Here is a 72,089-nt window from a genome sequence, read left to right as displayed (position 1 = left end):
CAGTGAGTGAGCCTCGGGCAAGCCTCACGCCTTGCCTAGAGAAAAAAGGTGATACCTCAGTTTGGCGCTCCTTTTTCACACACTGTTCCTCTGTTGGCAAATTGTTAACACGCAAACCCAAAGGGAAAGGCTCTAGGCAAATGATTTTCCCATTGTTGGGGTTGGGGGGGGGGGGGGAGATATCTTTTTAAAGGGTGAGATCTTTGTTCCTTTTGTAAGGAAGGTATGCCGCATTTTCCTCCCTACTCTACTCGTTATACTCTCTTCCTAATCCATTCTCCCCTTTCCACTTCTGTTATTCTTTTTCTCCATAGCTTTTCTTGCAAGGAACCAGACAATAGAAAACTATTTTATAATTATGTTTTCCCTTTAAATTTGCTCTCCCTAGAAAATTGTTTTCCATAAAAAATGTATTCTATGAAACCAAACGGAGTCTAAATCTCACATTTCATGTCACTGAAGGAAAATTTCACGTTTAGTGTCCTCATATTATGCACTTGCATGCTGCTTTTGTTTTGTGTTCTGTAAAATTACTTGTGCGTACTGCTGTAAGAGAAAGAAAGATATGCAGGGCCTTTGGATGCTTCATCATGAATATAACACATTCATGTTTCTTTCTAATTCTAATATGACTTTATTTAATATTCAGTTTGTAAGGATGTGTATTTATAGAATTTGATAAATCTTTGTACCAGTTCGTGAACCTAGTTGTGGACTTATGGTTGCATTTTCCTTTTTGCAGGTCAGTAGCCCCAGAAATGTCAACGAGACCCTTAAATCCAACCTGCCTTGATGATGTAGCAGTCTCAGTGCAACCAAGTCCCGTGAGAAACGTCACAGCTCCTCCAGGGAAAATGGTTCTAGTTCCATCAGGAAGAGACGTTGCAACTGTGACAGAGAGAAGTTTTGCATCATGTGAGGCTGATGAACATGACAAGGGTATCTCTAGTCTTACTCAGGAATGGGAGCAGCTAATTGTTGGTGGTATTCCTAGCATGGACTCGGAGCCTAATTTGAAGAAGGCAAGAATATCTCCTCCCCCAGCAAGTCATAGACCACTGGACACAAGGACTTCAACTATATTAGAGAGGCTGGGTAATCCTAAACAGATAAAGGCCAAGGCTAATACACATAAGATACTCAGCGGATTGGCGTCAACTGGAAATGAAACAATAGAGAACCATCTTATTATAGACATTGATGCCACAGATCGAGGTTTGACTGCCCCAAACAACCTGATGAAGCCCACTTTTCAAAGACTGAAAAGGAAACTAAGGTGAGAGTAACCCTAATTTGGTGGAATACTGCCGCAGGATAAACTATGCATTATATGATTTCTTGTCTGTTGTACGTATGGTACTTACCTTTATTCATTAAGAGCTGAATATGAAACATAATCATTATGTATCAAACATAAAATAGTTTTCATACAATTCGCAAGCCATATACACTACTCTGTAATATCTATTGTCTAAATGTCTAGACACCTGCTTAACAAAAACTAACGAAAACTACAGAAGGCAAGCGCCAAGCGGTAACCAGTGAAATGTCTCTAGTCGAACCGAATTACAGATCGTCCTCCAGCAACGCAAGCAACAAGTGTATCTACTTGTACAACCGTGAACTGGGACCAAGTTGCATCATCAATTATCATCGTTTAGTTTGTCTTTAATTTAACAAGACAACTTTATTATAAATAACAAAAACATGAACATACGGATGGACAATCTACAACAGCCATTTAATATACCTCTAGGTGTCTAGGACCTGAGAACTCTCATACTCTGTTTTCGTAGTCGCTCTTTGAAATACTTCCATCCATAATCTAGATCCCAAAATAGATCGGTCTTCTTATTCACAAAGTCTCATGTATCAATAGGGGGTTCGTTTTGTTATGTTATTATCTTAAAATTAACCTCCCGGCCGCAATGAATTTTTCAGAACTCAATCCAGTCAGGTTGTTGGTATCCACATTTGTTTTAGTTGTGGTTCGTAGGTATCTCCAACAACCATGTTGGGAATCCCAAAAGGCTTCAATCCTCTCGTTAACCAAACCAACAATATTTCTCTCCCTAACAGCAACGTAAGAAAACAGATCAGTTCTACGCAGAGTAGTGCGAACCAAAACGGCATTAACGACATACCCATGTGCATTGGATTCAAGAAAAAGGTTCTTCAACACAATCAAGTTCGGGTTCTTCTGTTAATATTAGTCTAGAAAAATCTAGAAATATATGATTTGTGTATTATCTAGAACAAATTGGTAGCAAAAAAATCTACATAGATGACAGGAGTAGAAGTTTCTAGAGATTTAACTCCTATAAATACCTCTTGTATGCAATGAGAGGAGTAGAAGGATCTAGAGATGTAACTCCTATAAATAACTCTTGTATGCATTGCAATTAAGTTTGCATTATTATTATTATGATTTCATGTTTGTTGTACGTATGGTACTTACCTTTATTCATTAAGAGCCCAATATCACACAGAAAATAGTTTTCATGCAATTCGCAAGCCCTATGCACCACTGACTACTCGTAATATGTGTTGTTTACAGTTCTACACACCTACTTAGAAAACAAACAAAAACTACAGAACGCGATCAGTAACCAGTGACTCCAGCAACGCAATCTACAATAGTACTCGAGACCTGACAAACTCGACAAACTCGAAGATTTTGAATCCTCCCAGTGGCCCAATATTGTGATTGGCATGTGATATAATCACTGTATAAGCTACTTTGAGTTGAGCCAGGTTGCGGAATGCCGGCCATCCCGTAGTTAAGAACATAGAATGGTTATCATTCTCAGTTTTTGTTGTAGTTTGAAATACTGCCGCATTTTGTAAGGAAGATATCTTTTTAAAGGGTGAGATCTTTGTTCCTTTTGTAAGGAAGGTATGCCGCATTTTCCTCCCTACTCTACTCGTTATACTCTCTTCCTAATCCATTCTCCCCTTTCCACTTCTGTTATTCTTTTTCTCCATAGCTTTTCTTGCAAGGAACCAGACAATAGAAAACTATTTTATAATTATGTTTTCCCTTTAAATTTGCTCTCCCTAGAAAATTGTTTTCCATAAAAAATGTATTCTATGAAACCAAACGGAGTCTAAATCTCACATTTCATGTCACTGAAGGAAAATTTCACGTTTAGTGTCCTCATATTATGCACTTGCATGCTGCTTTTGTTTTGTGTTCTGTAAAATTACTTGTGCGTACTGCTGTAAGAGAAAGAAAGATATGCAGGGCCTTTGGATGCTTCATCATGAATATAACACATTCATGTTTCTTTCTAATTCTAATATGACTTTATTTAATATTCAGTTTGTAAGGATGTGTATTTATAGAATTTGATAAATCTTTGTACCAGTTCGTGAACCTAGTTGTGGACTTATGGTTGCATTTTCCTTTTTGCAGGTCAGTAGCCCCAGAAATGTCAACGAGACCCTTAAATCCAACCTGCCTTGATGATGTAGCAGTCTCAGTGCAACCAAGTCCCGTGAGAAACGTCACAGCTCCTCCAGGGAAAATGGTTCTAGTTCCATCAGGAAGAGACGTTGCAACTGTGACAGAGAGAAGTTTTGCATCATGTGAGGCTGATGAACATGACAAGGGTATCTCTAGTCTTACTCAGGAATGGGAGCAGCTAATTGTTGGTGGTATTCCTAGCATGGACTCGGAGCCTAATTTGAAGAAGGCAAGAATATCTCCTCCCCCAGCAAGTCATAGACCACTGGACACAAGGACTTCAACTATATTAGAGAGGCTGGGTAATCCTAAACAGATAAAGGCCAAGGCTAATACACATAAGATACTCAGCGGATTGGCGTCAACTGGAAATGAAACAATAGAGAACCATCTTATTATAGACATTGATGCCACAGATCGAGGTTTGACTGCCCCAAACAACCTGATGAAGCCCACTTTTCAAAGACTGAAAAGGAAACTAAGGTGAGAGTAACCCTAATTTGGTGGAATACTGCCGCAGGATAAACTATGCATTATATGATTTCTTGTCTGTTGTACGTATGGTACTTACCTTTATTCATTAAGAGCTGAATATGAAACATAATCATTATGTATCAAACATAAAATAGTTTTCATACAATTCGCAAGCCATATACACTACTCTGTAATATCTATTGTCTAAATGTCTAGACACCTGCTTAACAAAAACTAACGAAAACTACAGAAGGCAAGCGCCAAGCGGTAACCAGTGAAATGTCTCTAGTCGAACCGAATTACAGATCGTCCTCCAGCAACGCAAGCAACAAGTGTATCTACTTGTACAACCGTGAACTGGGACCAAGTTGCATCATCAATTATCATCGTTTAGTTTGTCTTTAATTTAACAAGACAACTTTATTATAAATAACAAAAACATGAACATACGGATGGACAATCTACAACAGCTATTTAATATACCTCTAGGTGTCTAGGACCTGAGAACTCTCATACTCTGTTTTCGTAGTCGCTCTTTGAAATACTTCCATCCATAATCTAGATCCCAAAATAGATCGGTCTTCTTATTCACAAAGTCTCATGTATCAATAGGGGGTTCGTTTTGTTATGTTATTATCTTAAAATTAACCTCCCGGGCGCAATGAATTTTTCAGAACTCAATCCAGTCAGGTTGTTGGTATCCACATTTGTTTTAGTTGTGGTTCGTAGGTATCTCCAACAACCATGTTGGGAATCCCAAAAGGCTTCAATCCTCTCGTTAACCAAACCAACAATATTTCTCTCCCTAACAGCAACGTAAGAAAACAGATCAGTTCTACGCAGAGTAGTGCGAACCAAAACGGCATTAACGACATACCCATGTGCATTGGATTCAAGAAAAAGGTTCTTCAACACAATCAAGTTCGGGTTCTTCTGTTAATATTAGTCTAGAAAAATCTAGAAATATATGATTTGTGTATTATCTAGAACAAATTGGTAGCAAAAAAATCTACATAGATGACAGGAGTAGAAGTTTCTAGAGATTTAACTCCTATAAATACCTCTTGTATGCAATGAGAGGAGTAGAAGGATCTAGAGATGTAACTCCTATAAATAACTCTTGTATGCATTGCAATTAAGTTTGCATTATTATTATTATGATTTCATGTTTGTTGTACGTATGGTACTTACCTTTATTCATTAAGAGCCCAATATCACACAGAAAATAGTTTTCATGCAATTCGCAAGCCCTATGCACCACTGACTACTCGTAATATGTGTTGTTTACAGTTCTACACACCTACTTAGAAAACAAACAAAAACTACAGAACGCGATCAGTAACCAGTGACTCCAGCAACGCAATCTACAATAGTACTCGAGACCTGACAAACTCGACAAACTCGAAGATTTTGAATCCTCCCAGTGGCCCAATATTGTGATTGGCATGTGATATAATCACTGTATAAGCTACTTTGAGTTGAGCCAGGTTGCGGAATGCCGGCCATCCCGTAGTTAAGAACATAGAATGGTTATCATTCTCAGTTTTTGTTGTAGTTTGAAAGTATTTCCATTTGTATACAGGATTCCAGAAGGCCATAGTCGTTTTGTTAATGAAGTCCCTTATATTTCCTCTACGCAAAGCGAGGTAGGATGACATGTCACTGGCGCGTAAAGTGACTCGAACAACTTCTTCTATAACACCGTATGCGTTTGGGTCGAATTCCTCAAACGGCACTACAACAGGCACACCATTAGCATGGGGTTGCGGCACATTTTAGTAGGTTAATACTTTGAAGCCTCCCGGAGGCCCATCGGGGTGAACTGCCTGCGAAATAGTGATTGTACTGCCAATTTTAACTGAGCGCTCCTTCGGAATTCGGTCCAACCAGAAGTGAGGTACATATTGCTATCCACATTGGCTTTTGTTGTAGTTCGGAGGTATGTCCAGCCACTCTTTTGTGGAACCCAGAAAGCATTTATCCTATTATTGACAAAACCAGTTATATTTCTATCCTTAAGAGCACAGTAAGAGAACATATCGTTTGCACGCAGAGTAGTTCGAACCAGCATTGCATTAACGAAATACCCATCTGCCTGGAATTCAAGAAAGGGTTCAAGTTGGGGTTCTTGTTCAATCGACGGAGCAGTGTATAGTTTCAATTCCAAATCACCAAGTTGTCCATTGAATTCAAGAAGTTTCTGAACCAGATGGGGTTCCTCTAATTCAACTCTAGTTCAACAGCGGGAACATGGTGTTCCAGATTAACTAGCTGTGTAGAACTTCCTCTGACGCATTAACGAAATACTTGTCGGCAGGTTGGGGTTCTTGTTCAATCGCTGGAGCAGTGTATAGTTTCAATTCCAAATCACCAAGTTGTCCGTTGAATTCAAGAAGTTCCTCTGGTTCAACAACGGGAATATGGTGTTCCTCTGACTCTTCGGCCGCTAAATTCAAGTCGGGAAGCGGATTGGCCATTTATGGCGGTGTTCTTGAGGGGAATATAATTTAATATTGCTATCATTTTTATCATCCGTTATTTAAGACTATTATTTACCGTATTATTATTACTATTATTATTATTATGATTGTTTTATTATTATTATTATTATTATTTTTGTTGTAGACTTGATCAAGATGAGCCCGGCCCGTCGTCCCGGCCAGGCCCGCCCGAAATTTTTGCGGGTTTGGGCAGAATTTTCCGGCCCGTTTTTCGGGCCCGGCCCGAAAATTTTATTTTTTTGGGCTGGTTTGGGAAACACAAAAATACACTTTTTAGTTATAAATTTGACCCGGCCCGAAAAGCCCGGTATTTTAGGCCCGAAAATAGCGGGTTGGGGCACAAAATTTTGGCCCGAATCTTGGCCCGGCCCGACATAGCGGGCTGATTTTTTTGCCCAAGCCCGGCCCGACCCTCCGTTTGATCAGGTCTATTTTGTTGTTGTAGTTGTTTATTACACCATTAAGATATAGCCAATAAGATGTGGAATGAGCTGGAATGGTTTACTGTATAAATTAATTGTCTTCTATTACATCATCTTGTTTTTCTAATCATCTTATTTCATTATTTTACTAACTCATTTTCTTTCAATTCAACTTCATCGTCATCTTCATGTTATGTCCAGTCGAATAGAACCTCAATTGTGTGCTTCTATAGAATTTCGAACTTTATACATGCCATCTTTCCGATCTCCAATAAGCATTGGCCGATCTTCTCTTTCTTGTCATTTGCATGATGTTGTACCACTGGTAATCCAAGCGTGTGCATTCATATAAAATTACATATGAAATGTGAAAATGCAAATAGTTATTGACTTTATATACACTCGTGTGACTTTGGTCATATTATAGAACGTACCTTTTCTTTAACTCCTCAAACATCATTTCAACATTAATTCTCAATGATGAATGTCGATAATTAAAATGGTTTGAAATTCCTCTATGGTGCATTCATATATCCCGATAAATGATATTTCGTATATAAATCATTAATAACTACTACGTATTTGATGACAGATATCTGGTCATATATTGTTTTCTGAATCTACACTTAATATTTTTAATATTTGTTTTAAGCTACCTTAATTAGTTTTCATATTTTCTAGTATTGTAACACTATTTCTAATAATATTATAGTTATTATTGTTGTTATTATTATTTATAATTATTATGATTTATTGTATTTCAGTTAAGTGTAATTAATTTAAGTTCGGTCCATTTCGTTGCTCAGTAAGGACGTAAGGTACTATGGTCGCCGTTACGGGAGGAAGTATTTTTGGATATCTGATATGTGCTTGCAAATGCATATCATAGAAAAAGACAAAAGTAAGAAAAGGAGAAAAAAGAAATTAAATGGTACTTTTTAAAACAAAAATGGTACTTTTTTTTTGTCAGAATGGTACTTTTTTTTAACATGAACTAGCTTTGGAGCTCGTGTGTTGAAGTTGTGAAATACTTCGTATAACAAACAACATGAAAAAATTGAAAAAAAAAAATCCATGGATGAAAGAAGGAGGTGACACGTGTCATCTAACAAAAAAATCCATGGATGAAAGAAGGAGGTGACACGTGTCATCTAATCATGTATGGTTATCTTTTTTAAATAACAAAAAAAAAATCATGGATGAAAGAAGGAGGTGACACGTGTCATCTAATCATGTATGGTTATCCTTTTTAAATACTGTGTATAGATGGAGGAAGTATTTTTGGATATCTGATATGTGCTTGCAAATGCATATCATAGCAAAAGACAAAAGTAAGAAAAAGACAAAAAAGAAATTGAATGGTACTTTTTTTGTCAGAATGGTACTTTTTTTTTTTTTAACATGAACTAGCTTTGGAGCCCGTTCAAATAACAGACAATAATACAGTGTTTGTTAAACCGTTTCTTAAAGTGTTAATTTTATTGAGGGATTGTGATTGTAGTCAGAGTATATGATTTATATAAGCAGTCGGTCTTGCGCGCAACAGGTGTACGTTAATATTATCTTACACCAATATTTCACACGTGCGAAACTTCTTAATCTTTCACGCAATGGTTACAGACTTACGGGAAATCAAGCTCCGCTCTCTCCTCTCATCAGTCATCACCAGATCATCCCCAACTCCAATCAAGCTTTTATAGAAAATGGCGGCGATTTAATCTCACACCTCCTCTTCACTCTACTTCGACTCTCTCTCCTCTAGAACTTCCTCTCTCTCCGGGAACTCTCTTAGCCATCACAACCTCTGTTTCTCTGCCAATTTCACCTTGTCTTCTCCGATTAGTCGCCGCAGAAATCTCTTGCCATACCTCTTCTCTGGCTCCATCTCCTGCATCTGTTAATTCTTCAGGTCATTGTCATTCACAATTTCTTATTGGTTGGAAATGCAATTGAAAGTCTAATTTTTGCGTTCAAATTTTACTGGGTTGATTCTCAGTTTATTTTTGGCTAGTTTTATGCAATTCAATTTTTCGTACTCGCTTTTTGTTATTATTATTGAAGATTTTATAATAAACAATATGATTTTTTCTGGGTTGTATCGAAAGGGTTGATTTCTAGGTTAAATTGCTAAAATTCCATTAAAAAGTGAGAAATAGGAGGTTGGTTTTGTTAGGTGGGATTATAAATGCTGATTGATATTGCTAAACTGCATTATGGATTTTGGAAAGTAGTTGTGAGTGAATAAGAGCAAAAAGATGCACTTGTATGGGAATCAAAAGTGTGGTGAACAGAAAGAACATGAAAGGTGTGGGATTGTTGAGGAAGTCGGAATTTAGAGGTGACTTTTTAGGTTTAATCGGTGCTGGATGCTATAAGAACTACAAACAGTTTCTCACATATATGAACCTTGATTTATTTTTGGCTAGAATGAAGTTGGATCACCAGCTTCTTGTGTATATGGAGTCAAAGGTTAGTAATACGTTTCTCTGAACTTATGTTGACAATTTTTGTTAGTCTGTGGTGTGTGGATATTAAAATCAATGTATTTCGATATATAATTTCTTAAAGTTACCCTTTTAGTAGCTTAAGTTAGCGTTTTAATGCTTTCAGTAACCCTTTTTACTGATATTTAGGGAGGTATTGGAGTGGCTCTTTTTTCATATGGTTATTTGAATTTGAGCAGATTGTCATCAGTTATGAGCAGATAGTATCACTGATGTTAATTTCTTTTTTAACAAATATGTAGATGTAAGGGAAGAAGTTCTACATGTTTATTTGCTCTATTTGTCAGATATCATATGTTGTTTTTGGTCATATATTAGTGTGATTATGCCTGGCGGGATCAGTTCTGGTAGCTCAATGATATATGGCTTGGGCAGTCATTGAGCTAGAAACTGGAAAGAGAAGATAGATGTAGATGCAATGTTCGACTAGTTTTAACCGGTTAGAGGTAACGTTGTGTTTACATTTTGATCTATGTAGAGCTTGTTGGGTAGGATAAATCTGAAATTTGGAGGAATGTAGAATCTGGGTATCAAATAACAATATATGTTGTTGGACTTTTTAGGTATATTATGCGGGAAAAAATTAGTTTGTTGTGAGGAAGTTGGCAAATATAAGTTTGAAAAAAGGGCAAGTGTGAAGAACATTGTCTGTCAAAGAAGAACTTGAAATGGCCAACAACTCTGTGCTTGAAATCTTGGATGTCCAATCATCCCAGTCAAAGGAGATTACAGAGGGACTTGAAACATTGTCTGTTAACAAAGAACTTGAAAGGCTCAGCAACTTTATGCCTGAAAACGTGGTGGAGCAATCATCCCAGTCGAAGGATATTAGAGAGGAGCTTTAGGGAGCTCAGCCAGTCGGACCAAGTGCAAGTTCAGATAAAGAAACTAAAGTCAGTTCTTGGCTACAAAAATCTCCGTGGACTCAGCTTGTGGGCGGTGGAAAGAGTAGCTCCTTTAACATTTCACAAAAATTACCTAGAGATCTACTTGAGAAACAACAGTTAAACAAATCAAGTGATAGTGGCACTTCAAATGGCTTTTTTAGTAGCTGCTATTGAAGTTTAGGGTGCTGATACTCGCAGCCCAATCTGAATTGCATAATCTTTTGATTGCTATGTATGTTCTACATTGTGTGTTTTTATTTTTGTAAGCCTATTAGCTCAACTGGCCGAGCACCGTGCAACTTGCGCGGAGATGTGGGTTCAAATCCTACATAGGCTATTGATCTTATTACGAAACTTCAAAAGTTAAAGTTAGTCGTTTTGAGTAAAAAATAAAAGTTAGTTTTTTTTTGCATTAAAAGTTAGCATTCATGTAGTAAAAGTTAGCTAAACCAATATAATATTTTGTTAAACTTTTACTCATCAGAGCTAACTTTTACATTAATATTCTTAATTTTTACGGAGTATATTGATATTCCTAATTTTCCAGTTAAGTAAAACCCCGGAAGTTAAGTAACATTTGTGCGTGAAAAAAAGTAAAAGTTAAACTTTTTGCAGTTAAAGTTATCGTTCATGTAGTAAAAGTTAGATAAACTGATATAAGGTTTTTCTTAACTTTTACTACACCATAGCTAACTTTTATATTGATATTCTTAACTTTTACAGGGTATTATTGATATTATTAATTTTTCACTTAAGTGAAACCCCATAAGTTAAAGCCTTTTTGAGTAAGAAAAGTAAAGTTTTTTCGCATTAAAAGTAAGTGTTCATGTAGTAAAAGTTAGATAAACTGATACTCCCTCCGTATTTATTTAAGAGATATACTTGGCCGGGCACGGGTATTAAGCTAATAATTGAATGAAATAAAATAATGAATCAAGTAGAGTTGGATAGATATTTTAATAATTAAACAAGTGGGGACCATGTCATTTTGGTTGGTGGAATGTGGGGTGGGTTTATGAAATTATTTGTTTAATAGGATGGTGGGTCATAGGGTAAATTAGATGTATTATTTAATTAGATGGTGGGGTTGATAAGTTACTAAAAATGGCAAGTGTATCTCTTAAATAAATACGGCCGGACAAAGCAAGTGTATCCCTTAAATAAATACGGAGGGAGTATAAGATTTTTCTTAACTTTTACTAAACCAGAGCTAACTTTTACATTGATATTCTTAACTTTTATGGAGTATTATTGATATTCTTAATTTTTCACTTAAGTGAAACCCCATAAGTTAAAGTTAGCCTTTTTGAGTAGTTTTTTTTTTTCCATTAAAAGTCAGTGTTCATGTAGTAAAAGTTAGGTAAACTGATACAAGAATTTCTTAACTTGTACTATCCCAGAGCAAACTTTTACGGAGTATTATTGATGTTCTTAATTTTTCACTTAAGTGAAACCTTAAAGTTAGCCTTTTTTAGAAAAAAAAAGGTAAAAGTTAGTTTTTTTTGCACTAAATCGACATTTTGGGTAACTTTTACCTATTTTGGGGTGACTTCATGTTGTTAGTCATTTCTCATTATATCGAACTAAAACATAATCCAATAGTATGTAGGCTATATGGGACTTGAACCCACACACTGTACATAAATGCACATTGCTCTACCATGTGAGCTAATAGCCTTAGCCCTTAGTGTTCAAATATTTGCATATTGGGTATAACTTTGACTCGAAAACTATAATAACTATAACTTTGACTCGAAAACTATGATAAATATAACTTTGACGGAGTATATTGAGATTCATAACTTTCCACTTAAGTGAAACTTCATAAATTAACAATTTTTAGTAAAAAAAAGTAAAAGCTAACATTTTTGCATTAAATGTTAGCCTTCATGTAGTAAAAGTTAGGTAAACTGATATAAGATTTTTCTTAACTTTTACTACACAAGAGCTAACTTTTACATTGATATGCTTAACTTTTACATAATATATTAATATTCTTAATTTTTCGCTTAAGTAAAACCCCATAAGTTAAAGTTAGCCTTAATAAAATAAGTAAAACTTAGCCTTCATATATACTAAAAGTTAGGTAAACTGATATAACATTTTTCTTAACTTTTACTACACCAGATGTAACTTTTACATTGATATTCTTAACTTTTACGGAGTAAATTGATATTCCTAATTTTTCACTTAAAGGAAACCACTGGAGTTAAAGTTAGCGTTTTTGAATTAAAAAAAGTAAAAGTTAGCCTTTTTGCATTAAAAGTTAATTTTCATGTCGTAAAAGTTAGGTAAACTAATATAAGATTTTTCTTAACTTTTATTACACCAAAACTAACTTTTACATTGATATTCTTAACCTTTACGGAATATATTGATAATTCCTAATTTTTCACTTAAGTGAAACCCCAAAAGTTAAAGTTAGCCTTTTTGAGTTAAAAAGAAGAAGTAAAAGTTAGCTTTTTTGCATTAAAAGTAAGATTTCATGTAGTAAAAGTTAGGTAAACTGATATAAGATTTTTCTTAACTTTTACTACACCAAAACTAACTTTTACATTGATTGTAACACCCCGACAATTCCCTTTTTCTAAAACAACCCTTTTATAAATATAACTATAGAGAATTATCAAGGCATTATCGCCCGTGTGAAAACGTACGGCTTATTCAGAATTTTGCAGCGGAAAACATAAAACTAACTTTTAGTTTCATAAATAATCGATTACATATTAAGTCCAAAATCAATTAACGGAAATAAGGAAATACGAATAGTACGACAACTTTCAAATATAAGTTAACAAACCAAATCACTTAATAAAACAAATATAACTACAAGCTCTCTAATCCCGATCCCAATGATGCATCATCTTCAAACCTGTAGATGGGCAACGCTTATTGATCCTTAGAGACTGCTCACCAAAGTTGGGTCATCACAGGATCAATAAGGCATAGCCATGATCAACACACAAACAAAGCACGTAATCAGCAAAGCTGAGTACTACATACTAAAAACAATAATAACCCTAACATGATACTACCAAACGAATCATCCTAACATGATACTAATGAACATAAATAAGGGCAGACAAACATGATAATTTAACGACCATACTTGACTAGACTAGGCTAGACTTATAACAATACTATTATTTTAGTTGAAATAGACAATGGACCGAGTTTTCTAGCTAGAGGCTTCACTAAGGAAGACGAGGTACGGGCGCGACTCCGTAACCTCAGTGACCTACGATATCGAGGAACGTTTGAATAAAAATAGGACACGGTATCATAAAGGGATCAAACAAGACTCATTCAATTAAATCCAACCTTTTCTTTAATAGTGATTAACCCCTCTATATGGGTATAAGGTTTCAACTTACTAAACAAGGTCCTCGGCCCTCATAAAGTAGTGAAAAGCTAAAAGGGAACAACAATCAACTGATCTGAATCAATATATACAAAGTAATCTAGTGTTCCCAATCAAACATGTTTGCATCAATCATCCATACTAACATGTTATAATTCTCATTATGCAATATAGGTTCAATATGTCCATCCAACAATATTAAACATGCCATTTCAACATTACCAAATTCAACAACAAATTCAACATGGTTTCAACAATTAGCACACATTCCAAGCACACAGGTATGTACGTACCTTGTGTAAACAAAATGCGAGACCACTTTAAAAATTCAAAAGTCGCTTAGAGAGAATTCTCCGCCTAAAACAACCAACAAATATTCCCAATCAACTTCTAATCACTCACAACAATAACAAAGCATTTTAAATACATCCTAAACATATTTAGAACATTCCCTAACATCGAAACGTGAACATTTGATTTCCTAGCATCATAATTATTGAATTAGTGATTGAAATTCGTTGAAAACTCTTCGCAAACATTATACTTTAAATTTCCAGCAATATAAATTCGTTTATAACTTCGTCAAGACCAAAGTAACATGCTTAGAACCTCCCAACAATAATTTTAATAATCCACAATCATCCCACCATGATTCAATTCCATTAAAACTTAAAATTCATATTTTAAATAACTAAAAATCATTATTTCAATGCAATTACATAATCTGAAAATTAAATATATTATTTAAACATAATATATAATCCAAAAATTCTAACTAAATCATAAAACATATAATTTAAATTCAAGAACATAATTTAAATTATTAAAGCATAATATATATTATTAAAACATAATTTAAAACAATTAATTCACATAGGGGTTTTAAGGAATTAACCAAAAAGAGAAGAGGCTAGCCGGCAGAGCACAGGCGCGGCAGCGGACCGGCGGCGGGCTGAGGCACGGCGGCGCACGGGTGGTTGTGTGTGGCTGCCGCAACAAACAGAAACAAGTGAGAGAGGAGCAAGAGAACAACCGAGAAGGGAGGACGAAAGAGAGCAAGAAAGAGAAAGAGAAAAAGGAGAGAGGGAAGACGACCGTGCAGAAAGGCGGTCAGGCGACGGCAAGGTTGAAGCGGCTGGAGCAAGGAGCCGACGTTGGTGGTGGTGCTGTAAGGAAACTAAAACAAGTGAGGAGGAGAGAAGGAACAAAGTAACGTGATAAAAGAACGAAAAAGAGAAGGAGGAGAACAAGGAGTACCGAAGGCGGATGAGGGCTGGTGGCCGTGCAGGATGGTGGTCCGGCGGCGGTCGGTGTTTGGCGGCTGAGCAGCAACAAGCAAGGGGAGGAGCGATAGCAGTTACGTGAAACCTTGAAGGAGGGTTTTTTTTTTTTTTTTCTTTTTCTATTTTCACGTGAAAGTGAAGGAGTATAGGAAGGTTATGGGTTCATTGTACTGGGCTTTGCCAATTTGGGCTAGGATTAGATTTAAGTTTGCATTTGAATTTCCAAATTCAATCGTTTTTGTAATTCGAATTCTTTTCGAAATAAAATTCTAAAATTATTTTTGATTTCGTAAATTCTTAAAATATTTAAAATGCATTTGAATAAATAAATATACATTAAATATGTATATTTATTACTAAAATTCACCAATATAATTTAAATATAATTAATTATTCGTAAAACTATATTAATAAACTTTATAAATATACGGGGAATTACAATCTACCCCTCTTAAAAGAAGTTTCGTCCCGAAACTTGACACAAGAACTCACACATTTTTCGAAAGTCTTTATTTCATTCTTACTAGAGAAATACTTGTGCTACTCATGTGCACTCTTTAGCCAACTTAAAGTTGCTTGTGTTACTCATTAACAGATTTTCTTATGCGGCGAATCTATTTATTTTGCATCAACATGTATAATTTGCTAAAATAAGCATAAAAATGCATAAAAACACCATAAAATTAGGTAAAAAGCGCGAATTTATATCGCATTCTACCCCTCTTAAAGAAAACGAGTTACGCCCTCGTAACTCATCTCAGGGAAAAACTTTGGGTATTTCTTCCTCAACGAAGTATGTCCTCAATACAATATTCTCACTAAACTCATTCCAACAAGTAAGACTTCTACAATTCTTTCCATACAATGCCTCAACATGTGACATCGTAATGTTTGCATGGTAACTATTGATGCACGAAAATTCAATCGAACCTAGGTGGCCTTCCCAATTACCCTTAAAATCCGTAACACAGGTTCTCAACATATATTCCGTTAGTAATCTTAGTATGTCTATCGTTTGCAGGGTGGAAAGAAATACTCATTTTCAATGTTGTCCTCAAGATTCAACTGGACCTTATTGCCAAAATTTCAGACTTTTGTTCTCGGTAAGGATCTTACATGTTGCCCTACAAAGGTAATGTCTCCAAATATTCGTAGATAACACCATAACAGTTAACTCTAGGTCATGGGTAGGGTAATTAGCCTTATAAGGTTTCAATTGACGCGACAACAGCTAAATCTAGAAAGCTTCCTCACATTTCTCACTTCACTTGAATTTCGATTCCTTTTTCAACAAGTTGGTCATTGGTTTTGCTTTCTTCCAAAAGTCTTTCACAACCTCCTATAATGTTCATCTAGGCTTAGAAAACTTCAGATATCAGACGCGTTCTTTGGAGTAGGTCACTCACCCACAGCTTGAATCTTAGCAGTATCTACAGAAACTCCTTCTGCTCAACTTTTCCTTTTTACCGAACCTCATTACGCCTTTAATAGATGTATAACTTTTGGCTTAACTCTTAGCTATTACACCAATTCATGTGTTTCCTCCCGTCTTGTCAATACAACAAATGATTTCTAACAATCTTAGACCACTCGAATCTTCTCTTAAATTTATTTCCTTACGTAACATAGTTCTTAATCAATTTAGTCCTTCTCTTTTGCGTCGGTGTCACTTATACACATATGACTTCAAGATTTGTATACTTCATTTAATAAAACTAGATTCTTTCTAAGCGTCTCCAAGTAATTCTCAAGTGTTTGTCATGCTCTTTCTCACTCCTTGAACAAATCGGGATATCATCAATAACATAATAACGAACTTAATTCGGAATTCGTAGAAAATCTCATTCGTCAAATCCATAATTAATGCAGGTGCATTTGTTAACCCAAAAGACGTTACTCTAAACCCTTAATGACAATAACGAATCCTAATGAGGTCTTAAGTATATTCTTATCAGCTACTCTCAATCGGTGGTACTTTAAACCCAAATCAGTCTTCGAGAACACACTCGTCCCATTCAATTGGTCCAATATGTCATCTATTCTAGGCAAGGGATACTTGTTCTTGGTGGTGTTTAGCTCCCTAAAATCGATGCATAATTCCATACTCTTATCTTTTTCCTTAACAAACAACACAGGAGCTCCCCACGGTGATGCACTAGGCCTAATATATTCCTTGACCAAACACCTCTTGCAACTGTGTCCTAATTAGCTCATTTCATGAGGTGTCATGCTATACGGTGTTTCAGATATAGGTGTCGTTTCAGGATTTAACTCTATAGTGAACTCAAATGCTCTAGCTGGTGACATACTCGCAATTCCACTCGGCAACACATCAATGGATTTATTCATACTGGGAACATCCTCGATCTTCACTCCAACTTATTTACTCCCAACTAGCACACTACAGAGAAATAGCTCACACTCTCTATTCATCCATTTCCTCACTCGCATTACAGAAATAACTAAAGGTTCTTGGACTTCTCAAAACATCTACATGAGGTCAATTTCCCAATAAGGTTCCTTAAAATTACTCTCTAAATTTCACAGTCCATCTTAGCCTTGTAAAAACTTAGTCAATCCGTCCCTGGAATTACATCTAGGTCCCTAAAATTAAACTTTTGTCAAATCAGAAGGGAAAACGCAATCTTTTGTCTTCAAAGGCAAGTTCTTAAATAATCTTATACACCTTATGGTTACACCGGTGGGCATTATAACAGGTAAATGAAACATTCAAAATCTACTAATTTCATACTTTTAATAACAAATGACAAAATGAAAGAATAAGTTGCTACCGAATCAAATAATGTTTAACTAGCACAAAATTAATAATAAAAAAAAAAGGTACCATGAACTACGTCTGCAAAACGTTCAGCTTCATTTCTACTCATCACGAATAGTTTGCCCGGAGCCTTATCCTGGTTGTTGTTATCATTTGCAGGCTTATTATAGTTCTCTTGATTGTTTTGTGCCCCTCCAGGCTTTGAATTTTGATCTCCAGACTGGTTAAACCTCTCTTGGTTCCCACCTCCATTACTATTTTGTTCCTTTCTGTGCTTAGTGAAGCACTCAAACTCTCTATGCCCCCTTTTCTGACAATATTGGCAATTCACCAATTTTCCTTTACAGTCCTTCCCAGGGTGGTTATTGTTGCACCTCTTGCAGTGATACACTCTCTCGGATTTACTCCTATTGTTGTGCCCCTGACTGTTTCCTCCTCGAAAATTTCCATTTCCATTTTCATTCCTATTCTCATTCATATTTCTCTTGAAATTTCCTTGGTTTTCCTGGACATTAAACTCTTTTCTTTTCTCCCCAACAACATTTTTCTCGTCCCTTATGGACTGCAAACCGTAAATATGAGCGGTTCTCTCATACACATTATCTAAAGAGGTAAAGGTTTCTCCACCTAATCCCAACTGGATCTCATCGGTCAACCCTTGCTCAAACCTCTGAGCCTTTATCTCTTCTGTGGCTACAACCTCAGGTGCGATCCTCGACATCGCTATAAATTTGCTATAATATTCAGCGATGGTCATACTCCCCATCCCAAGGTTTATGAATTCCTGCGCTTTTCGTTTTGTTATAAAAGGAGGATAAAACTTTTCCCTCAATGCAACAACAAATGAGTCCCAATTAAATCCTTCAACAACACTTAGCTTAGTTCTATTTTCTTTCCACCATAGATCGGCCTCATCTTTTAGGTAAAGGACAGCTTGGCCTACTTTCATATTTTCAGGACAATTTACCGCCCAAAATAGTTTTTCAAACTCCCTAATCCAGTTTTCTAGGAAGGTCGGGTCTGCTTGCCCCTTGAAGTATGGTGGCTTAACTTTCGCAAACATTTCAAACATGTCCCCTGCAGAATCGGGGCGCTCAGTTCTTTCCTGGGCTAGTTTTTCCGCCAAGAGGCGAATAGCAGCAGCTAGGTCATTATTGTTGGCCATCCTAAAGCGCGACCTATAAGTAATATATTCTATTTTAGGTTCGAAACTTCACTTAACATTATCCTAGCAATGTAATATCACACCAGCATCCAGAATTCACATACATAAACAATCATTTATGAATGATATTCGCATACATGACATTCAACTGAGAAACAAGGAACAAATTCAATCATCACGAATAATAAGGCAGAATAAAAGAAGAAAACATTCTCTTTGCGTGCCCAAAATAAACTCTTGATCCTTTGGATAATCAATGATCTAACTCTATTCCTCAAAAGAATGTTAATAACAATCCTAAATATCCACAACACACCTGTCCTTAAAATAAAATTAAAAGTTCTATGATATAAACATAAACTATTGTTGGCGAATTATGGAATTCTCACACTGGAAACGAATACTTTAACTTTTATTGCTAATTCTATAAAGGTTTAATACATCCTTGAAAAGAATAAAGAATAACTCAAACTCTTATTGCTTTAACTTTAAACTGTTGTAGCTTTGCTACTTATTCTCCAAAACATTTAAGAACAAACTAACTATTACAACTTCAAATGTTTAAGGCATCTTGTCTATCTGTTCTTTCCTTGGAAATTTGTGAAGTGAAATCTAGATCCTCAGTATTCGTCGATCTTCTCAAAGGATCCTATGTTGGTGTACTTGGAAAGAAGCGTTTTATTCATGAAACAAACAACTTAAGATCTTACTAACGATTTCCCAACCAAAGCATAATCAGAATTAATAAAACAATAAGTATGGTGGAATCAAACAATTTCTATGCACATTTACATGCAACACTTAAACATTTAACACATGCACATAGCAATTAACTTCTTATGCTAGCAATTAACTACTAATGCACATATAATTCTATCCTATATGCCCTTTCCTATATTACCCATCTCTCATAATAAATCATAATAGGTCAAACATTGAAGAATTTAAAGAATAAAACAAGAACGATTAGTAAGAAAAAAAAGTTTATTAAACGAATTAATAATAAACGAATAAATAAAATAAAGAAATTTTATTATTATTATTTTTTTAAAACGAATAATTAATAAGAAATTTTTATTAAACGAATAAATAATAAACGAATAAATATTTATTAAACGAATAAATATTAAACGAATAAATATACTTAAGGAATAAGATTTTTATTTTATTTTTTTCGAATATATTTAATTTAATTTCGAAAATAAAGAAAAACGTACTTAATTCACATAAACGAAAAGTTTCGAATAAATAAGTTAATTCCGAACTTAAATAAGAAGTATTATATACTTTCAAACAAGATAAAAGGAAATCGGCCCCCCAAAAAAAAGTACCAATTTTTTGAACAATATAGTGCGTAGAAGCTCGATTTTTAAGAAATTTATTTTAAATAACTAGATAGTTAGACGCCTAAAAAAAAATTGTTAAAGTAAAACCTTAGCTTCTAGATACCACTTTGTAACACCCCGACAATTCCCTTTTTCTAAAACAACCCTTTTATAAATATAACTATAGAGAATTATCCAGGCATTATCGCCCGTGTGAAAACGTACGGCTTATTCAGAATTTTGCAGCGGAAAACATAAAACTAACTTTTAGGTTCATAAATAATCGATTACATATTAAGTCCAAAACCAATTAACGGAAATAAGGAAATACGAATAGTACGACAACTTTCAAATATAAGTTAACAAACCAAATCACTTAATAAAACAAATATAACTACAAGCTCTCTAATCCCGATCCCAATGATGCATCATCTTCAAACCTGTAGATGGGCAACGCTTATTGATCCTTAGAGACTGCTCACCAAAGTTGGGTCATCACAGGATCAATAAGGCATAGCCATGATCAACACACAAACAAAGCACGTAATCAGCAAAGCTGAGTACTACATACTAAAAGCAATAATAACCCTAACATGATACTACCAAACGAATCATCCTAACATGATACTAATGAACATAAATAAGGGCAGACAAACATGATAATTTGACGACCATACTTGACTAGACTAGGCTAGACTTATAACAATACTATTATTTTAGTTGAAATAGACAATGGACCGAGTTTTCTAGCTAGAGGCTTCACTAAGGAAGACGAGGTACGGGCGCGACTCCGTAACCTCAGTGACCTACGATATCGAGGAACGTTTGAATAAAAATAGGACACGGTGATCAATCCGGTCCGAATTAAAGGCCATGGGCTACCACCATGAACCCCAACTCCTGTTTGTCCGTCACTTTAGACGTGCACAGTCTGAAGCTATTGCTACTCAGTTTCACTTTACATGATTTACAAATTGAAACTCTGTTATGACTTAACAATCACATAAGGCATACAAACCACATGTATTCACAACTTTATCTTGGAATTAAGTAAGTATCATAAAGGGATCAAACAAGACTCATTCAATTAAATCCAACCTTTTCTTTAATAGTGATTAACCCCTCTATATGGGTATAAGGTTTCAACTTACTAAACAAGGTCCTCGGCCCTCATAAAGTAGTGAAAAGCTAAAAGGGAACAACAATCAACTGATCTGAATCAATATATACAAAGTAATCTAGTGTTCCCAATCAAACATGTTTGCATCAATCATCCATACTAACATGTTATAATTCTCATTATGCAATATAGGTTCAATATGTCCATCCAACAATATTAAACATGCCATTTCAACATAACCAAATTCAACAACAAATTCAACATGGTTTCAACAATTAGCACACATTCCAAGCACACAGGTATGTACGTACCTTGTGTAAACAAAATGCGAGACCACTTTAAAAATTCAAAAGTCGCTTAGAGAGAATTCTCCGCCTAAAACAACCAACAAATATTCCCAATCAACTTCTAATCACTCACAACAATAACAAAGCATTTTAAATACATCCTAAACATATTTAGAACATTCCCTAACATCGAAACGTGAACATTTGATTTCCTAGCATCATAATTATTGAATTAGTGATTGAAATTCGTTGAAAACTCTTCGCAAACATTATACTTTAAATTTCCAGCAATATAAATTCGTTTAAAACTTCGTCAAGACCAAAGTAACATGCTTAGAACCTCCCAACAATAATTTTAATAATCCACAATCATCCCACCATGATTCAATTCCATTAAAACTTAAAATTCATATTTTAAATAATTAAAAATCATTATTTCAATGCAATTACATAATCTGAAAATTAAATATATTATTTAAACATAATATATAATCCAAAAATTCTAACTAAATCATAAAACATATAATTTAAATTCAAGAACATAATTTAAATTATTAAAGCATAATATATATTATTAAAACATAATTTAAAACAATTAATTCACATAGGGGTTTTAAGGAATTAACCAAAAAGAGAAGAGGCTAGCCGGCAGAGCACAGGCGCGGCAGCGGACCGGCGGCGGGCTGAGGCACGGCGGCGCACGGGTGGTTGTGTGTGGCTGCCGCAACAAACAGAAACAAGTGAGAGAGGAGCAAGAGAACAACCGAGAAGGGAGGACGAAAGAGAGCAAGAAAGAGAAAGAGAAAAAGGAGAGAGGGAAGACGACCGTGCAGAAAGGCGGTCAGGCGACGGCAAGGTTGAAGCGGCTGGAGCAAGGAGCCGACGTTGGTGGTGGTGCTGTAAGGAAACTGAAACAAGTGAGGAGGAGAGAAGGAACAAAGTAACGTGAGAAAAGAACGAAAAAGAGAAGGAGGAGAACAAGGAGTACCGAAGGCGGATGAAGGCTGGTGGCCGTGCAGGATGGTGGTCCGGCGGCGGTCGGTGTTTGGCGGCTGAGCAGCAACAAGCAAGGGGAGGAGCGATAGCAGTTACGTGAAACCTTGAAGGAGGGTTTTTTTTTTTTCTTTTTCTATTTTCACGTGAAAGTGAAGGAGTATAGGAAGGTTATGGGTTTATTGTATTGGGCTTTGCCAATTTGGGCTAGGATTAGATTTAAGTTTGCATTTGAATTTCCAAATTCAATCGTTTTTGTAATTCGAATTCTTTTCGAAATAAAATTCTAAAATTATTTTTGATTTCGTAAATTCTTAAAATATTTAAAATGCATTTGAATAAATAAATATACATTAAATATGTATATTTATTACTAAAATTCACCAATATAATTTAAATATAATTAATTATTCGTAAAACTATATTAATAAACTTTATAAATATACAGGGGATTACAATCTACCCCTCTTAAAAGAAGTTTCGTCCCGAAACTTGACACAAGAACTCACACATTTTTCGAAAGTCTTTATTTCATTCTTACTAGAGAAATACTTGTGCTACTCATGTGCACTCTTTAGCCAACTTAAAGTTGCTTGTGTTACTCATGAACAGATTTTCTTATGCGGCGAATCTATTTATTTTGCATCAACATGTATAATTTGCTAAAATAAGCATAAAAATGCATAAAAACACCATAAAATTAGGTAAAAAGCGCGAATTTATATCGCATTCTACCCCTCTTAAAGAAAACGAGTTACGCCCTCGTAACTCATCTCAGGGAATAACTTTGGGTATTTCTTCCTCAACGAAGTATGTCCTCAATACAATATTCTCACTAAACTCATTCCAACAAGTAAGACTTCTACAATTCTTTCCATACAATGCCTCAACATGTGACATCGTAATGTTTGCATGGTAACTATTGATGCACGAAAATTCAATCGAACCTAGGTGGCCTTCCCAATTACCCTTAAAATCCGTAACACAGGTTCTCAACATATATTCCGTTAGTAATCTTAGTATGTCTATCGTTTGCAGGGTGGAAAGAAATACTCATTTTCAATGTTGTCCTCAAGATTCAACTGGACCTTATTGCCAAAATTTCAGACTTTTGTTCTCGGTAAGGATCTTACATGTTGCCCTACAAAGGTAATGTCTCCAAATATTCGTAGATAACACCATAACAGTTAACTCTAGGTCATGGGTAGGGTAATTAGCCTTATAAGGTTTCAATTGACGCGACAACAGCTAAATCTAGAAAGCTTCCTCACATTTCTCACTTCACTTGAATTTCGATTCCTTTTTCAACAAGTTGGTCATTGGTTTTGCTTTCTTCCAAAAGTCTTTCACAACCTCCTATAATGTTCATCTAGGCTTAGAAAACTTCAGATATCAGACGCGTTCTTTGGAGTAGGTCACTCACTCACAGCTTGAATCTTAGCAGGATCTACAGAAACTCCTTCTGCTCAACTTTTCCTTTTTACCGAACCTCATTACGCCTTTAATAGATGTATAACTTTTGGCTTAACTCTTAGATATTACACCAATTCATGTGTTTCCTCCCGTCTTGTCAATACAACAAATGATTTCTAACGATCTTGGACCACTCGAATATTCTCTTAAATTTATTCCCTTACGTAACATAGTTCTTAATCAATTTAGTCCTTCTCTTTTGCGTCGGTGTCACTTATACACATATGACTTCAAGATTTGTATACTTCATTTAATAAAACTAGATTCTTTCTAAGCATCTCCAAGTAATTCTCAAGTGTTTTTCATGCTCTTTCTCACTCCTTGAACAAATCGGGATATCATCAATAACATAATAACGAACTTAATTCGGAATTCGTAGAAAATCTCATTCGTCAAATCCATAATTAATGCAGGTGCATTTGTTAACCCAAAAGACGTTACTCTAAACCCTTAATGACAATAACGAATCCTAATGAGGTCTTAAGTATATTCTTATCAGCTACTCTCAATCGGTGGTACTTTAAACCCAAATCAGTCTTCGAGAACACACTCGTCCCATTCAATTGGTCCAATATGTCATCTATTCTAGGCAAGGGATACTTGTTCTTGGTGGTGTTTAGCTCCCTAAAATCGATGCATAATTCCATACTCTTATCTTTTTCCTTAACAAACAACACAGGAGCTCCCCACGGTGATGCACTAGGCCTAATATATTCCTTGACCAAACACCTCTTGCAACTGTGTCCTAATTAGCTCATTTCATGAGGTGTCATGCTATACGGTGTTTCAGATATAGGTGTCGTTTCAGGATTTAACTCTATAGTGAACTCAAATGCTCTAGCTGGTGACATACTCGCAATTCCACTCGGCAACACATCAATGGATTTATTCACACTGGGAACATCCTCGATCTTCACTCCAACTTATTTACTCCCAACTAGCACACTACAGAGAAATAGCTCACACTCTCTATTCATCCATTTCCTCACTCGCATTACAGAAATAACTAAAGGTTCTTGGACTTCTCAAAACATCTACATGAGGTCAATTTCCCAATAAGGTTCCTTAAAATTACTCTCTAAATTTCACAGTCCATCTTAGCCTTGTAAAAACTTAGTCAATCCGTCCCTGGAATTACATCTAGGTCCCTAAAATTAAACTTTTGTCAAATCAGAAGGGAAAGCGCAATCTTTTGTCTTCAAAGGCAAGTTCTTAAATAATCTTATACACCTTATGGTTACACCGGTGGGCATTATAATAGGTAAATGAAACATTCAAAATCTACTAATTTCATACTTTTAATAACAAAAGACAAAATGAAAGAATAAGTTGCTACCGAATCAAATAATGTTTAACTAGCACAAAATTAATAAAAAAAAAAGGTACCATGAACTACGTCTGCAAAACGTTCAGCTTCATTTCTACTCATCACGAATAGTTTTCCCGGAGCCTTATCCTGGTTGTTGTTATCATTTGCAGGCTTATTATAGTTCTCTTGATTGTTTTGTGCCCCTCCAGGCTTTGAATTTTGATCTCCAGACTGGTTAAACCTCTCTTGGTTCCCACCTCCATTACTATTTTGTTCCTTTCTGTGCTTAGTGAAGCACTCAAACTCTCTATGCCCCCTTTTCTGACAATAGTGGCAATTCACCAATTTTCCTTTACAGTCCTTCCCAGGGTGGTTATTGTTGCACCTCTTGCAGTGATACACTCTCTCGGATTTACTCCTATTGTTGTGCCCCTGACTGTTTCCTCCTCGAAAATTTACATTTCCATTTTCATTCCTATCCTCATTCATATTCCTCTTGAAATTCCCTTGGTTTTCCTGGACATTAAACTCTTTTCTTTTCTCCCCAACAACATTTTTCTCGTCCCTTATGGACTGCAAACCGTAAATATGAGCGGTTCTCTCATACACATTATCTAAAGAGGTAAAGGTTTCTCCACCTAATCCCAACTGGATCTCATCGGTCAACCCTTGCTCAAACCTCTGAGCCTTTATCTCTTCTGTGGCTACAACCTCAGGTGCGATCCTCGACATCGCTATAAATTTGCTATAATATTTTGCGATGGTCATACTCCCCATCCCAAGGTTTATGAATTCCTGCGCTTTTCGTTTTGTTATAAAAGGAGGATAAAACTTTTCCCTCAATGCAACAACAAATGAGTCCCAATTAAATCCTTCAACAACACTTAGCTTAGTTCTATTTTCTTTCCACCATAGATCGGCCTCATCTTTTAGGTAAAGGACAGCTTGGCCTACTTTCATATTTTCAGGACAATTTACCGCCCAAAATAGTTTTTCAAACTCCCTAATCCAGTTTTCTAGGAAGGTCGGGTCTGCTTGCCCCTTGAAGTATGGTGGCTTAACTTTCGCAAACATTTCAAACATGTCCCCTGCAGAATCGGGGCGCTCAGTTCTTTCCTGGGCTAGTTTTTCCGCCAAGAGGCGAATAGCAGCAGCTAGGTCATTATTGTTGGCCATCCTAAAGCGCGACCTATAAGTAATATATTCTATTTTAGGTTCGAAACTTCACTTAACATTATCCTAGCAATGTAATATCACACCAGCATCCAGAATTCACATACATAAACAATCATTTATGAATGATATTCGCATACATGACATTCAACTGAGAAACAAGGAACAAATTCAATCATCACGAATAATAAGGCAGAATAAAAGAAGAAAACATTCTCTTTGCGTGCCCAAAATAAACTCTTGATCCTTTGGATAATCAATGATCTAACTCTATTCCTCAAAAGAATGTTAATAACAATCCTAAATATCCACAACACACCTGTCCTTAAAATAAAATTAAAAGTTCTATGATATAAACATAAACTATTGTTGGCGAATTATGGAATTCTCACACTGGAAACGAATACTTTAACTTTTATTGCTAATTCTATAAAGGTTTAATACATCCTTGAAAAGAATAAAGAATAACTCAAACTCTTATTGCTTTAACTTTAAACTGTTGTAGCTTTGCTACTTATTCTCCAAAACATTTAAGAACAAACTAACTATTACAACTTCAAATGTTTAAGGCATCTTGTCTATCTGTTCTTTCCTTGGAAATTTGTGAAGTGAAATCTAGATCCTCAGTATTCGTCGATCTTCTCAAAGGATCCTATGTTGGTGTACTTGGAAAGAAGCGTTTTATTCATGAAACAAACAACTTAAGATCTTACTAACGATTTCCCAACCAAAGCATAATCAGAATTAATAAAACAATAAGTATGGTGGAATCAAACAATTTCTATGCACATTTACATGCAACACTTAAACATTTAACACATGCACATAGCAATTAACTTCTTATGCTAGCAATTAACTACTAATGCACATATAATTCTATCCTATATGCCCTTTCCTATATTACCCATCTCTCATAATAAATCATAATAGGTCAAACATTGAAGAATTTAAAGAATAAAACAAGAACGATTAGTAAGAAAAAAAAGTTTATTAAACGAATTAATAATAAACGAATAAATAAAATAAAGAAATTTTATTATTATTATTTTTTTAAAACGAATAATTAATAAGAAATTTTTATTAAACGAATAAATAATAAACGAATAAATATTTATTAAACGAATAAATATTAAACGAATAAATATACTTAAGGAATAAGATTTTTATTTTATTTTTTTCGAATATATTTAATTTAATTTCGAAAATAAAGAAAAACGTACTTAATTCACATAAACGAAAAGTTTCGAATAAATAAGTTAATTCCGAACTTAAATAAGAAGTATTATATACTTTCAAACAAGATAAAAGGAAATCGGCCCCCCAAAAAAAAGTACCAATTTTTTGAACAATATAGTGCGTAGAAGCTCGATTTTTAAGAAATTTATTTTAAATAACTAGATAGTTAGGCGCCTAAAAAAAATTGTTAAAGTAAAACCTTAGCTTCTAGATACCACTTTGTAACACCCCGACAATTCCCTTTTTCTAAAACAACCCTTTTATAAATATAACTATAGAGAATTATCAAGGCATTATCGCCCGTGTGAAAACGTACGGCTTATTCAGAATTTTGCAGCGGAAAACATAAAACTAACTTTTAGGTTCATAAATAATCGATTACATATTAAGTCCAAAACCAATTAACGGAAATAAGGAAATACGAATAGTACGACAACTTTCAAATATAAGTTAACAAACCAAATCACTTAATAAAACAAATATAACTACAAGCTCTCTAATCCCGATCCCAATGATGCATCATCTTCAAACCTGTAGATGGGCAACGCTTATTGATCCTTAGAGACTGCTCACCAAAGTTGGGTCATCACAGGATCAATAAGGCATAGCCATGATCAACACACAAACAAAGCACGTAATCAGCAAAGCTGAGTACTACATACTAAAAGCAATAATAACCCTAACATGATACTACCAAACGAATCATCCTAACATGATACTAATGAACATAAATAAGGGCAGACAAACATGATAATTTGACGACCATACTTGACTAGACTAGGCTAGACTTATAACAATACTATTATTTTAGTTGAAATAGACAATGGACCGAGTTTTCTAGCTAGAGGCTTCACTAAGGAAGACGAGGTACGGGCGCGACTCCGTAACCTCAATGACCTACGATATCGAGGAACGTTTGAATAAAAATAGGACACGGTGATCAATCCGGTCCGAATTAAAGGCCATGGGCTACCACCATGAACCCCAACTCCTGTTTGTCCGTCACTTTAGACGTGCACAGTCTAAAGCTATTGCTACTCAGTTTCACTTTACATGATTACAAATTGAAACTCTGTTATGACTTAACAATCACATAAGGCATACAAACCACATGTATTCACAACTGTTTTTATCTTGGAATTAAGTAAGTATCATAAAGGGATCAAACAAGACTCATTCCAATTAAATCCAACCTTTTCTTTAATAGTGATTAACCCCTCTATATGGGTATAAGGTTTCAACTTACTAAACAAGGTCCTCGGCCCTCATAAATTAGTGAAAAGCTAAAAGGGAACAACAATCAACTGATCTGAATCAATATATACAAAGTAATCTAGTGTTCCCAATCAAACATGTTTGCATCAATCATCCATACTAACATGTTATAATTCTCATTATGCAATATAGGTTCAATATGTCCATCCAACAATATTAAACATGCCATTTCAACATAACCAAATTCAACAACAAATTCAACATGGTTTCAACAATTAGCACACATTCCAAGCACACAGGTATGTACGTACCTTGTGTAAACAAAATGCGAGACCACTTTAAAAATTCAAAAGTCGCCTAGAGAGAATTCTCCGCCTAAAACAACCAACAAATATTCCCAATCAACTTCTAATCACTCACAACAATAACAAAGCATTTTAAATACATCCTAAACATATTTAGAACATTCCCTAACATCGAAACGTGAACATTTGATTTCCTAGCATCATAATTATTGAATTAGTGATTGAAATTCGTTGAAAACTCTTCGCAAACACTATACTTTAAATTTCCAGCAATATAAATTCGTTTAAAACTTCGTCAAGACCAAAGTAACATGCTTAGAACCTCCCAACAATAATTTTAATAATCCACAATCATCCCACCATGATTCAATTCCATTAAAACTTAAAATTCATATTTTAAATAATTAAAAATCATTATTTCAATGCAATTACATAATCTGAAAATTAAATATATTATTTAAACATAATATATAATCCAAAAATTCTAACTAAATCATAAAACATATAATTTAAATTCAAGAACATAATTTAAATTATTAAAACATAATATATATTATTAAAACATAATTTAAAACAATTAATTCACATAGGGGTTTTAAGGAATTAACCAAAAAGAGAAGAGGCTAGCCGGCAGAGCACAGGCGCGGCAGCGGACCGGCGGCGGGCTGAGGCACGGCGGCGCACGGGTGGTTGTGTGTGGCTGCCGCAACAAACAGAAACAAGTGAGAGAGGAGCAAGAGAACAACCGAGAAGGGAGGACGAAAGAGAGCAAGAAAGAGAAAGAGAAAAAGGAGAGAGGGAAGACGACCGTGCAGAAAGGCGGTCAGGCGACGGCAAGGTTGAAGCGGCTGGAGCAAGGAGCCGACGTTGGTGGTGGTGCTGTAAGGAAACTAAAACAAGTGAGGAGGAGAGAAGGAACAAAGTAACGTGAGAAAAGAACGAAAAAGAGAAGGAGGAGAACAAGGAGTACCGAAGGCGGATGAGGGCTGGTGGCCGTGCAGGATGGTGGTCCGGCGGCGGTCGGTGTTTGGCGGCTGAGCAGCAACAAGCAAGGGGAGGAGCGATAGCAGTTACGTGAAACCTTGAAGGAGGGTTTTGTTTTTTTTTTTCTTTTTCTATTTTCACGTGAAAGTGAAGGAGTATAGGAAGGTTATGGGTTCATTGTATTGGGCTTTGCCAATTTGGGCTAGGATTAGATTTAAGTTTGCATTTGAATTTCCAAATTCAATCGTTTTTGTAATTCGAATTCTTTTCGAAATAAAATTCTAAAATTATTTTTGATTTCGTAAATTCTTAAAATATTTAAAATGCATTTGAATAAATAAATATACATTAAATATGTATATTTATTACTAAAATTCACCAATATAATTTAAATATAATTAATTATTCGTAAAACTATATTAATAAACTTTATAAATATACGGGGGATTACATTGATATTCTTAACTTTTACGGAATATATTGATAATCCTAATTTTTCACTTAAGTGAAACCCCAGAAGTTAAATTTAGCCTTTTTGAGTTAAAAAAAAAGGGTAAAAGTTAGCTTTTTTGCATTAAAAGTTAGAATTCATGTAGTAAAAGTTAGGTAAACTGATATAAAACTTTCTTAACTTTTACTACACTGGAGCTGACTTTTACATTGATATTCTAAACTTTTATATTAATATTCCTAACTTTTCACTTAAGTGAAATCTCAGAAGTTAAAATAAGCTTTTTTTAGTAAAAGTTAGGTTTTTTGCATTAAATATTAGCTTTTATATAGTAAAAGTTAGATAAACTGATATAAAACTTTTGTTAACTTTTACTATACTAGAGCTAACTTTAATATTGATATTCTTAACTTTTACGAAGTAAATTGATATTTTTAACTTTACACTTAAGTGAAACCTTAAAAGTTAAATTTAGCATTTATGAGTAAAAAACTAAAAGTTAGCTTTTTTACATTAAAAGTTAGCTTTCATGTAGTAAAAGTTGGGTAAACTAATATAATTTTTTTTTTTTAAAATATACTACACCGGAGCTAACTTTTATATTGATATTCTTAACTTTTATATTAATATTCCTAACTTTTTACGTAAGTGTAACCTCAAAAGTTATAGTTATTTTTTTGAGTAAAAAAGAAGTAAAAGTTACTCCCTTCGTCCCTTAATACTCGCACCACTTTCCTTTTCGGGTCGTCCCTTAATACTTGCACCGCTTCAATAAATGGAATTTTTACCAATATTATATTATTTCTCACACTTACCTACTAACCCACCTACACCCTACCCCCCAAAAAAATAACTTAAAAATCCACACCCCCCACTCACCACTCCCCATCACTTACACATTTCCCACTAACTATATTAAAAAAATATCACACTATATCAACTAACACCTATTAAATTAATAAGTCAATTCAACTGTCTTAAACTCCGCACCTGTCAAACCGGTGCAAATATTAAGGGACGGAGAGAGTAGTTTTTTTATATTAAAAGTTAACCATCGTGTATTAAAAGTTACGTAAACTAATATAAAACTAATACTTCGTATAAAATTTTCTCGTATTAATCATAGGATTGAGCTCTAATATAAATTGTAACTGAATCAATTCAGTGCAAGACAGTAACTATGCCTTGCTAATACAAGCCTAATTCGCAGAAAACACCCTAAAATCGCAACAAAACCTACTAGAACACCTAAATCAAAACATAACATTGAAAATTAAGAACAATGAAGAACAAACAGTAAAATGTACTAGAGAATCTAAATCAAAACCTAAAAAAAAATGAAATATGAAAATATCAGATTTGGAGATTGTAACAGAGAAGTTTCAGAGCTTTTGATCATATCCAAATCGAGAAATTGAGCCCTTCAAAGTGCCGGAAAAGTAAGATAATGGTGAGATTATAAAACTCAGCAAAATCGGGATGAACTTGAAGAGTGGTTGAGCAAGTCCTGTTGCCTAAATCCTTGATGGGTGGCTGCGATTTCCATAACAGAACATCCAAAATTACAAACAATGAAGAAAAAACAATAAAACGTACTAGAAAACATAAATCAAAACTAAAATATGAAAACCTAAATCTCAAAAAACCGAAAGACAAAAACATATGAAAAAAAACTAACCTTGAAGATCAATCGAGGAGAAAGACGCAACCAAATCGCAAGCAAACACAGCGAAATCGCAACCAAGTCCAAGAAAGAGAGCGAGGAGAGAGAACAGAGAAAACGCAGTTGAAGAGAGAGAAAGTGCGACAGATCAACAAACCCCCTTCGAAACTGGAAAAAGAAATTAAAAAATTCAAATGGACTCCCACGTGTGAGTCATTGGACTTGCCTAAAATGGGCTTAGTGTACAGTAAATTATTATACACCCTTTGTAAACAAGATTTGTGTTATATAAGAGGTGATCAAATTTCTAAGTTGAAAAAATATATAAATTATATGGTGAATTAACATTTTAAGTGTTAAAAAGGAGATGAAGTAGTAGAGGTTGAATATGAATTCAATGGTGAATTGATGTTGAATGAGGAAGATGAAGTGGGAAATGTATTGAAGTTGTGAAATACTTCGTATAACAAACAACATGAAAAATTGAAAAAAAAATTCCATGGATGAAAGAAGGAGGTGGCACGTGTCATCTAATCATATATGGTTATCCTTTTTAAAGACTAGGTATAGATGATACTCTTTTTTTTTTCTTCCTATTTTGTCTTTTAGCTATTTGTCTTTGGATTATTCTTGCGCGGACCAGGTCCACAATAATATTAGTGTGGACCCTAAATCAATAGATTTCTCTAGCATCCTTTTTACACTCATATATAGTGACTTTTATTGTTCATATAGTAACTATAATAAATTAAACACCAAAATTCTTAAACATAGTAACCATTTTTTGGAGCATAGTAACCCTATCTTTTTAAAAGCGAGTTGTGACTTAAAATCACATTATTCAAGCATAACATGTATCAACGACACTAATTTGATATTTTTTTTCATAATAATTCTAATAAAATGCTAAAATAAATTAGGAACAAGTTGTTGACTTTATTTTAATACATGGTCCACAATAAATTTTGTATATTCCAATTCCATTTAAGAATTGGTGTTTATCTTTTACTCTGATATGCATTGCCACCTATATCAGATATCCACCTCTCCAACCTCCCGTTACGGTGCTAGGCGTAGTAAATACAATTATTTATCCACAGAAACGATTATTTGAGGTTGCAAATTTGCTAAAGTTGTCTAGAAGAATACACGCAACATTATTAAGGAATAACACATGCCCACGTGTCCTGCCGACCCACAAATAAAATGACAAATTGACACGCTAATAATAAGTTGAAGTTTACTATACTTTACTCATATTTTACCTCCTTTTATCCTTGTTTTAGTTATATACGCTTAGAATCGGCGCTGCTATTTTTCTCAATTTCGTCGCTTTTCCGTCTCATTTTCTCTCTCTCTTCTCTAGATACCTGCTACAAGATTCTCTTGAATCTCGATTATTATTATTCCTTCTGGAATTTTACAAACTCAATTACTAATTTTTGTAACACGAATTTTTCATTTTTTTTTTGATTTTGAGTTATTTCGCCGATGATGCAGCGAATCGTCGACAACGCCATTGCAATTACCAAAGAGTAAGTCCCGTTTTTTAATTTCTGATTGTGATCATTTATTTTTATTTTAAGCAATGTTTTTGGATTTTTTTTGTTGTGTTGATTTTTTTGTTGGATTGAGTTGGTTGATTTTTACGTAATTCCATCTGGGTTTGTTGCGGATGTTGGGGGAGAACTATGATTGTTGCATTTTCGTGGGTTTTTCTGTTATTTGTGCTTCTTTTCCCGTTATTATTGATCGAATTTCGGCATAAAATGTTGAGTTTTAAGGGTTTTGGTTGAAAACATATTTCTACGAGTTTCTCTATTCATTGACAATAATGTAGTTGATTACGATTACAAGTATCCTAATATGAAGCGTATATACTCCGTAGTTATATGTTGAGTTAAAATTGTTAGCATTAGTAATACAAAGAAATAGCTAATGGAGCTTAGTAGTGTAATGGAATTATTACCAGGTGATAGTTTAGTGGTGTGAGTACTGTTGAAGATGTTAATCCCGTGGCATGGTTGTGGAAAATATTAATCGAGTGGCAACAGTTGTGGAAAATATTAATCGAGTGGTACGATTGTGGAAAATATTAATAGAGTGTTACAGTTGTGGAAAATGGTAATTGAATGGTATGGTTGTTGAAAATGTTAATCGAGTGGTATGGTGGTTGTGGAAGATGTTAATCTAGTGGTACTATGGTTGTGGAAGATGTAAACCTAGTGGTACAGTAGTGGTTGTGAAAGATGTTAATCGAGTAGTAGTATGGTGGTTGTGGAAGCTGCTAATTGAGTGGTATAGTGGTTGTGGAAGGTGTTAATTGAGTGGCATAGTGATTGTGGAAGGTGTTAATTGGGTGGTGTAGTGGTTGTGGAAGGTGTTAATCTACTTGTACACTGGTTGCAGAGAATGTTTATCGAGTGGTACAAGAAGGTAATTGAAGATGTTTATCGTGTGGTGTGTTGCTGTTGAAGGTGTTAGACAACCTATGTTGTTAAACATGCTTATAGATTCCACTACATTGTGTAGTTTTTTTTCTTTGACATAGGATAAATTTGCAAGGAAGAAAAACAAAAGAAAAAGAAAAGAAAATATGTAATCAGGCTCCAATGGGTGAGAGGCATACGTTGCCCTGTCTGTCAGCGCTGCACCTCATGATTCCTTATCCTGGCGTTGAATATTGGCGATCATTCAAGCCTGATTAGTGTCAACTTCTTGACAGTTCTCGTTGCCGCAGATTAGTAATGAGATTTATAGAGTCCGTTTAGATGGAAAACTGTAGTAATCGAAACAGACAACGCCCAATTTATCTCATGCAAGCAAGCTAAGAGCTTCAGTGTGTGAGGTGTGAGAGACAGAAACAACCATACCAAAAGAACACTCCCACAGTTGTCCAGCGCACGTTCCCTTCTTCAGTTGTTAGGCCAAAAATGATTCCCCTCCTTTGTAAGGTGTATGAACATCCTTCCCCGATCCCCGTCGTTTATGTAAATATGAAGTTGTTGCATAGCTACCTGGATATGAGCAAGAGCAACCATTTCCCACGAAAAACTATGTTGTTTCTCGTCATACAAAGGGCCTATAAATTGCCGACAAAGTAAGGCAATCTATGCCCATTTCTACCATCTAAGCTTACAACAAGTCGGATATAGTAGAGAATCCTATCTTGGATAGAAATATCTTGTCCTCTTCCTGTAGCCCACACATTGACAAAGTAGTTTCAATCATAATTCCCTTGGAGTATAAACCTAGCTTAACCGCAACTCCACCACCACTAGTTTTCAAAGGAAAATTTTCCACTTCGAAAGCATATTTAGGGACCAAAGAGATTAATAAATTTTGCGATGGAAATGCATTTAGTCATTCTGATAATCATCTCAATTTTGTTGTTGCAAATAAGCATGACTAGACTTAGTAGAAAAATTCCCCGATTTATGGTGTGGCAAATAAAGATAACTCGCTTCTTGTATGATTGGAAGCTATGTAATAAAATAATATTCAAACAAGCCCACACTTTCTAGGTCTTAGCCTTCGCTAGACGAACATTGGAGGAGAATACTAGAGTCCTACCCTTAACTCATTTGTCCCTTCCAAGTCCAATGCATACCTCGAACTCTTTCCTCGCGGGATAAGGTAACAAATAAAAAATCTTCAATAAAAGAAAATAAGGTATTAATCATGCCAAATAGGTCACGCTCCATATACCAACCATTGATGGATTCAATCACTTCATCAAAACGCCTAATATTGATGATATTGATAACTTTTCCTGCACAATTTGGTGACAAATTTTAATACAAAGGCAGAGGAGGCTTCAGTAACTCAATAACTCTAGCTAGCAAGTAGCAACACAAAGACAAAAAAATCTACCATATTCATCACGAAATCCTCTACCAACTTGGACGAGAACTTCCTTTCAAGTTCAATGCATACCTCGAACTCCTTTCTTTGTCTTGTTTGCTATATTCTGAGATATCTCTAAGCAATTGAAAATATGAGAAATCGTTGAGACTGCAGCCGAGTTAATAAGAATTAACTTTTGTTGTTGAGATAAAGAGGCAACATTCCACTAAGTTGGGAGTTTTGAAACTTTGTCATCAGAAATTTGAAATGGGAGCTCTTTTGACCCATGACACCTATTGCCGCTCCTAAGTTGAAATGGAAAGCGAGCGTTTCATGGTTCAGAAATGTCGAATCCTTTCTCAACCATCACTTGTCAGGACTCTTTGGAGTAAGTTCCTTGGCTTGGACAAGACATACAGGTTGCTATTCACAGAGCCTACGTTCGATGGAATAATGTCTTAGATGTATTACCACCATCCGCTCGGATTAGGTCCCTTTTTTACACGCCAGTGGAATCTTTATGCTCAAAACCCCGATTCAAGCAAGCCTTTTGGTACCTTGCAAAAGGCGGGAACTAGCATACCCTTCTTGGGGTCCACAAAAGCAAAGTTCTTGGTAACTGACATTGCTCATCATCATAAAGGTCTTTATGACACAATCAACAATTCGCTTCATTTTAAATTAGTTAAAAGTAAGGTACTAAATTAGTTTTGTTTGTGACACTAAGATAGATCTTAAAACTCAACAATTGATGATTTGAGGTTGCTGAAATGTTTCCAAACTTTCTTGGGAAGACATCCTTGAGCAAGTTTTTCAAGGAAAGAGGGTTATCCAAATGGTGGGACAATGAATTCTTTGCTACTGCTGGTAGATAAACTCGACAGTCCTATGGTGGTATAACCGATGCATTTTGCTTGTGGTGCCAATAAGGATTTTTATTAAATGATGAGGATACATGGGATTCATGTGGTATTCTTTGAGGTTACCAAGCAGTGACCTTAGTAGCTCAACCCTTTGCCAACTATATTTCTGCTCGCGTCTACTAGTTTTCTGATCATGAGAGTTTCAGATTGTTGTGGTGTGCACTGTGCAGTCTGGATTTCTGAATTAAGCGTACTGGTATTTTTATGCTTGTCAGGCTAATTGCCTGGATATTCTCTGCTATCTGAGTAACATTAGCATTTTCACTGGATGCTTATAGGTTTTACCATGGTTGTACTTTAAGAGGATATTAGTTGAGGTGAAACATCGTTAGACAGTTTGATCCGCAACTGGTATTTTTAGGATAACAAGCCGTAGAAATGATACTAATTGAGGATTAACCAGATTATTTAAAGGTCATTGAAGTTATTTCTTCTTCGAGTCAAAGTTATTTCTCCGTAGAACGTTTTTGTGCAAACGGCTTCAGAGTGATGTAATTTTAAAATTTATAATCTCAAATCCTAAATCTTAATGTATTCATTTTTAACGAAGCTTCATTCACTTCAATATCTTGATAGCCAAGCCATATTAGCTCTTTGGCTTTGCTTGCAGACTGTTTCAAACCCAAAAAAATATGTAGAAGAAGTGAACAAGAATTAGAGGTGGCTGTAGTTTTAAGCGCATCGCCGCATCAGCTCCCTGTAGTAGACTATTGTACTTGGTGATTATAAAGCCTAATTTACTCATGGGAGAGTGGGAAACAGAGTACACATTGATGTCTATAATGTTAAAGATGATGATGTTCTTAACATGTTTATAAACTATTGTTTCTGCAGGTCAGTGAAGACAGTTACCTACGAGTCCTTGAGCAATATTGTTAGACTGATAAATAGTATCTCAGCAATTCTGCTGGCTATTCTGCCAGGGAAAGCTTCTATTCTGGAAGGTCTTCATGGCTGGGAACTAAGACCTACTTTTCGTGGACCTCGACTTCCAAGGTGGATGGGGAGGTAGTACTTACTTGATCCATGACTTGTAATATTTGCAATAACTGTCTTTTTGTTAGCTTCGCTTTTATCTCTTGGTATATGGCCAAGTCTGTTTATGTTCTATTCATTTTACTCCCTCGATCTTATGCTTCTAGGATCACTATTGGCTGTCTCGTGTCACTTCCTTGAAAGAATTTAAGAAAGGCGTAAATTGTGGTTGATTAAAAATTTGGAATAAGCTGCTACAAATTTTCTTCTATCTCCCATAGTATTTCCTAGGAGGAGCATTTCATGCCCTAATAGCTATTGGTTGGTTATAGGATAATGACATGATGAAGCTTATGCACATAGATGTCATGAGTGTGGGAATTGAGTTGAGTTACAATAAGAATGTCATAGAAGATGGGATAGAGGAGCAGGCTCAAGGGAAAAGAAGAGAGGTTATAAAAACTGACAGATAAATAAATGTTGACAGCTATGTGGTTATGAATCCATGTGGATCTCTATCTTCATACTCAGGGATATTACTCTTTTTGTTTTGAATTGTGTAAACGCCTTTCAAATTATGTCTTTCTCATTGTCTATGAGCCACGCTTCTTTTGTTGTAATTCATTAGAACAGGAAATTCATTTCTTTTCAAACCATATCACTCTTCTTCTTTAGTTGTCCCGTATTGTTTGTGGATGCTTCTTTTTCTTAAATTTTTGAATTGATATATTAAGAAGATTTTTTCCATGAATTACCTTTCTAAAGAATAAGCGGAATTATATGTTGGAAGTGAACAAACTGCATAAACTTGAGTGCCATAATTAGAATGTAGTTTATTTTTTTCTTAATGCCAAATTAAAGGTGGCCTTCTTCTTGGTAAGAAGGGACTATGCAAGAGAAATATATTGTAGCATGTTGTGACCTTTTGTTTTAACTGTGTTATTAACTTTGACCTCTCTTCATAATGACAGTGGTGTTTCTTCTTTCAACCAGTTGATTCATGAGTTGTCTGTTGATTCTGATGCTTCAAGTGTGGAGTACTCTTCTGGGGATGAGGATGATGGATACTCATCACCTGCATCGCCTGGATCTCAGAGTTCTCGAGTTTCTTGGGCGAGCAGCGTGAATGAGTATGATAATCATCGGACATTGATTGGGTACATGCTTTTGTGGATTTTATTTCCCTTCAGATTTTTGTTGGGGTTACCGTTTTGGCTATATCGTCTAATTTTCTCAAGAGGGAATAGGTCTCAGCATGCCCAGTGTCCTTCACCTGTTCGTTCTCCTAGGAAGTTGCCAAGTCTGAGGGAACATTTTGTTCATCGTGCTACTGACCGTAGAAGAGGAGTAATTGAGGTCTCTGCTGTGAACTTCTTATGACAACGTTCAGGATTTATGTTGAGTAAAGCTTAGTCGATGATTTTTCTGGCAGTTTTCTCATTTCATATGCATTTCTTTTAATTCAGGATATTCATCTAGCCACTGAAATTGTCATAGAAGCTGTCTTTGATGCCGTCCACAAGACAGCACATTTTCTTCTATCTCCATCAGAGGCTTTTAGAATTCTATCTGGATTGATTTTTCCTCAAGGGAATAGCAATGTTCATGTCCATGAGCATGCCGAAAATGTCCCTACAGCTGTACTTGGAGATCATGAACCGGCTCCTACTGAGAGGAAAACACCATTTCATCCTCTTAATACAGATGCGCGGACTTGTCAAGATGTCATAACAGAATTTGGGTAAGGCTGATTTATGTGCTTCTACTGACTGATTCAAGCACCTGTGTTTGGTTTTATCTTTATAAACGGCATGTTAGATGTTATGGAAGCTAATCTTTCTGGCTTGGCTTACCTTTTATTTAGGCCTTCCTTTATAATGTTAGTATTCATGCCTCTATGCACATCTTAGGTATCCTTATGAGGCTATTCACGTGGTTACAGAAGATGGGTATATTCTTCTTCTGGAAAGAATTCCAAGGTACAGTTACGTTCTTAGTTCCTTCTTTTTTTTTTGCTTTTCTACCCCTTCCATCTTCTCTTTTTGGGACCCTTGGGGGGTTGGGGGATTTGGCAAATGTAGTATTTTAATGTCACCATTCTGAGGATTGCAATTATGTTTCCAGACGTGATTCTAGGAAGGCGGTTTATTTACAGCATGGAGTGCTTGATTCATCTATGGGGTGAGCTTTCCTTGTCCTTGTATCTTTGACATTATACGGCTATACGCCATACATCAAAGGAGTCTGCGACATAATATGATGACACTTAGCTTTGCTCATTTCTTGAATTGTCTGAAAGGTTACTGGATGAAAACGGACCTATTATATTACGGTTTATTTAACAGTAAAACACAATTGACTGTAGATATTTGTTTATTTTTGAGAAATGGGGCAAATAAGTTTGTTTTTAATCTCTTGTTTTATTATGTGAATATATTGTTCCTTTGTACTCACCTAGTGCGCCAGATGCCCAATTGTTTTGCGTCCAATGTATCTACTTCAGCATTCACGTCTATGTTTGCCATTTCTTTGATTGTGGAGATTTTGGTTTGAGATTCAGATGCTTTTGGTTGAGTTAAGCAGGTGTTATATATTGTAAACTGATGTAACGCCCGCTTTCTTCTGTTTGTTTCCACTTGTGGTTTTGATACCAACTAATTACCTATTGGCTTGTGGTGAACTGTATTGAACTAGGAGTTTCAATTGCTTGAAAAACAAGGAATCAGAGTTTCTCTTGTTCCCTCTACTAGTAGAGCTATCTTATCTCAGCGATTGTGTGTTAGGAATCTTAGAATCATATTGATCAAGGGTAGTGGATAAGGACATTAGTGTAAGAACTGAGGTCGCAGTGAAGCTGAAATTAGCAGTATGTGTTGGAAAAGGGAATTTTTGTGTGCATCTCCAAGAAATTCTGTGGTGTACTTTGAAAGCTTGAATCACTTTAAAGTCCCTATTCACTCTGTCCATTTATTTTATATGGTAAGAAAACCCGCTTGAAATGATTTGAAGTGATAATACCTGCCCATTTGAGGGAGGATTTGGACAGTGTAACACTTTTCAGGTATTGTTAGTGTGTGGCTCTGGCGCTCAGTAATGTGATGCTTATACACGTGTTTAATATTTGGGTTCATCACTTCTCATCACTTTTTATTTCAAATTTTTTGGACCTTGAGGTTTTTCCCTTTTACCTCTTTATCATAACTTACAACATTACTGTGTAAATATTTGTGGAGGATGAAAGCATTAGTATAAGATCATTAAGATGCCTTACTCGGTAGACCCCTAATTATAAGTTAGTCAGTCTTAAGTTTAAATCTTTTATGAACATTTTTTTATTTTACGGTAATCAATAAAATGATTAAAAGGATGATGTGGCATATTGCTAGTGCATGAAGGGGTTCCACATGGCCTGCATGACTTGTTTAGGTGCACTTTAATATATTAGTATAGATTGCCTTCACTGGTATGCTGTTACATCAGGGAAATATTTACGAGTTCCCCCTAGTTTTGCAACAAAAATATGTCATTCTAGGTCCTCATTAAGTTTCCTCTTTCCTGTTTAGTTGGGTGTCCAATGGAGTAGTGGGCTCTCCTGCTTTTGCAGCTTTTGATCAAGGTATGCTAACGCCTTTTTTTTGTTAATGGTGAAAACATCGCTGGTTGTACTTTAAATTAACTTTTTCTTCAACAGGTTATGATGTTTTTCTTGGGAATTTCCGTGGTTTGGTTTCAAGAGAACATGTTGACAGGAACATTTCTTCAAGAGAGTGAGTTCTTTTGATATATTTTAGCCTATATTAGAAAATTATACGTTTCACTGAATCTTCTGCAATTGGGGATGCAACGTTGAAAAGACTTATGGTGTGTATATTTGAAATAGGTACTGGCGTTACTCTATCAATGAGCATGGCACTAAGGATATTCCTGCCATGTTGGAGAAAATTCACGAAGTGAAAACTTCAGAACTGAAGTTGCGTTACCCTGACTACGATGAAGACAACAGTGACGAGGTACCATATAATGTTTGTGCAATCTGCCACAGCTTAGGAGGGGCTGGCATTCTTATGTATGTAATCACACGGCGGCTTGAACAGAAACCTCATAGGCTCTCAAGACTGATATTATTATCACCAGCCGGTTTCCATGAAGATTCAAACCTTGCGTTTACCGTAGTTGAACATATATTCCTCGGTTTGGCCCCCATTTTAGTTAAGATTGTGCCAGCTTTCTATATACCTACAAGATTCTTCCGTATGCTGCTGAATAAATTAGCCCGTGACTTCCATAATTACCCTGCTGTTGGTGGTTTGGTCCAAACTCTTATGAGTTATGTTGTTGGAGGAGACAGTTCCAACTGGATTGGGGTGCTAGGTTTACCACACTACAACATGAATGACATGCCAGGAGTGTCATTCTTTGTTGCTCTTCATATGGCCCAGATGAAGCGAACTGGGAAATTTAGGATGTTTGATTATGGGAACCCAGATGCTAACTTTGAAGTTTATGGATCTCCAGAACCAGTAGATTTGGGAGAATGCTTTGATCTTATTGACATTCCTGTTGATTTGGTTGCTGGTCGAAAAGACAAGGTCATTCGTCCAGCAATGGTGAGAAAGTATTACAATTTGATGACAGAAGCTGGAGTAGAGGCATCGTATAATGAATACGATTATGCCCATTTGGACTTCACGTTCTCTCACCGAGAGGAACTCTTGGCGTATGTGTTGACCCGTTTACAGCTCGTTAAATCTACTCCCAAGCAACGACTAGATTCTGTAGTTGAAAGGTCGAAGGAAGATTTGGACGTGCAATCTGATTAATGAGGGCTTCTTCTCCCACTGTCCTTGTTATTGATGTTGTAATACTTGTGAATGTCCCGAGAACCGGTGTACATAATTACTGTTACCTGTATTTTGTCACAGAGTTTTTACCTTTTAGATATAGGATAGGCCTGATGTTGGCCTTGGCTTCCCGTTGTTTTATCTTAGAGGGACAAGTCAGCTGAAGGTAAACTTGTAATTAGTTGGTGTTTTGATAAATTAAGCAGCATTCCTATACTGTAATTGGTTGCTGCTGAGATGTGGTAAACTTCATATAATGAGTTTTTCGTTCCTAAACTTGCTATTTTCGGAGTCCCGTTACATCACGGTAGTCATATATGAACGCGCACACCTTCGTTAATGACCTTATTGTATATGTTGGCAATGTAGACAGTAATAGTTAGTCATCGTTGAACTTTTAATAATGTGAAAACTAAAACCGGAAGTAGGGTGTAAATGTCATATTATTATGCCATCTTCTCATTCCTTGTATTGAGCCTAAACAAGAGTAGTTAACTCAGTCAATTTTTGAAGGCAATTGGGGAGATGAATGGGGGATCAAAGGGTTGGGACCTCAATATCACATGGGAGAGAGAAAGATTGATTAAATAAAATTTGGTTTTTGTTAGAAAATGATATGATGAAGGATCTGTGGTATTATAAGAGCAGATCAAGTTGCAGGGGAAGTTGGTACACATACATACTGCAGGTATTCAGCAGGCCACAGTCCCAGCTCCGCAGGTGAGGCCAACAGTTTTTAAGTAACAGCAGCTTTGCTATTCCTTTCTTCCTCCCATCCCCCTTTTTAACACTTTGCTATTATTTCTTATGCATTGAATCATCCTCAGCTCATCCCTTCCCCCTTTGATTCTTTAATACATTCATTTACTTGTTTAGATGATATCAAGGATGGATATAGCTAAGCTATTTACTGCATTTAATTTGCAGACGTTTAAGTTTCACAACTGATGCAAATTCTAGAACAACATAATCTAGTTTAACTTTGAGGCTTATGGATGATGATATTTAGCTTAATTAGCTAAATCCTCGAGGGTGATACCAATGCTAGATCGTGTAAACTCTGTGTTTGGTCAATATATAGACTTACACAAGTGCTCACTTATAACTTGTACTACTAACTCAGCAAACTCAAAATTGTTTCTCATATCAATAATGTATTGACCTAGTGGTTAAGATTTAAGAATAAGAGTTTGTGTGCAATAGGTAAGGACAGGATAATGTATTGACTTAGTGGTTAAGAATAAGGATCCGTGTACAATAGGTAAGGAAAGGATTGAATCTTCCTATACCATTTGTGTTTTTATTGCCGGCCCTTTATGTTTTTCATTGACCAATGGCGTGATTTTTTGGATTTATCGTCATTGCAATAATAATACATGTAAACAGTACTCCCTTCTTCCGTTTGTTGTTGTTTTTTTAATTGAATTTTCTGGCGATACAAAAAAGTCAAAGTAAGAAGAATAAAAAGAGACGGAAGAATAAACTTTTTAATATTTTAATTAATGTTTTCGCTTTGCATAAAATAATAAATACAAAAATATAAAAAGGGACGGGAGGGTGTATAATTAGGGCACGTCCTTTTCAGTACCACGACGATCAACATACTAAATTTGAAGTCCCTCCATAAATTATTTGTGCAATCAGACAAATTTGCACCATACGTCCTTGACGTCTCTTTCTACAATGGTGCAAGTTTTGTACTTGTTTGAATTTCTCCTGTTCCGTTAGCTAAATGCATTCATTTGAATTTGAGTACGTATTTTGTTGAATTTGGTGTATAGCAAAATATTTTTTAGCTTTCAACTTGGTCAAGTAGCCAAGGAGGGGGCGTATCTGGCTATAAACTAGCTATGCCACTTTCCATTTTCGTCTGTGGAGGATTGTTGTCCTTCACCTTGATTCCTCGGGTAATTTTGAGATCATTTTTTTCTAAAACGGGTCTGATAATTTAGGGTCCGTTCCGTCTGGTGTTTTGTTTTTAGTTTTCTGTTTTTTACAAAATTAAAATCCAAAATATGAAAACATGAAAAGTAGTTTTCAGTATTAAGTTTATGATTCGATATAAATCATATGACTTTAAAACCTAAGAATAAAAACTGAAAACTGACAGTGGATACCGAATGAGCCCCAATGTGGTGTTTTTTTTCTTCTCGTGGCTAGAGTGAGCAGATTCGGTATCTTTTGTATCACTCCAAGTCTATTGACACAAAACTAAATACTTTGTATCATTCCTAACTTAACGTCATTTTGGTGTATAGTTAGTTAGTCACAAAAGAAAATGATGAAAATAACGTCCAAAATTTTAACATATACGGAGTACTATGTAATAAGGGTAAAGAACCATGTTTGAATTCTTCTGAAAAGTAGTATGTAAAAAAACATGAATCTCAATTTCATTTCATTCGAGTTTGTTAAACCAAACCTTGTTCAAATATAGGACTACTTTGGACAACATTGTACCGGTTAGCCATAATGAAACGTAACAATTTGTTGAGTAATTGGTTGAATAAATAAGGAGAAGAATTGGAGACAAAGGGTTATGACTTATGTGCAAACTATCAGATTGAACAAATCCTCTGTCACTGGCGATTATTGCTAGGTCTTGTCTGATGTCTTACACTTCTGTTGGCAATCTGCTTCTTTCATTTGTTTATTGTTCGAAAATTACAAGAGCAAAGAGTAATATTAAACCCAATTGTATAGACCTATTAGGATAAGAATGATCAATCATTCAATCTACTCGTACCTCTAACTATCTAAGTATCAAGACGAATTTTCTATCCCACTTTTTGTGTAATATGTGGTAAAATAGTGTATTATTTTATAAAAAATTGCTCGGGCTTGTCTCCTTTGTTGTTTGACTTGTTCGGGTTTAACTCATAACTTTGTTTGTTTACATTTATAGTTTGTGTCCGCCGTTTCTGAATAGCACAAATTCTTATTTACAAGGGTTGTACAATAAATATTGTATACACGAGTAAAAGTTAACTCAAAATGCTTAAAAGTTAAGCTTATTTATGTAAAAGTTATCTATTTTTTAGTAAATTTTTTTTCATTTTAATAAAACTTATTTCTCCAAAATCACTAATAATGTATAAAATTAATCATTTAACCATTTAAAATGTTTATCTATCAACTTTTTTTTTTACTAATATAAAAGTTAATCAAAATTAGGCTAAAGTTACAAAAAAATGAGTAAAAGTTATCTTGGTGTATAATAAATTTATTATACACTTTGTGCGCGCAAGACCTTTTGTTCTGAATAGATGCATCAATTATTCTCATCTGGGCCTGGTAGATTCCATTCACACCTATGCTAAAAGAGAAAAGTCCGCCCTTTGAACAAGGCATTAAACCAAAAAAAAGCAGCCGCAAAGATTGGAGAAAAATCCCAGAAACACAATGGCTCACTCACTATTCCTGAGACACTTGCAGAAGCTTGCGTTTGCAGGCCGTGTGAGCCCCATCCTCGGTCCCACTGCCTTGCAACCACCATTCTTTTGGACCCTTTATTATACGTTTTTCATTCATTACCATTCATATTAATAATAATGCATTTTTTAAAAGTCTGTTTATTAAAATGGTTTCTAATTCAAACAATTTCTAATTAATTTGTTTTTGTTTTAGTGTCTGTTTATAGATTTTTTGGAACTTTTTTATTTTTTTTTGGGATTATTATATTTATGACATTATATTATGATATATTTTTTTTAATTTTTTTTGTTACTTAAACTGAGGTATAAATTTTTAAATTGTAATTTACACACTAGGAATGACACATGTCACGTCCTGGTGATTTTCTTCCCTTTTTTTAAAAAAAACTTTTAATTTAAAAATCTTTTGAAATATCTAATTTCCTGATTTTTTTTCTTCTTATTCTTTGGATAGATCGAGGGTACGGGTATGGTTACGGTCTGTTACGGATATTATTCAATTCTAAAAGAAAATGATATCTGATAATTGTCTGATAAGTTTTTTTCTTATATTTCCCAACTTAAGTATTTTTGTCGACACGCTAAACTCCTAAAATCGCACTAATCACTTTACAATCCAAATAAAATAATAATTTTCTCTGATTTTTCCAACATCCGTTGATCAAAATTGATTTTATTTTATTAAAAACTTCGTTTAAATAAATTATTCAGAACAGAAAAAATTTATTTAGTTTCATTCGTGCATTGCACGGGACCTAATCTAGTGATGGTTTAAAAACGTCATTGTGAAGGGGGATCGATACTTTAGTTGTGATTAACTCGATGAATCAAGCGTGGTGAGTTCCATGGGAAATAAATGGTTTATTTACAAAAATGAGGAGGTTATATAATTTTAATTATGTTTCAATCAATCACCACATATTTTTGGAAATTCAAGCGGCAAACTTATTGGCGGCGAAAGGAAACTCTTGTATATTTTCCGCTTCGTTTTGGTTTTCGACTTTTAAGTTGACTCATTTTCTCTCATCATCAGCATCGATGATTTAGGTTGACCCTCTTGATAGTCAAACCATAAAAAAAACAATATCTTTTCTAATACATAATTACACTTTGTCTCATTCTTCTAAACAACTTATACAATTGATTTGAACGAATGATGTTTTGACCTAATTATAAATATTGAGGATATGTGTATGATAATTCACACGTTCGTGTACCCCGTCGCTTTTAAGACAACCAAGATTAAAACCTTTTCACCTTATTCTTTTATTACTTATTTTTGTTAAAATCGGACTAGACTAGATAAGATAAATTCAGATCAGGTCATACCAAGTCAAGCCAGACCAAAAAAAGCAAAAACACTCACAAAAAACATTCAGAACTTACAGGCCAGACCAATAAGAATCAAACGAGAGCGGAAACTAGAAAAATCAGACCATATTAGTCGAAGAGAACAAAGCCTAAAGGCCATATTGTTCATTTTAGTAAATAATGGAATAGGGGGTAAGGCTTTGTTTTTTATTTTTCTTTGTGTGCTTAATTCAGTTGTATGGCTTATTTTCCAGCTAAGTTTAATTAAGTTTTGGAGCATTCAGTTCACTTTAGTTCAGTTGAGTATCTCAAAAGAACACGGCCTAAGCCTTCAAAAAGATATAGGTTGTCATTGTTACACTTTTTTACACCATTGTTGCCTTGTTGGTAAGATGCACTCGCAGGTGTAGCATAAATTGTTTACTGCCAGTAAAAACTACTCGATGAGTTATGATGAAATCCCGGCAATAACCATATATGGCATTGACTGACTTTAAGGTGTGCCGATCTGTTGATGAATAGTGGCATGCACTTTCTGTAACCCAGAAAGCGACGCGTACGTAACCTTTTAACTAACTACTCCAATTTAATTTATTACGGAGTACTACTGTCATTTGCATGACAGAGAAATGGCCGCCGATGATGCACAGAAGTTGTTGTTGTTGTTGTTGTTGACAAGTAGTGCGAGCTGAGGTTAATTTGTGGAATTGTGGAATTGTGAAATTGTGGAATTGTTGGGGGGTCCAACCTAGCTACTTCCATTTTCCTACTCTTAGTAGAGGCATGGGAATATGGGATGTTAGATCTTTACATTTACTATCCCCCCATACGCCCATACCCCCTTCTCTCTCGAGATCTTTCATAACAACGGTTGTATCATGTCGACAATATTTTTATCTAATTACGCAAATTTGTGAGAATCTGAATGAGGTTGATTAGTGGTACGGTGAGCTTTCTCGTCTTCACCACCACCACTAACAACAATCAAAGCTTAGTTCCAAAATCATTGGGGTCAGCGCTAACATTAACCATCATGAGGAGCCGTCTGAATTCTGAAAATCATAAAGTTAGAAACAAGTTATTTTAAGGAGTAAACACGAGACACGAGAAAAAGGGAGCAGGAAAATAAGATAGGTCTGCTTGGAAAACAAAGGCATAAATATATTATGGGAGAAAAATTGAGAACGGTTCCATACTCGTGGATTGAGAAGGGGGGTTTGCAAATGGGTTAGGGCATATATATCATTTGACCCCAAGGGCCCAATACGTAAAACATTAGAAAAACAAAGTTCGTTTATGTAGCAAGACCAGAATAAGCCATGAACCCCACTATGATCAAGTGAAGTAGTTGCACGATTGCGTTAATGGAATTAGGGCATATTTTTCTGAACTTTATTTGGCTGAACTGAACCGAACTAAATGGAACTAAATGAATACGGAATAGTAAATAGTAAATAATAAATAAGTAATAAATAGTGAATAGTAAATACTCCCTCTGTTTCTATTTAAGTGTCCATTTTGAGAGAATTCACGGTAATTAAGGAAAATGAAAAGTGTTTAAGAAAAACAATGATTGAGATTGTTTTTTTGGAGAAAGGATAAAATAGATAATTGTTTATTGATAAAGTACAAATAAAGATGGATGTGGGGATGGAAAAGTGGGAAAAGTGTAGAATGTGTAAGAAAAAACAATCATGATTTATGGAAAAGTGAGAAAAGTGTATGGAAAAGTGTAACCCAAAAATGAAAAGTGGATACTTAAGTAGGAACGGAGGGAGTAACAAAATAATAAATAATGAATAATAAATAATATATACTACGTAATAAAAATAAATAATAAAAATATAATAATAAAAATATAATAATAAAAAATAAATAATAATACAACAATAATAATAATAGTAATATTAATAATATTAATAGTAGTAATAAAAGTAATAATAGTAATAAAAGTAATAATAATACTAAAAATAATAATAATACAACAATAGTAATAGTAATAGTATAATAATAATAATAATAATAATAATAATAATAATAATAATAATAGTAAATAAAGATGAACATTAGAATACAAGTAATAGTAATATTTAATATTATAATAATAAAAATAATAATAAAATAAGATCATTAAAAAATAAGAGATACACAGTTCTTTTAAACTAAACTAAATGGAGCTGAACTGAAATGAATGGAGCTGAACTGAACTGAACTGAAATGAACTGAACTGAACTGCAATTACGTCCAAAAGAACAAGGCTTTATGGTGGATCTTAGCCAAAAAAGTTTTTAGGAGAAAATACTTCATGCTAAATACATGCAATTGCATTTAATTAATGTCACAATATTTGTATGTACTACTTCCGTTTCTAAATAGTTGCACCATTTTTTTATTTTTGACACTATTCACTTATTTTAGCTTGAGCTTAAAAATGCACCATTTTTATATTTATTACCTTATAAAATTTTTATTTTAAATTACTATCTTAAAATTTCAATTTCGTTTTATTTACTGGCACTTTACAGTTTTCTCATTTTAAAATTAAGATATTATTTTTTAATCGTTTAAAGTGATTAAAAGTTCAGTTTTTTAAAATTATGCATTATGCGGTCATTCAAGTGATTTATTTTGAATATACCGGAGACAATATCAATTTTAACCCCAAAATAAAATTTGCAATGAGTCAAGTAGGCCGGTGTAGTAGGACCGCTTGGAAGAAGTTTTGGGCCACCCGGATGACAATAATAATGGTTGATTTTTGAGGGGTCACTGTCAAAGGCCATTTCCATTTTCTCATCCTGCAAACAAAATATTTTTGCTGAAATTTTGCCGCCACGTGGGCGCCGCATTTTACATCCAATTAAAACCCATCTGCCACAACCGCAAGCTGCTCGTAAATTACTCTCTCTGCCACTCCTCTAACAAGTACTCTCCGTAACAACTCATGACATCACACAACTATCTTCTAAGTTTACTTGTTACCCTTATTCATTCTGGTACGACACTCATCAACATTAAATCTCGTCCATATATTGTTATATTGTTGAGCATTCCGTATTAAAATGGTATCAAATCGGTTAGTCTTAGACATAATACGGGATAACATCTCACTATATATTATATATTATATATTATTGGAGAAAGAAACACGGGTATAGTACAAAACATAGTCTAAAACTCTAGTATAATATCTAGTCTATGCATTACAAGATTTGTATTTTAATGACAACTTAATAATGATAGATTAAACGTCCCGTTTTAAAAGGCTTTTGCGACGGAGATAACAACCAAACAAAGACTAGAACAACCGTCGCAAATGTCTTTTATGACTGGATTTTCCATTAATGACGGCCTCCTTTTATGACGGGTTTCGACAAAAAATTCCGTCATTAATCAACGATTATTGGCCTTTAGCGCAGGATTTTCCGTCGTTAATGATACAATTTCTTGTAGTGATACTACCACCGTTTTAAAATGATTTTTTTGTTTTAGTTTGTTTCATAATATTCTTTACACTTTGCTTTATGCTAATTTTGGACATGAAAATTTATTACCTTAACCTTCTTATCCTATAATATTTACAGTTTTTCACTCACTTTAATTTCTCTTATTGTATTCATTTTTTCTTACTCTCACCAACTTTTTTACACATTTCTCTTACTGTATCCATATTTTATTATATTCAACTGACTTTTCTACTTTTATCTTAATATCTGTGCAAATAATAACTGTAAAAATCTTTATAAAACGAAGAAAGAAAGTATATGGACTTATAAATGGACCAAAACTCTCCGTCCTCTTTATTCGAGTTCTCGTGGTCCATTTTCTATTTTATTAAATTGAATGACTTTCTTTAAAACCCAAATAAATGTACTATATATATAAATCACAAAGCACCTCCAAAAATTTATAACCCAAAGAAGAAATATTACCATTTAATTGAAGGAAAAAAACCCAGCAAAACTTGCTAGAAATGGCAATTGACAACCTCCCTAGTGCAACAACTAGTGATGAAAGCCACCATTCGGGTTCATATATTCGTAACCTTGTTAAGCATCTTACAACTACAAAACCCTTAAACACAAACCAAAACTTGATCAACAACGATGCTCTTATTGTTGGGGAGTTTAATCAACCATCAACAACCACCAAAAAGGGTGACAAATTAGGCATGACAAAGCCAAACAACCACCACAACAACCACCAACAACAAGGTCATAAGAAGCAAGTCCGGCGGCGGCTCCACACGAGCCGCCCGTACCAAGAGAGACTCCTCAACATGGCCGAGGCAAGGAAGGAGATTGTTACCGCGCTTAAGTTTCATCGAGCCTCCATGAAACAAGCGAACGAGCGGAAACAACAACCGCAACACGAACAACACCACCATCTCCAACATCATCAATCCATATTTGGTGTACAAGATTATCAACAAACTTGTAGTATTGTAAAAAATGAACCATCATCTTCTTCACTAGAAAACTTTTCTTATTATCCTTCACAAAACAATAATAGTAGTTATACTTGGGGTAATATTTCTTCACCTCCTCAACCTAATAATATGTATGGAACCTTAAACAACATCCCACTCCCTAATCAAACATTAGGGTTAAACCTAAACCTCCAAGCTTTTACAAACTTGGACACACCTTTTTGCCATGACATAAACACAACAACAACCTACAACAATAATAATAGTAATAACCCATCATCATCATCAATGTCACCGTCGTCGTCGTCGTCCTCGACACCGAGAGATCTCGGTACCGCGACGACGACGACGACGACCGAGGGCGTGGGGATGACTAGTGGGAATTGTATGGATATGCACCCTGCACTAGATGATGCGGAGATGGCGGTGATTAGATCAATAGGAGAGCAACATCAAATAGAGATGGATGATACTTTGAATTTGGTGAAGTCAGCTTGGTGGTTTAAGTACCTTAAAACGGTGGATTTTGGTAAGGAAATTAAAGGGGAAAAAGTTAGTTATGATCATAATAATAATCTTCCATTTGAGGAGTTGATGGAGTTTCCAACTTGGTTGAGTGCAAATAATGAGGACAACTTCTTGCAACAACATTTGGATGATTCTTGCTCTGAGGATACTACTTTGCCTTGGTAAGACCTAATTAATTTAATACATGTTCTTTTTAAGTATTAGGCGGAGTTGTTTCTTAATTTTTCATATTTAATTTCTTGCAAATTTCACTACATGATATAATAATTATGGCGTTAATGGTAAAAAATGTGTATTGACAAGCGTATCCGTCAAACTGCTATACCTTAGATTACAATAATTCAAGCTGATAAACTATCAAAATTATACATTGACAAGCGTAAAAGTCAAACTGTACAAATTAAAAAAAGCACAGTAATTTATGAAGAATACACTACAAGATCTAGAATTTGTATCTTTTATGACAACCTAATAACGACGGGTAAAAATGCCGTCGCAAAAGGGTTTTTGCGACGGGATAACAACCCAACAAAGATGGGAACAACCGTCGCAAATGTCTTTTACGACGGGTTAACGACGGAATTTTGCATTAACGACGGCCCCCTTTTATGACAGGTTTGAGACAGAAAATCCTGTCGTTAATCAACAACTATTGGCTTTTAGCGACGGGATTTCCCATTGTTAATAGTACAATTTCTTGTAGTGTACTCGTCCTAACCATTTCATGAAGACCAAAGGTTGCGATAATTTATCGCAACACAAATAGTGTTTCTCTATCATTTGGATTAGTCATTAGTGTATTATTATTGTTTAAAGCAACAAAGCCAAGTGTGTAGACAAAGCATTCTAACCGTGGCCTGCCTAGCTAGTGTTACACCAGCTAATTGATGCATGCTTTGCGAAGTGTCATCCATTACATACTATTTTTTTGTTAAGGAAATGCAACTTGTCTTTTGGTTGTCAACTTTCTGTTACTCATAATATTTATTACGTATTATTTTGTCACATTTTTGCATTTTATTTATTATAAGTTGCAGGCTTGCAGCATTATTAAAGTCTGATAGTTAGAAAAATTATTAAAAGGCGAAATATAGATTTAATCAGCATTTGCTGTATTTTTGGACAAATTGGAAAAGGAATCCACAATTATAGGCAAAGTTTATTTCTTTGCATCAGAGATTCTGTTTCTGATTCTCTTTCTTAGCTCAGATGGCCGAGTTGGGTAGATAAAGTACGCACGAAGTACAAAGTAAGAAACTCCCACCTCTTCATCTAAACTCTAAACGGGGAATTAAATTGAAGAAAATGGGTGAGTTTTTAATCCGGGTTAAAATTATATGACAATAAGATAAATAGTCCCTAGCTGTAAAAAAGCGAAGATGGTGCAGTTCTTTTACTTTATCAATATGATATTTCACATGTGATGTTTTATGGAACTAAAACTTATAAGCATTAAGCCAATAAGAGGGGTGTCAATGTTATTGGGTTTTTTTTCCTTCTAAATGAGCTACAAGGACAATGCAAATTACAAAGTGCAAAGAGAAATTCAAATGCGTGACCTATATAGCACACAACTCTTAGTTTAACTATTAGGCAAGATATATTTGGTTCGAAAATGATAAAGGTCGCAACATGCGATCTTTAAGCCGTGTCACAATGATGACATGACATGCTTATTTGTAATGATTTAAATTGGAATCTAACATATTTAACTTATATAACCTATTATACATGTTTCAAAAAAAGGTAGGAAAATCTTAATATTCTAATTTGTTTTCTTCTTTATATCGACTACCTCACTTACATATTTTCATAGTAAAAATATTGCTTTGATAGTAAAAATATTCTGATGACACATAAGCTACGTGGTGCCTACATGTACCAATTAAACTTCGACACGTAAGATTGCGACAAGTAAATATTGTCGCAACTTGCGACATTTATCATCACCCTATTTGGTTATTGGTTAATAATTATTTGATATAGGGCAAAAACTTCACAGTAAGTGAGGGTGTTATTGGTTAATAATTTCATGAAGTATATGTAAATAGGTAATCAAAGTGTTGCAAATTCTTCATACGTGTATATGTTTTTGACAATTTTCTACAAAAGTTTGATTTTTTTCCCCAATGAATACGTTACACGGATGAAGCTCCAAACTGATAAGACGTTGAATAAGTTAAACACGCGTTATAAGGGCTACAAATTTAAAGCACCATCTTCACGAAAAATGTTACGTATAGAATTATAATGTTATAATTGGGTGGAACCAATGGGAAAATGGCTAACCATGTGCGGTTTGTTTGGTTGTTATATTACAGGATGGATATCGGAGACATTGATGGAATGGATGATGAGTGGCTATCTTAAACACCATTAATTTACCACTTCTGAGTTGTTCTGAGTTCTGATCTTGCTTCTTCCCAATGAAGTTCTTGCAAAGACAATATATCACACGAGGATACATGGATTTTATGCTTCTTATTTATAAAGAGATTAATTAATTAATTAATTAATTAATTAGGAACGAATGGTGGATAATCAGCCTCCTGTGATTTGTCATTTACCCCTGTTTTTTTTTATTAATTTAAAATAAAAGGGTTTGCTCTGATATTTTTAAGAGAGGAAAAGCATGCCATTGGAGGGGAGCACTGTTAGATCATTGTCTGTATTTTGGGTTGTCTATGTCTACTTCTTAATTTTTATACGAAGTACTCCGTATTTATTTAAGGAAATATTATACTTCTATCTACTTAATTATGATCGATTAAGTGGTATTGTGTTTAATTAGTTTATAATATGCTTCCTACAATTATATAGCTAGGGTTATACTTTTATCAACATTTTTCTACTACTCGGTCTTAATTTTGATCTTTTATTTTGTACCAGCCGATGAAGTATTGTAGTCAATATATATGTGTAAAATAAAAGGTGAATCTTAGTTTGGTTTCTTCTTTATTTACCATGTATGTAGTAGGAAAGGATTATAATCAATGTATCAAATAGTTGTGTACTCCCTCCGTCCCTTAATACTCGATCTGTTTTGACTTTTTGCACTATTCACATAATTTTCTTTGACTCTATCTTATTTATAGTATATGAAAACAAATGTTAGTATATAATATATTGTTGACTCGATCATCTTAATATATATTTTCAAAATTGTTGATAAGAAGTAAACTTAATCCTGCAGTTGTTTAAAGGATGTAAGGGAGTTGTCTCAAACGAAAATTGTTGCACGCTAACATCGAACATTGTCAGCTCGTGACATACTACTGTAGTAATTAAGTGTTGGAAATAATGCAATATGGGCTTTCTTATCTCCTTTACAAATTATGATAGCTTTCCTTTTTCTAATTGGTATCTTAATCTAATTAGGAAAGTTAATTATATTTTTCGATGTGTGGCAGCATGCTCCGCGGCATGCCTGCGGGTAATTGCTTTGTGCCACACTTGGGCTGTGGAACAAGCTGATAACTTTTCCTTTTGATTACAAATTAAGTGGGTGGGTTTTAAGTCTCCCACTTTGTTGGGGTTTCTAATCTTTTCCGCTACAAGAGTTTTGTTTCTATACAACTCTCTTAGTCATATACATATTTCATCTCATCTACACAAAAAAACTCACGCACAATATTATACGTACAAAATACAAAAAACAAAAATCTTCCTTTTTTTCATCACCCATCACAGAGATCTGAGCAGTTCTTGAAGTAATTCCACCCTTTCAATTGGGATACGGAGTTGAAAGGTAGCTGTGTTACCCTTGGGGAGCAGTCGTCACTGAGAGCCTCGTATCGGTGGTGGCGAAATACGCTTCTAGGGCAGCCGTAAAACGCGTCACAGCTTATTTGAGATCTAATATTCAGAGTAACAAATTTCTCTCTTTTTGTCGTACTTTTGATTACAACAGTAATTTTACCAACAATCTAGAAGCGTATTTTATCTGTTGTTATCATGTCTGGTAGTTCTCAAAATCGTTTGTTGCTAGATCTGTCTAAACTTGAACCTCTTGATGGATCTAATTATAAGAGATGGTCTCAAAAATTGCTAATTCTTTTGAACAAGTAGAAGTTGATTATGTGCTGTTTAATAACCCTCCTAAGCCTAAGGATAAACCATCTGCTATCATAACTATAGCGGATACTCCTGGGAAGGATTCGAGTGTGCCGACTAGTAGTGAATCTGGTGAAGATGAGATCAAGAAGTTTGAGAAAGACAACAAATTTGTTAGGGGTCACTTACTTAATCACATGACTAACCCTATCTTTGATCTGTTTATCACTAATAAGTCTGCAAAGTCAATATGGGAAACCCTAGAAAAGAAGTATGGTGTTGATGATGCTGGGAAGAAGAAATATGTCACTGGAAATTGGTTGAAGTTCCAAATGGTTGACTCAAAACCTATCATGGATCAAGTCCATGAGTATGAAAATTTGGTTGCTGATATTCTTGCAGAAGGTATGAAGATGTGTGAGATATTACAGGTTAATGTTTTGATTGAGAAACTTCCTGAAACGTGGTCTGATTACCGCAATCATCTCAAACACAAGAAACGGGATATGAAATTGGAGGAGCTAGTTAGCCACATGAAGATTGAGGAGGCTAACAGACTGAAGGATACCACCAAGAAGCCTAAGAATGAACTTGCTGTCAAAGCTAACCTTGTGGAGTCTAATGTTTATGTTGACAGGAACACAGGTGGCACTGAGAAGAAGCACTACAAGCAAGGAAACCAGAAGAAGGGAAAATTCCAGAAAAAGGGCATGATCGAGAAGAAAGGAAATTGCTTTGTGTGTGGGAAATTGGGACACTATGCTTCTCAGTGTCGTTTCAAGAAGAACAATCAAAAGCCCACACAGACATTATTGCTGCTGTGATTTCAGAGGTCAACTTGGTAGAGAACAACACCGAGTGGATTGTTGATACGGGTGCCTCACGTCACTTTTGTGCTAACAAGGAAATGTTTGTGGAGTTTGAGAAAGCTGACAAAGGAGAACAAGTCTACATGGGGAACTCGAGTAGCTCTGAAGTGCTTGGTAAAGGAAAGGTTCTTCTCAAACTCACTTATGGGAAGCTCCTAGCCTTGCATAATGTTTTGTATGTGCCCTCTCTTCGTAGGAATTTAATTTCTGGTGCCTTGTTGAACAAAGTGGGGGTCAAACTAGTTTTTGAGGCAAACAAGCTAGTCTTGACTCGCAATGATGAATATGTAGGGAAGGGGTACCTTAATGGTGGTTTGTTTGTTTTGGAAATTGTAATTGACTCTTCAATTAATAAGAAATCATCTTTTGCTTATATCGTTGAGTCCATTGATTTGTGGCATGGTAGATTAGGGCATGTTGGCATTAGTTCATTAAAGAGAATGAAACAAATGAATCTTCTCCCTAATTTGGTGATCGATGGGCATGATAAATGTGAAGTGTGTGCTGAGTCTAAATTTGTGAAGAAACCTTTTAAGTCAGTGACAAAAGGGGAGACTGGATTGCTAGAATAAATTCACACAGACTTAGCTGATTTTAAGAACATTGAAAGCCGTGGAGGGAAACGATATTATGTTACTTTCATTGATGACTGTTCGAGATATTGCATGGTGTATTTGTTGAGATCAAAAGATGAAGCCGAGTCGAAGTTCCTTGTCTATAAAGCAGAAGTGGAAAATCAGTTGGACCGGAAAATAAAGAGAGTCAGGTCTGATAGGGGAGGAGAATATGGGTCTACATTTCTCAAGTCCCTATGTGAAAGTGAAGGTATAATCCACGAGGTCTCAGCCCCATATACTCCACAGCAAAATGGTGTAGCAGAAAGGAAAAATCGAACTTTGAAAGAGATGATAAACTCCATGTTGATTAGTTCTGGACTACCTGACAACTTATGGGGTGAAGCAGTACTCTCGGCCAATTTTGTGCTCAACAGGGTTCCTCATAAGAATCTAGACAAGACCCCATATCAAATGTGGAAAGGATATACTCCTAATCTTGGATACTTAAAGGTGTGGGGGTGTCTCGCTAAGGTGGGATATCCATCATTCAAGCGTTCGGTGGTTGGCTCGAGAACTTTTGATACTGTGCTTGTTGGATATGCAGAGAACAGTGCAGCATACAGATTCATGTGTCTGAACGATAACTCCATATGTGAATCGAGAGATGCCGAATTTTTTGAACAGGTATTTCCTATGAAAAAATCTGTTGAAACTAATGTTACTAACTCAGTTGCTCCTTGTCAAATGACAGTGCTCCCCCTTAGAGTTGCTAGTGAGCCAGCTCAACCACGGAGAAGCAAGAGAGAAAGAACAGAAACAAGCTTTGGTCCAGGGTTTCTTACCTCTTTCTTAGCAGAAATGGAAGAGGTAGATGGCTTGGATGAAATCATGGTTTGTCTACAAGAAGTGGATGAAGATCCAAAATCATATGAAGAAGCCATGAGTTTAGTTGATGCTAGCTTCTGGAAGGAAGCAATCAACAGTGAGCTCGAATCTATTATGGAAAATCAGACATGGGAGCTTGTAGAATTGCCAAAGGGGAGCAAAGTCATTGGCTGCAAGTGGATTTTCAAGAGAAAGTTGAAGACCGATGGTTCTGTTGAGAGATTCAAAGCCAGACTTGTGATTAGGGGTTTCTCTCAAAAGTTTGGTGTAGACTACTTCTATACCTACTCACCTGTGACAAAGATTTCCACTATTCGTCTTTTATTTTCTATAGCTTCTGCTTATAAATTGCTTGTGCACCAGATGGACGTCAAAACGGCCTTTTTGAATGGAAATCTTGAGGAGGAAATATATATGGAGCAACCCCCAGGGTTCGTTGTTCCCAGCATGGAGAACAAGGTATGTAGGCTCAAGAAATCCTTGTATGGACTAAAGCAGGCACCAAAGCAATGGTATGAAAAGTTTCATAACACTATTCTTAGCTTTGGTTTTGTGGTTAATGGGTCGGATGCATGCGTGTACTCTAAGATGTTTGGGTCTGAATGTGTTATAATATGTCTTTATGTTGATGATATGTTGTTGTTTGGTACACACATGAACGCCATTGAGAAAACCAAGAAGTTATTGTCCTCAAAATTTGAGATGAAAGACCTAGGAGAAGTCGATGTGATACTTGGTGTAAAGGTAACCAAAACCAATGAGGGGTATTCTATGTCTCAGTCTCATTATGTCGAGAAGATCCTAAAAAAGTTCAACTGTTTTGATGAAACACCTCTAAAGACTCCATATGACCCCGATTGCAGTTTAAAGAAGAATTGTGGGGGTAGTGTTTCACAAGAGGAAAATGCTCAAATAATTGGGAGTCTGATGTTTCTGATGAATTGCACTCGACCTGATATTACTTTTGCAGTTAGTAGACTCAGTCGCTTCACGCATAATCCAGATGCAGGGCATTGGAAGGCACTTAGACACCTATTGAGGTACCTTAGGGGCACTATGAATTTGGGTTTGAAGTATGTGGGCTTCCCTTTGGTCCTTGAAGGTTAATGTGATGCAAATTGGGTGACTGACATCGGTGAGGTGAGCTCTACTAGTGGATATGTATTTACTTTATGTGGTAGTGCCATATCTTGGAAGTCTGCAAAACAAACATGCATTGCCAGGTCAACTATGGAGGCAGAGTTCATTGCCCTAGATCTAGCCAGTCAAGAAGCTGATTGGCTTAGAAGCCTACTTGCTGATATACCATTATGGGGAAAACCTACTCCATCTATCTCTATGCATTGTGATTCTCAGTCTGCCATATGTGTTGCAAAGAACAGTGTCTACAATGGCAAGAAAAGGCACATTCGTGTGAGGCATGCGTCGGTGAGACAATTCATTGTGAATGGCGTAATATCATTAGAATATGTGAGAACTGAGAAGAATCTAGCTGATCCTTTTACTAAAGGACTAATCAGAAGACAAGTAGATGACTCATCAAGCGGTATGGGTTTGAAGCCTATGTAAGATTTCTCTCATGTTATTTTGTGTTATTTTAAATAAAACAGGTCCATAGTCCTATAACGTGGATGGTTCTATTGGTGAACTTGATGGATAATGAAAATTCGGAATTTCTTAATTTCGTTTGTGTATGCTTTATTCAACGTATCTAGCCTCATAGACTCACGTTATAAGTGATGTTGTGAGAAGACCTGATAGATACTTTATTTAAATTGTGAGGATGAACATTTTGTTCTTAATGTATCCATAGCTCTTTGAGTGGTCCAATTGAAATGGACTTGAAGGTTACACCGATTGGTAAGGTTGGATATATTAGGTCCTTAATGCTCTTATAGCCCACTTGGGTGGTCTAGTACGTGTTGAAATAGACTTGATGAGAGCACCTATTTGAGTGAGAAGGGATGGCATCCTTCTATGAAAAACAAGATTTGTTCTTTCTAACAACACTCACTAGAATCCAAGGGAATGTTGGCCTCGTATGACGTTTCATGCGGTCGTGGAATTTTTCAAGCTTCTAAAGGTAAAGTGTGTGGTGTCGGGTCCCTTCAATAATCTTACGAGTTCAAGCTTCCGAGTACTCCATAGACGGTTGGACACCCCACTCCACTAATGTGTTAGTTCAATTCTTCGAACACTAACATCTTATGCACTATACCTTTCACTTACTGCTCAGGTCTCGTAAATCTATTGCCCTTTTGCATTATTGGGGGATTGTTGGAAATAATGCAATATGGGCTTTCTTATCTCCTTTACAAATTATGATAGCTTTCCTTTTTCTAATTGGTATCTTAATCTAATTAGGAAAGTTAATTATATTTTTCGATGTGTGGCAGCATGCTCCGCGGCATGCCTGCGGGTAATTGCTTTGTGCCACACTTGGGCTGTGGAACAAGCTGATAACTTTTCCTTTTGATTACAAATTAATAGGTTCGAATCCTCCCGCCCCCATTTGTAATTTATATTGCCCAAAAAAAAGTGGGTGGGTTTTAAGTCTCCCACTTTGTTGGGGTTTCTAATCTTTTCGGCTACAAGAGTTTTGTTTCTATACAACTCTCTTAGTCATATACATATTTCATCTCATCTACACAAAAAAACTCACGCACAATATTATACGTACAAAATATAAAAAATAAAAATCTTCCTTTTTTCCATCACCCATCACAGAGATCTGAGCAGTTCTTGAAGTAATTCCACCCTTTCAATTGGGATACGGAGTTGAAAGGTAGCTTTGTTACCCTTGGGAAGCAGTCGTCACTGAGAGCCTCGTATCGGTGGTGGCGAAATACGCTTCTAGGGCAGCCGTAAAACGCGTCACAGCTTATTTGAGATCTAATATATTCAGAGTAACAAATTTCTCTCTTTTTGTCGTACTTTTGATTACAACAGTAATTTTACCAACATTAAGTAACTCTAATAGACCTACTAACTGTTAACAATGAAGGAAGAAAAAATATTGTTTGATTATATGAAAGGTGCATGAAATCGATCAAATGAGGGTGCGACTCTAGTACTCTAGTTGAGCATCTTTGATGTATTCAAATCCAATACTTTGAAGTTGTAATTAACAACGTATAATTAATTAGCATAAACACATATTCATATGTCTCATGAGTCAAAAAAAATATGTGTGAATTGAATGTCAACAATTATTTACCACGCATTGAATGAATATTAAAATTTTCTACCGCCTACTCTATTTAGCTAATAGTAGAATTGATCATAAATAGTTTGTTTACTATAATTACTCATGTATTGTGATGTGAAACTTACCTCACATGGTAATTGTACACATGCGGGCGGCAGATTGGATAGCTAATATAAATGTGGGTCACCTAATTACAAATTCAATGTATATTCAGCATAGTAGTAGTCAGGAACTTTATAATATCCTTCAGGAGGACAGTTTAGGAGTTTACCTCGAGCGGAGGGTCTCTTAACGGTTTATTTCCTCTTTTCCTTACCGTATTAAAAAAAATGGTAATTGTACACATCAGTTAGTATAGAAACTAAGCGTGAGTGTGAAGCTATTTTTGGAGAGAATTATCAGTTTTTATTAACTGAATCTCATGAAATGAAGAAAGAGGAAAACAGCAGCTTAAATACTACAATACTACAAGCTTAGCCTAACAACTTGCTGACTAGAACTAACTAACTTGTAACAACCTTTGTAGAAAGAAAAAAATAAATAAATAATCATAAATAATCAGCTCCTATACTCCCCCTTCAAGCTGGACTTTAGATAAAAGTCCAAGCTTGGCAGACAAAGAGTGATGTTGAGAAGAAGCCAAAGGCTTTGTGAGCAAATCTGCAAGTTGTTGAGAACTTGATACATGACTGGTGTGTATGAAGCCAGCTTCTACCTGTTCACGAACATAATGCATATCCCTTTTGAGATGTTTGGTTTTGTCATGGAACATGGGATTCTTAGCTAAGTGTTCATCTGAAGTTTTGTCACAGTACAAGGTGATTGGAAGAGGAATGTTGACCTGAAGATCTTCAAGTAAGCCTTGTATCCAAACAAGTTCACTAGCTGTTGCTGACATACTTCTGTATTCAGCCTCAGCTGATGATTTGCTGACACTTCTCTGTTTTTTTGTTTTCCATGAAATTAAGTTAGGACCAAGAAACACAGCATAAGCACTGAGTGATCTACTGCTGTACTGACAGGAGCTCCAATCAGCATCACTGTATGCTGACAGTTGCATATCAGAACTTGAGGAGTACCATAAGCCATCATCTAAAGTACCTTTCAAATACTTAAGAACATGCAGGGCAGCACGCAAATGAGGTGTTCTTGGTGAATGAACAAATTGACTGATGTGTTGAACACAGTAAGACAGATCAGGTCTGGTGATGCTCAAATACAAAAGTCTCCCTACCAATCTTTTGTATACCTCAGGTTCAGCAATTAGATCACCAACATCAGTAGACAACTTTAATCCACATGACAATGGAGTAGAAGCAGGATCACAGTCCTTCATGCCAGCATCAACCAAAATATCATTGATGTACTTCCTTTGAGAAAGAAAGATGCCATTGTCATTTCTGTGTACCTCTATCCCAAGAAAATAGGCTAGTTGGCCAAGATCTTTAATGGTGAAAGCTTGATCCAAAGCAGTTTTGACCTCATCAATTTGAGATTTAGAAGTTCCAGTGAGGAGTATGTCATCAACATAGACCAATAACACCAGAAATTCACCATCAAGATTCCTAGTGAATAAAGAGTAATCTTGTATTGACTGTTGAAAATTCAGTGTTTTAAGAAATTTGCTAAGCTCTTTATTCCATTGTCTTGATGCCTGTTTCAAACCATATAGGGACCTTTTGAGTTTACAAACCTCTCCTGGTTTTGCCTTAGTGTAACCAGCAGGAGGAGTCATGTAAACTTCCTCATCAAGAAAACCATGCAGAAAAGCATTGTTGACATCAAGCTGATACAATGTCCAATTTTTCATGGCTGCAAGAGCAATAACTATTCTCACAGTAGCAAGTTTAGCCACAGGAGAGAAAGTTTGGTTGAAATCTTTGCCTTCTATCTGTTGATAACCAATAGCAACAAGTCTTGCCTTATGCTTATTAATTGTGTAATCTGGATTGATCTTTGTTCTAAAAATCCATTTAGAACCAATAGCTTTCTTGTTCTCAGGTAGCTCAGTTAGATCCCAAGTGTCATTACTTTCAAGAGCCTGAATTTCCTTTTCCATAGCTAGCACCCAATTTTCATTATTTTTGGCTTGGTTGTAATGCTTTGGATCAGAAGAAGAAACACATACAGAAAAGGCAAGGGATTCCTGTTAGGTTATGATACATATGACAATTCATAAATCATGCGGAAAAACCATAAAGCCAGGAAAACATATTATTTACACATAATCATTTAGCATAGTTTAGATGCATACTCTTTGTTGCGTGCCTTCCCTAGCTGCGCCCGAACCGAACAAGAACAAGTCTTTAGGACTCCAAGTGTCGTCCCTCCGTAGATAGTCCACAGCACGTCCGGATCCGCCTTAAGATTGACCAACTAGAATCGCCCTTAAGGTACTACTTATTTTCGGCTAAATGGGCAAGAGCTATGGCTGATTTTTCTGCTTAAAAATCCTAGCTTTGAATACTTGAAAAGTTATGTATCAATTTATGACCCTAGGCATATATTTATAGAGGTATGGAAAAGGAATTGGAATCCTATTAGGATACTAATTTATTTAATTAGAATCCTGTTAGGACTCTATTTAAATAAACTTTATCTAATTGGTTTAGGATTTAATCTTTTATCGAATCCCGATAGCTTTAGGATTCGCACACGAGCATCGCACGAGCACCGTACACCCGCGCAGGCCTTGCGGCCCCACGCTGAGCGCACAGCGCTCGGCCCATGCTACTGTCCGCGCGCGCCCATGGCTTCGGCTGGGCCTGGCTTGCGCTGGGCCTGGTCGAGGCTTTGGCGTGTGTTGGTGATGCGTGTGGCTTGCTGGGCGATGGCCTGGCTTCGTGCTGGGCCTTCGTCTAGCGAGCCTCGTCCGATGCTAATTCGTACGATACGCTTTCGATTAAATTCCCGATTCCGGAATTTATTTCCGATACGAACAATATTTAATATTTCCGATTCCGGAATTAATTTCCGTTTCGAACAAATATTTAATATTTCCGTTTCCGGAATTATTTTCCGATTCCGATAATATTTCCGTTTCTGACAATATTTCCGTTTCCGGCAATATTTCCGATTCCGGCAATATTTCCATTTCCGATACGTACCATGTTTCCGTTTCCGGCAACATCTACGACTTGGATAATATTTATATTTCCGATACGATCCATATTTCCGTTTCCGGCAATATCATCGTTTCCGGAGTATTCATTTCTTGCCTGTGACGATCTCAGCTCCCACTGAAACCAAGATCCGTCGATTCCGAATATCCATAGATGGAGTATTTAATGCCATTAAATACTTGATCCGTTTACGTACTATTTGTGTGACCCTACGGGTTCAGTCAAGAGTAAGCTGTGGATTAATATCATTAATTCCACTTGAACTGAAGTGGCCTCTAGCTAGGCATTCAGCTCACTTGATCTCACTGAATTATTAACTTGTTAATTAATACTGAACCGCATTTATTAGACTTAACATTGAATGCATACTTGGACCAAGGGCATTATTTCCTTCAGTCTCCCACTTGTCCTTAGGGACAAGTGTGCATTTCCTAATTCCTTTGTCGCTCGATGCTTGCTCTTGAACATAAGGTAAGAGTTGTCATCCTTATTATGTCCAGAGGTGTTCCTCGGTTTCAGAGTTCAAGTGATCAAATAAACAGATAATCATAGCCTATGATTCATCCGAGCACGGCCATGCATTTCACAGTTTCTAGCTCTCCGAGTGGCCTTGTACAACTTTTAATCATCTCATCCCGATTTATGGGAGGACAATCCCAATCTTGCGATCTTGAGATTAGACTTCATTTGATAGGTGATTACCTGAGCGTTGCCTTTATAGCCTCCTTTTACGGTGCGACGGTTGGTCAACGTCAAAGCAACCAGTTCTCAAACAAGTAATCTCAAATCACTCAGGTATTGAGGATTTAGTGTCTAATAATTTTAATGAAATTTACTTATGACAGATTCTCATCTCTTACAGTAAAGTTTCATAGGTCTTGTCCGATACTAGTCTTCCCAAAGTAAGTATCTATGCAAATGATTATGACATTGCCATGTCCACATAGTTCAAGAAACAGAACTACTAGTCATCTTGCATTCTAATCGTCTAACGTTTTCTATGCGTCCAATTTTATAGAAAACTCCGACTAGGGACCATTTTCAACCTTTGACATTCAAGTTCACTTGATAGACATTTCTTAGTCACAGGACTGGTCCTGACAGTCTATCTTGAATATATTGTCAAATTGAAGGGACTCATCATTTAATAAACCACAAATTAAATGGAAAAATGAATTCTTTTCATTTATTGTGAATGATTAACCAATAATGTTTTACAAAGATTTAAACTCTAAAACTTTAAAACATTAAACAGGGATATCAAAGCCATTCTCCAATATGCTTGATTCCCATAGCTGCAGTGTGCGAGTTGTGCTTTGCCTGCGGCAGAGGTTTAGTCAATGGATCTGATATGTTGTCATCAGTTCCAATCTTGTTTATCTCGACTTCTTTTCTTTCAACGAACTCTCGTAGGAGGTGAAATCTACGAAGTACATGCTTAACTCTCTGGTGGTGTCTAGGCTCCTTTGCCTGTGCAATAGCTCCGTTATTATCACAATACAGGGCTATTGGTCCTTTAATGGAGGGGACTACACCAAGTTCACCTATGAACTTCCTTAGCCATATAGCTTCCTTTGCTGCTTCATGTGCAGCAATGTACTCCACTTCAGCTGTAGAATCCGCAATGGTGCTTTGCTTAGCACTTTTCCAGCTTACTGCACCCCCGTTGAGGCAGAAGACAAACCCAGAATGTGATCTGAAATCATCTTTGTCGGTTTGGAAACTTGCGTCCGTATAGCCTTTAACAATTAATTCATCATCTCCACCATAGACCAGGAAGTCATCTTTGTGCCTTTTCAGGTACTTCAGAATATTCTTGGCAGCAGTCCAATGTGCCTCTCCTGGGTCTGACTGGTATCTGCTCGTAGCACTGAGTGCGTACGCAACATCCGGGCGTGTACATATCATAGCATACATTATTGAACCAATCAATGATGCATATGGAATCCCATTCATTCGTCTACGCTCATCAAGTGTTTTTGGGCACTGAGTCTTGCTTAGAGTTATTCCATGAGACATGGGTAGGTAGCCTCGCTTGGAGTCTGCCATCTTGAACCTATCAAGCACCTTATTGATATAAGTGCTTTGACTAAGTCCAATCATCTTTTTAGATCTATCTCTGTAAATCTTGATGCCCAATATGTACTGTGCTTCTCCTAGATCTTTCATCGAAAAACATTTCCCAAGCCAAATCTTGACAGAGTTCAACATAGGAATGTCATTTCCGATAAGTAATATGTCATCGACATATAATACTAGGAAAGCAATTTTGCTCCCACTGACTTTCTTGTATACACAAGATTCGTCTGCGTTCTTGATGAAACCAAAGTCACTGACTGCTTCATCAAAACGTATATTCCAGCTCCTGGATGCCTGCTTCAATCCGTAGATTGACTTCTTTAGCTTGCATACCTTTTTAGCATTCTTTGGATCCTCAAAACCTTCAGGCTGTGTCATAAACACAGTTTCTGTTAAAACACCGTTTAAGAAAGCAGTTTTGACATCCATTTGCCATATTTCGTAATCGTAATATGCAGCGATTGCTAACATTATCCGAATAGACTTTAGCATTGCAACTGGTGAAAAGGTTTCATCGTAATCCACACCGTGGACTTGCCTGTAACCTTTTGCAACCAATCTAGCTTTGAAAACTTCAAGTTTCCCATCCTTGTCCTTTTTCAGTTTGAAAACCCATTTGCTTCCAATGGCTTGGTAGCCATCTGGCAAATCGACCAAATCCCATACTTGGTTTTCAGACATGGAGTCTAATTCAGATTGCATGGCTTCTTGCCATTGCTTGGAGCTAGGGCTCGTCATAGCTTGTTTGTAAGTCGCAGGTTCATCACTTTCAAGTAATAGAACGTCATAGCTCTCGTTCGTCAAAATACCTAAGTACCTTTCCGGTTGAGATCTATATCTTTGAGATCTATATCTTTGCGATCTACGCGGGGTAACATTTCTATATTGACCATGATTCTCACCAGATCATGAATGTCATCTTGAGCATTCTCTAGAGTTTGTTGTTCGACTCGAATTTCTTCGAGGTCTACTTTTCTCCCACTTGTCATTTTGGAAATGTGATCTTTCTCCAAAAAGACACCATCTCGAGCAACAAACACCTTGTTCTCAGATGTATTGTTGAAGTAATACCCCTTTGTTTCCTTTGGATAACCCACAAGGATACATTTGTCAGATTTTGGATGAAGTTTGTCTGAAATTAATCGTTTGACGTATACTTCACATCCCCAAATCTTAAGAAAAGACACATTTGGAGGCTTTCCAAACCATAATTCGTATGGAGTCTTTTCGACAGCTTTAGACGGAGCTCTATTTATAGTGAGTGCAGCTGTATTTAGTGCATGTCCCCAAAATTCTAAAGGAAGTTTGGCCTGACCCATCATTGACCTGACCATGTCTAGCAAGGTTCTGTTCCTCCGTTCCGACACACCGTTCCATTGTGGTGTTCCAGGAGGAGTCAATTCTGATAGAATTTCACATTCTTTCAGATGGTCATCAAATTCATAGCTCAGATATTCACCGCCTCTATCAGACCGCAGTGCCTTAATCTTCTTGCCTAATTGATTCTCTATTTCACTCTGAAATTCCTTGAATTTGTCAAAGGATTCAGACTTATGCTTCATTAGGTAGACATAACCATATCTACTGAAGTCATCAGTGAAAGTGATAAAGTAGCTGAAACCACCTCTAGCATTTGTACTCATTGGTCCACATACATCTGTATGGATTAAACCCAATAGTTCATTTGCTCTTTCTCCAACTTTAGAGAAAGGTTGCTTTGTCATTTTGCCAAGTAAACATGATTCGCATTTACCATAATCCTCTAAGTCAAATGGTTCTAGAATTCCTTCCTTTTGAAGTCTTTCTAAGCGTTTCAAGTTTATATGGCCTAATCGACAATGCCACAGATAGGTGAGATCTGAATCATCCTTTTTGGCCTTTTTGGTATTTATGTTATATACTTGTTTGTCGTGATCTAATAAATAAAGTCCATTAACTAATCTAGCAGATCCATAAAACATCTCTTTAAAATAAAACGAACAACTATTGTCTTTTATTAAAAAGGAAAATCCCTTAGCATCCAAGCAAGAAACTGAAATGATGTTTTTAGTAAGACTTGGAACATGGAAACATTCTTCCAGTTCCAAAACTAGCCCGGAGGGCAACGACAAATAATAAGTTCCTACAGCTAATGCAACAATCCGTGCTCCATTTCCCACTCGTAGGTCGACTTCACCCTTGCTTAACTTTCTACTTCTTCTTAGTCCCTGTGGATTGGAACATAAGTGTGAGCCACAACCTGTATCTAATACCCAAGAAGTTGAATTAGCAAGTATACAGTCTATAACGAAAATACCTGAAGATGGAACGATTGTTCCGTTCTTCTGATCTTCCTTTAGCTTCAAGCAATCTCTCTTCCAATGCCCCTTCTTCTTGCAGTAGAAGCATTCGGATTCTGAAGTGGGTTTACTGACCTTCCTCTTTACAGATTTGGCGCCAGTTTGCTTAGTTGGGCTGGCCTTGTTGCCACCTTTCTTAGCATTCCTCTTCTTTCCAGATTTCTTTAACTTGCCCCCACGCACCATAAGCACATCCTGCTTATCACTTTTGAGCGTCTTTTCAGCGGTCTTCAGCATACCGTGAAGCTCAGTGAGCGTTTTGTCCAGACTATTCATACTGTAGTTCAGTTTGAACTGATCATACCCGCTATGAAGAGAATGGAGGATGGTGTCTATAGCCATTTCCTGAGAAAATTGATGATCCAGCCGACTCATATTCTCAATGAGTCAAATCATTTTGAGAACATGTGGACTTACGGGCTCGCCTTTCTTAAGCTTGGTCTCAAGAATTTGCCTATGAGTCTCGAATCTTTCGACTCGAGCCAGATCTTGGAACATGTTCTTCAACTCACTGATGATTGTGAAAGCATCTGAGTTGATGAACGTTTTCTGCAGATCTGCACTCATGGTGGCGAGCATTAGATATTTCACATCCTTGTTGGCATCAATCCAACGATTGAGGGCTGCCTGAGTGACCCCGTCGCCTGCGGCTTCGGGCATCGCCTCTTCTAGGACATACTCCTTTTCTTCCTGCATAAGAACTATTTGCAAGTTCCTTTGCCAGTCAAGGAAGTTTTTCCCGTTCAACTTCTCCTTTTCGAGAATTGATCGAATGTTGAATGAATTGTTGTTTTCCATATTTAAAACTACAATTGAAAAGAATAAACAAATAAATAACCATTCACAGTTTCTCTTAATAAACTTAAATTCTAGCATACATGCATAATTCAATGTTTATTAAGCATTTTATTCAAGTTATGTGTTCCGGCAGGTGTGAATAAAATGATTCCAACATCCTAAAATCATTGAAGAACTAAGCACAGTTTGTCGACTTAATCCTAAAACATCTTAGGTAAGCAAAAGCCTTTTGCTAATAGTCTAGAAACTATTCTTGGTTGATAGGTACGTCTAAGAACTTATTAGGTAAACCTATCGATTTTGCCACGACATAAAAGGACTCCTTACTTATATCGTTGAGTTTCACCAAAACTAACATGTACTCACAATTATTTGTGTACCTTGCCCCTTTAGGACCAATAAGTAACACCTCGCTGAGCGAAAACTATTACTAGATTGATGTAAAGGATATCCAAGCAAGTGTATATTTTGGCATGGCACCTTTTAACCCAATTTTTAAGTTTGGAACTTAAGGCTCTTACTATGTTGGTTAGATTTTAAGTGAACTAAAATCCTTAATCATGCAACATAATCAAGCTTTTGATCTCATGCATTTTAAGACATATTTAAAAGCAATAAATAACTTAAAACATGCATAAGATAAATATGATCTAGTATGGCCCGACTTCATCTTGAAGTTTTAACTTCAAAGTCCGTCTTGAAAATCTCCGTGGGAGGCACCATTTTCTTCAAATAGGATAAGCTATAATTAAAACTAATTACAACTATCTGATGGTACGCAGACCATATTTGAATTGAAAAACAACTTTGGTTCTTTAGACCAATTACATTCAAATTAATGGTACGCAAACCATATTTTCTATCCTATTTGGGCCATACTAGTCACTTCATAACCTGCAAAACAGTATATATACAATATATACCATTCACCCATTCATTATCATGAATGGCCCACATAGCTGGTTAGTAAAACACATTATGCATCACATAAACATTTGCAGCAATTAATCAAGGGCACCAATAATCTACAAATTATTCAGTCCTTATTAATTCTAATCAAGTTGTTTTAACCTTAAGGATTTGTAGACCTAATCAAGAGTTTATGACTAAAATTGCTCCCACTTAAACCAATAAATTCATATGCTTTACTAATTTTAAACATAAAAATGTATTTCTAGTCTAACCGGAAACATACAAATTTAATTAAAATTTAAAGCTCATATAAATTTATAATTGAATCCAAAAGTTTAATTTAATTTCAGTCGTATTTAAATTAATTCATGATTTTAATTTTAGTAAAATAATTAGAATAAATAAAATTTATTATAATTACAATATTCAAAATTAAAATCCAAGAAAACATTTTAAATTATTAATTTTAAAATTAATTAAAATTACGTAAACTGAAAATTTCAAATTAAAATTTCAAAACGACCTAATCGCAACGCAACAATCCCACGCAACGCACGCCCAAGGGCCACACGCACACAGCCATCGCTGGCCATGTGCGCGCAGC

At 35.7% G+C, this 72,089-nt stretch overlaps 3 protein-coding genes across 4 annotated transcripts in view; all 3 read left to right on the top strand.

Annotated features, from left to right (window-relative positions):
* Positions 1–4,136, top strand: part of LOC110774684 (uncharacterized) — a 15,901-nt gene extending 11,765 nt beyond the window's left edge. The window contains exons 12-14 of the mRNA XM_056829378.1: positions 743–1,276; positions 1,942–1,964; positions 3,331–4,136. Of these exons, the coding sequence (XP_056685356.1) occupies positions 743–1,276; positions 1,942–1,964; positions 3,331–3,953 (1,180 nt within the window). The 3' untranslated portion in view covers positions 3,954–4,136. The remainder of the gene's footprint in view (positions 1–742; positions 1,277–1,941; positions 1,965–3,330) is intronic.
* A 29,478-nt stretch (positions 4,137–33,614) lies between these two features.
* On the top strand, positions 33,615–43,244 carry LOC110774685 (uncharacterized). 2 transcript variants are annotated; one of them, XM_021979249.2, is made up of 10 exons: positions 33,641–33,911; positions 37,980–38,153; positions 39,092–39,277; positions 39,368–39,476; positions 39,587–39,861; positions 40,031–40,099; positions 40,245–40,301; positions 41,684–41,736; positions 41,812–41,887; positions 42,001–43,244. In XM_021979249.2, the coding sequence occupies exons 1-10, from the start codon at positions 33,868–33,870 to the stop codon at positions 42,938–42,940; spliced, it is 1,983 nt and encodes a 660-aa protein (XP_021834941.1). In that variant the 5' UTR covers positions 33,641–33,867; the 3' UTR covers positions 42,941–43,244. The 2 variants fall into 2 exon arrangements, with proteins under 2 accessions (XP_021834940.1, XP_021834941.1); XM_021979248.2 differs by having other exon boundaries at positions 33,615–33,911; positions 39,092–39,476.
* Positions 43,245–51,517: 8,273 nt separating this feature from the next.
* LOC110774686 (uncharacterized) lies at positions 51,518–55,411 on the top strand. Its single transcript, XM_021979250.2, has 2 exons — positions 51,518–52,824; positions 54,985–55,411. Exons 1-2 carry the CDS (start codon positions 51,680–51,682, stop codon positions 55,031–55,033), a joined length of 1,194 nt encoding a protein of 397 aa, XP_021834942.1. The 5' UTR covers positions 51,518–51,679; the 3' UTR covers positions 55,034–55,411.
* The last annotated feature ends 16,678 nt before the right edge of the window (positions 55,412–72,089 follow it).

Source organism: Spinacia oleracea, chromosome 5, assembly GCF_020520425.1.
Source record: "Spinacia oleracea cultivar Varoflay chromosome 5, BTI_SOV_V1, whole genome shotgun sequence".
In the NCBI taxonomy this organism is placed as follows: Eukaryota; Viridiplantae; Streptophyta; class Magnoliopsida; order Caryophyllales; family Amaranthaceae; genus Spinacia; species Spinacia oleracea.
This window is presented reverse-complemented; position numbering and strand designations above follow the sequence as displayed.

What these genes read in the sequence shown, in the direction of transcription:
- LOC110774685 (XM_021979248.2), top strand. Translation starts at nt 33,868, where the DNA reads ATGATGCAGCGAATCGTCGACAACGCCATTGCAATTACCAAAGA. An exon ending in GTAGAAGAGGAGTAATTGAG is followed by an intron (nt 39,477 to 39,586) that starts GTCTCTGCTGTG and finishes CTTTTAATTCAG; the next exon opens with GATATTCATCTAGCCACTGA. An exon ending in CTTCTGGAAAGAATTCCAAG is followed by an intron (nt 40,100 to 40,244) that starts GTACAGTTACGT and finishes TTATGTTTCCAG; the next exon opens with ACGTGATTCTAGGAAGGCGG.
- LOC110774686 (XM_021979250.2), top strand. Translation starts at nt 51,680, where the DNA reads ATGGCAATTGACAACCTCCCTAGTGCAACAACTAGTGATGAAAGCCAC. An exon ending in GAGGATACTACTTTGCCTTG is followed by an intron (nt 52,825 to 54,984) that starts GTAAGACCTAAT and finishes GTTATATTACAG; the next exon opens with GATGGATATCGGAGACATTG.